This window comes from Lytechinus variegatus, chromosome 4 (assembly GCF_018143015.1).
Source record: "Lytechinus variegatus isolate NC3 chromosome 4, Lvar_3.0, whole genome shotgun sequence".
In the NCBI taxonomy this organism is placed as follows: domain Eukaryota; kingdom Metazoa; phylum Echinodermata; class Echinoidea; order Temnopleuroida; family Toxopneustidae; genus Lytechinus; species Lytechinus variegatus.
The window spans coordinates 55,074,156-55,146,244 of record NC_054743.1 but is presented as its reverse complement, the minus strand read 5'-3'; the positions used below and the strand labels follow the sequence as shown (position 1 = coordinate 55,146,244).

At 34.3% G+C, this 72,089-nt stretch overlaps 1 long non-coding RNA gene and 1 pseudogene across 1 annotated transcript; one reads left to right on the top strand and one right to left on the bottom strand.

Moving 5' to 3' along the window:
* The first annotated feature begins 15,981 nt into the window (after positions 1–15,981).
* LOC121412754 lies at positions 15,982–18,363 on the top strand. Its single transcript, XR_005969664.1, has 3 exons — positions 15,982–16,113; positions 17,007–17,128; positions 17,641–18,363. It is a non-coding gene; the product is annotated as an uncharacterized LOC121412754 (long non-coding RNA).
* A 26,892-nt stretch (positions 18,364–45,255) lies between these two features.
* Positions 45,256–60,021, bottom strand: LOC121414352 (annotated as a pseudogene).
* Between the last annotated feature and the right edge of the window lie 12,068 nt (positions 60,022–72,089).

Here is a 72,089-nt window from a genome sequence, read left to right as displayed (position 1 = left end):
AATGAAAACAAGTCAGGCGTGTATATTCAAATATCTTTGAAAGACTGCATGAAGCTTCGTACACAACCATTGGCATGGGGCAATATTGGAATATCGTGAGAACATTCCGGTCTGAATACATCATACGACTTTATTTACCGATTCTTTATGAAAAATATGTTTCATTTGATTGCACTCGGTATTGTTGTACACTTTTCGTAATTTTCTACATAAAGTTGAAGCTTGTGACTAGGAAGATTTCAATCTTCAATGCTTGAAGAGGATTAGTATTGTCAAGGGCGATAATTCAAACATACACTCTGAAAAATAATTGCTCAATATTAAGTAAAAAAAGCCCTTTTCCTTCGTAAAAAGGGAATATGTTTTTTGCCATATTTTACTTAACTACATGTAATGTGCGGAACATTTGACACAATGGAGAATGTAAGATCTTTAGTATTTACGTTGTGTAAAAGGGAATTTTATTTTGTTAAAGGGTTAAATCTGTATTATGTTACTCAAATTGGCAACATCAATATTTCAATTTTAATGCTACATGCTTCTAATTGAGTGTGATGTGTTTGAAACCAACACACATATTTAGGAACTTCGATTTTTTTTAATTCAAATTTAAATGAAAAATGGTGATCTTCAACTTTCAATGTGTTGCCATCTTAAGGAATTTAATGATTGTTCTGATTGCAAATAAAATCCTGCCCTTAAATACATTATATTATTTACCAACATTGGGAAGAATGTATGTTAACATTCATACTATTTCTACCATAGGAGTCGATTGTTCTCGCAAGTTACATTTCTCAAACAAATTACAGGTAAAAAGGTAAATTCCAACTCAGGAGCTACATGGAAAGTTATAAAAGAAATTATGGGAACAAAAAACGAGACTATACTTAAAGATAACCTTACTTTCAATGGTAACAAAATCACAGATTCTAACGACTATGCCGATAGCTTTAATTCTTTCTTTACTAATATTGGTCCTCAACTTGCCACCCAAATTGCTTCTCCGAATAATGCTCATTTTACTGAATTCTTTTCATAACCGATTCAAGACTCTTTATTTTTAAGACCGACAAACCCGAATGAAATCATTAATATTGCTAAATCGTTAAATTCTTCGAAATCCAAAGGTCATGATAAAATTAATACTTCATTTTTAAAGGAAACAATCCATTTCATTGCTGATCCACTAACACACATATTTAACCAGTCTTTACAATCCGGTATTTTCCCAGACTTGTTAAAAATAGCCAATGTAACCCCAATTTTCAAAAAAGATGACCAACATGAAATCACTAATTACCGTCCTATTTCCATTCTCCCTAGTATATCAAAAATTTTAGAAAAAATTGTTTATAATAGATTATATAATTTTCTAAACTTCCATAAAATATTAAATCCAAACCAGTATGGTTTTCGAAAAAATCATTCCACGGATCGAGCTCTGGTTCAGATATATGATAAAATTACAGAAGCCATGGCCATAAAAGAACACATTATTGGTATTTTCTTAGACCTTAGTAAAGCGTTCGACACTCTTAATCATGATATATTGTTTTCGAAATTGTATTCCTTTGGTGTTCGGGGCTCAGCGCTCGTATGGTTTAAAAGTTATTTAAGCAATCGAAAACAGTATGTGACTTTTAATGGTATTAATTCACAGCCTCTTCCAATCAAATGTGGTGTCCCCCAGGGATCTATCCTGGGTCCACTTCTGTTTTTATTATACGTCAATGACATAATCAATACATCATCACTGTTATCTTTTGTCCTATTTGCAGATGACACTAACATATTTTATTCTCATAAGAGCCTTAAGTCTCTAGAAAATATCTTGAATGCCGAATTAATAAAAATTTCGAAATGGTTAAAATGCAATAAACTTTCTCTCAATATTCAGAAAACCCATTTTATACATTTTAAACATAACAATATCCATGTGAATAATAATCCAATTAATATTAACATTGACAACAATACGATCGAAGAAAAGAAGAGTTCGAAATTCCTGGGTGTCATTATTGACGAGAATTTAACTTGGAATAATCACATAAATCATGTTACACTATGTATTTCTCGAGGCGTGGGAATTATTAATAAGTCAAAGTTTATGTTACCGCGAGTAACTCTGTTTTTACTATACAATACACTAATACTTCCTTACATAACATACTGTAATATTGTTTGGGCCAATTGTGGAACTACCAAACTCAACTCTATTCTCACCTTACAAAAGCGGGCTTTTCGTATCTGTACAGGATCGTCTTATTTTTCTCATTCTGATCCACTATTCTGTAAGCTCAAAACATTGAAGGTTTCTGATTTGAATGTCATGCAAGTTGCAGTTTTTATGTTCAAATACAAAAACCACCAACTTCCCTCATTTCAAAATTTATTTAATCTAAACAGTACAATTCACACATACCCTACCCGTATTTCTGGACATTTTCACCTAACAAATCCAATGTTATTAATAACTCATAAATCAATTAGACACCATGGCCCCGACTTATGGAACAATTTACCCGAAACTACAAAAATGTGTTCCTCACTTTATTCCTTTAAAGCCACTATGAAGCGCAACCTAATATCGTTGTATTCAAATCCGCCACATTGACTAAACTTGTACTTTTTTAATGATGAATTTTGACCCCTCTTCTTCCAATGTACTTGCACTACACTTGCACTTGCACTACACCCTCATGACCTCTTGTTAAAAAATGTGTAAGTTTTACATGTCGCTTTTTTTTACCTTGAGGCCGTCGTCAACATCAAGCAGGTCGCTCATGACGACGGTCTCCTGCGTTCTGAAATTTAGTTAACTAATATTTTTCATATACTTTTTTTGTATTCATAAAGAGATTGTAAATGATACGTGTGTCTAAAATGTATATATATGTAAAATCTATGTAATTGATTATGTTGTATTATGGTGAACATGTGGAACGCAGAAATAAATTTCAAGCAAACAAACAAGCAAACAAATTTCTTGTGATGATTGGAGGTTGATCGGCGTGGGAGCAAAGCAGCCGAGCGGGGAAGGGTGTTGGAGGGAGACCTGCGTAAATTGATATGTATGCGAAAATCACATTGTTAAGGACTAGAGCAGAACCAAATGGGATTTTTACCAAAGGACTTGTTGACTTTGGAAGGGCTGGTCACAAAAGACTTGCGACCGTCATTCCCAATAAAAAAAATCCGTTCTGTGAGCACATAGTTTGTTTTCCTTTGAATATAGTACTGATCTTTATTTGCTATCTTTAATAAAGTACTCTTTTAGGGTATGTTTTATGCAATATTTATTGGGGTTTGCAAAGTTCGATTCTTGTACAAAACAATAACCCTTTTCTGCTGTTTGTTACGTATATTTTTTTTCTCACCAAAAGTGCGACTATTGCTGCAAATTGTTTGACACGATAGCGGAAAAAATATTTTTGACAAAAAACAAATTAGGGAAAACCAGACTCATCCGAAACAAACAAACAGGAAGTTACTCGCGCAAAAACACTAATTGTCCATACGTTGGTGAAACGCCGTTTGAACTTCCTCTTTCGTTTAAGTTATGAATATGAAGGTTTTTTTTAAGATTAATGCGTTTGAAAATCAAATTTTCTATCAGATTTTTGACGAAATGTCAAATTTTGCCCCCTCTTCATCTCTGTCCCTGTTTCATTTTCTTTCCTTTTTTCTTGGTCTTGAAAAAAATAGGTGGGGTGGTAGGCAGCCCCCCCCCCCTCCCCCTCTAACTGTACGCAAGTGCTAATGATATACTACTAATAAAATGTTGTTATTGGTTAATGAATAATTGTCATAGAACGAACTGGTTCGGAAAGCTAATAGCCTTTCGGGAAAAGCTCCCCGGTTTTCCGTAAAGCGTGCGTTAATTTGACTCCCCTTCCTCAACCCACCCTTTCGAGAAAATCTCCCGGTTTTTCTCGAAATGGTGGGGTCATCCCCGGATCCCCGCTCTGCGAACGCGGATGATTGTAACAAACCCTATAAATCGTAGTAAGTGTAGCACTAGCAGTATTCGTGATAATGATGGCGGCAATCATAACCATAAAATTGATAATAATAATATAATCATTATTATTATCGTTGGCAATCTTGGCATGACAGAATGGTCATGAATCAATACATTTAATACATTTACAAATATTTTTTTGAAACGTTTTCATTTAGTATAACCATGTCATACACGTATTACAAAACAAGTTTAAAAACAATATAAAATAACAGTGTGCAGTATGGATAGGTTACATTTTGATAAAAAAAATACATACAAAAACAACATAGGGAAAAGATAAGAAACATAAAAAAGCAATACAGGTCTGTTCGTCTACATTACCCAAAATCTAATAGATTCCATTTTCTAAAAAATCTATACATTGTAGACTCCCTTTAAGCAATACACTTTTTTAATTTACTGGTAAAAAAGTCAAAACAAGGAAGGATATATTAATATATTTACACAGATATAAAGTTTTCTTTGCTACAATAAGGCAATGATTCAATAACACATATTGCTTGTTTTTAATTCCGAATAAAATCTCTTCATCTTTACTTGGATAATTTCTTTTTTAAATGTACTATGCCACCATATTAAAGTTCATTCACAAAATCTCGAGTATGCGAACATTCTACCAACAGGTGTTCAATTGTTTCCTGACTTGTTTACAAAAAGAACACATCTCATTATCTACAACTTTCATTTTCTTTAACTTTGCATTTACTAGTAGGCATCTTGTATTTATTTTATAATGAACTATTCTTGTTCTTGTATCTGGAATAACTTTAAAAGGCAGCTCGTAAATAAAACTAAAATCATCTTCACTTATGTCATACCTTGATCTCCAATATATTTCAGAAATAAGGGTTAGGTATTTATCTTCTTTTAATATCATATTTATGATCTTGGTTGACAATTTTGATATAAATATTTTTTATTTCCAAAAACTATAAAAATTTCTAACGTTTAAATGTCGCCTCTCGGAACAACAAGCTTTAACTGTTTGTGGAATAACAAAAACAATTGAACGCCAAAGAAGAATTCTTTGTCACTTTATAAAAGGGATTAATTGACCATTGTCATCAAATAAATCTTGTATAAACCAAATACCGATATTGAACAATTTCTTCACAAAACAACTGACACCAGCCATTTTTATTTGTCTATTATTCCAAATAATACTTTCATGAGAAAATGCATCATGGTTACTCAGATCTCTTAACTCAAAATAGGCATATAAGACGTCTTTATAAAAAGAGGGTACAAATCTTAGTTTTAAGCAATCTTTTTTCAGAATTACAATAGAGTAAAAAGCGCCCACCATATTCTCTTATAAAATGATTAAAATACATTTTACATGAAGAAAGCCGTTCATCAAAAAATCTTACTATCTGTTTTATTTTGAGTGCCTAATGCTAATCTCTTTCGCAGATAATTTTCAACATTATAAGATTCTTTATTTTTATTTTTTGAGTATTTAATTGTAAATGATTTAATTTGATACTTTATCCAGTCCATTTTAGTTTTGAATCCATATGCATAAAGTCTATTTTCCATTCTTTTATACTTTCTGATAGTGCTTTTACATAATTGTCATCCTGCAATAGGGATTAATTTAGCTTCCAGTATCCCTTTCCTCTGGATATTTCACTCAGCTTTATTGACATACATACTGCAGAATGATGTGTTCGTAGGGCATAAGTTATATCAACTTTCTTAATTTCCTGCCTATCACAATCTATTAAAAATAATCTAGCCTACACTGGACAAAAGGCCTTTTTTGTCTCCAAGTAAAGCACGATTTATTTACATTTATACTTCGCCAGATATCCATCAAATTTAAATTAATCATAATATCTTTGATCCGTTCAACATCATTTTTTTACTAGATTTTGTATCACCCATTTTATCTATGTGGGGGTTTAAGACGCAATTAAAATCTCCTCCAATTACTCTGTGTTCTTCACCATTCCATTCCTTTCTAATAACATTCAACGAATTGTTATAGAACTGTATTTGCATATTTTCTATATTTAGTGCATATATAATAATTATAATGAAATGTAACTTTCCACAATCTGCATGGATACATAAATTTTTTCCACAATAGTCTTTGTATATTTGTCTAATATTTATATCTAATCCATTTTTAAAAATGTGTCGTTCCATGCGTCGTACAAAATAGTATATTGCCACCACATTCACGTGCCCAGTAGCTTTTATCCTTTTGGCAACTATGGGTCTCCTGCAACATTACAATATCTATGTGTTGGTTTTGCGCCCAATGAAAAATACTCCTCCTTTTAATTACGTTTTGCATACATCTCACATTTAACGATAACATATTAAGGACATTATCATTCGTCTCAAAAAGAGATCTGCTTTTTGACATATTTCATAACCTGAAAGTTCAAACACGGTAAGTAAAAATTACAACAGGAAAAAAGAAAGAAGAAAAAAAATCATAGAGTTCGGGCTGTGTGTCTGTTTATATCAGCCTATCCCTTGTCTTGAATAAACATTGCATGCATTCTTAAGGCCCAGTAAGGAATAAATCATCCAATTTAAGGCCAAAATGATATCCTGCTGGATCAATCAAAATTCAGCTCACTTGTATTTATCGATGTCTGTGACGAATACTTTCCTAAAGAGACCTTCTTCAGTTTTGAAAAGTACGTATGCTGGTACATTGAAGGGTATAATTGCGAAGAAACCTTGCTCTCTCAGTTTTCTCTTTACTGGAAGTAGCTTCTTTCTATCATCTCTCACTGATCTTGCAACATCATTTGTAATGAATGTTAGTTTACCCTTCATTTTTTTTTCTTTCAGACATGACGCAGCAGATTTCAGAACTCTTTCACGATCTCGGAATCTCAAATATGAGCTGGTATAGTTGGGCCTTGTCCAAATTCTTGTCCACGTCATTAATTCCTATTTCTCATTACTATTAATGTTTTGTAAACATTATTTTCCCCCTCCTAAATTTACAACCATATCATCAGAAAATGCATTGCAAAACTGAAATATACTCTTCAAAGTTTATAAACTAATTGCTTATATTTTATTTTACAGTTTGAAGTGAAATCTGATGATTCTTTATCATTGCTATATAGGATTTTACTTTGAAACCTAAAAGTAGTGAGATGTGTGAGATGTGCTTGATTCGTTCATCTATCATTTATATTTGATCCATGTATCACATCGAATAAATTTGTCTGGCCGATAATATATTATTTGACCCAGACTAACATGACTAACACAACGAACTAGTGTGCAGTAAGGTATGAAAAGTGCGTGGACATTTTCAGTAAGTCTTATAACCATAATTGTGAAAAAATAGGTTCATAATGCTGAATAACGGGCGATTTGACAGTCCAACAAATATTGAATCCCAATCAGAATCATGTTTTGATGAAACATGGTAAAAAATATCAAGATTAACAAAAAATGACTAGTCTATCAGAACCATTTTTCGCACACTGATACGAGGTCTTTATTCTGTCGCCGTGCAAGTGACCATTCCATCATGAAAACTGAATTATTCATAATGGTAGCAAAATATCGATGTACATTGATCACATACAATGTATAGAAAATAAGCAAGAAATGTGCAATGATATCGAAACGAGACAGGGTGTGAGTCAGTTTTAATCAAAGAACAATACACGAATACCAATAGGCCTATTGTAGAAAAAAAGACATGATTATGCTGTGGAAAAAATGTTTGTAGTGTTTTTCTTTTCAATAATTTCAGTTTATTTAATGAATGAAAATAAACCTTGAAAGAAAAATAGATATTTCAAAATAGCTGACTCGAATTTTTTCACGAATAGAACACGGTCAGATAGCTCTACATAAAGTGTGGAAATTTAATTTCGATTGCACACAATATTATAAATGTGTTGGTGAGTTGCTTTGTTCATTATTCTATAACTCCATATTGTAAATCATTACTGCACTCTATCTACAAGTTATTACCAATTGGGTTAATATACTAGGACAATACCACATATTCAGGTTGTCTTGTTTAGCAAAGATAATATTCAAACGTGAGAAAAAATGACGGGTCATTTCACCCTGTGAGCTTGGTATAAACGATTAAAAAATAACCAAAGAGCAAATATACTATGCACAGTAGAGTATTTTGAAGAAACTAAATGAAAGTCTTGATTTTCACATGGATCTCTGTCCATTCGAGGTATCCTAGACTCCAATGATGAATGGTTTTATGATATAAAAGGTGAAAGAATTCTGACGCAAATGGTCGATGTAATCTCATGCCGATAAAAGATGAAGAAAACCCGTTTGTTGTGTATACATGAACATGCTCATGTGTATACGGCAAACATTATTACATAGCACACAGAGACATAAAGTACTGAGAACATCCAGGAAATGTGATGAAAGTTTGTACGACGAGATCCCAATAGCATATACAAAAAAGCGCAGAATATTACCTCTGTTTTCTGTCTGTGACCATGAAGTGGTCGACGTATTGCATCACAAAAATATCCTGAATCTAAGATATTTAAATGAATAAAGGAACGATTTTTAAATTCAGAATACCTCCTAAATAAGTGTTTGTATTTGTAAAAGATGCTGACATTATTCCATATGTAGCCATGGAACATTCGACGATTTATTGTACCTTATTTCTTTTAAGAGAGATAAATTTTATCTACGCAATGTTCAGATAATAAAAAAATAAGCTAGGTATCGTTTTTTAATGATTTTTTTCTGAATACACAGGAGGAAATCATATTGCTATAAAAAGGAAGGGTTTCTCTCCATCAATGGGAATTGAATCATGCTCTAGCATTGTTTTACCTTGAACCGTTACTGAGCGCTGGAATACTTTTTTTCTATAATTATTTTATTTGATTACAATAGAGCTGTTTTAAGCGCACTCTTTGTGTCCGTTTTTGTTGTGAACATTTCTGTTAAAAGCGTTGAATGTTAATATACCCTTATATGTAACCACTGACACCTCTCTTTGGTGCTGTAAGCGAACCCATTTTAACTGTAATAATAATATCAACAGTTATAATAATAATTGGCATTTATATAGCGCTTTATCAATCTACGACTGTTCAAATCTGTTCACAATTATTATTACCCGGTTACTGGATTCATAGCATTTCAAGCAGCCTGTTAGGCGCACACTTGCTAAACCAACCGCAATGACGGTTGTTTCCCACCGGTACCCAATTAACACCTGGGTGAGAGTGGCAAAGTGTGGATTTAAGCCTTGCCAATAAAAGGACGCTAGGCCATGGTTGGATTCGAACACAGTCATGACCCTCTGCTTACAAGGCGAGAGTCAGAACCGCTACACCAGGGCGCTTCCTGTACTTCTAAGAGAAACTAGTCTAGACTAACATCTGCAGTGTTTGTACCACAGTTGATTCAAGGAGTCTGCATACATGTAGGAAAAGAACAAGTCAAGAATAATGAAAGGGGAAAAAGAGGGGGGGGAGGAAAGAAAGGAAGACAAAATCTGCATAGCAGACTAGGTCTAATGGCTCGCTTCGCTTGTCCTTTCAGACTGGTTTGCATCGCAAACAAGCAGCAGCGCGCTTCGCGCGCTGAGATCCCATCTCACGAGCCATTCAGAGTCTGCATAGCAGACTAAAGAGAATCTGATGGTTTGTGAAGGGGAAAAAATAAGAGCAGAGAGAGAGAGAGAAATGGATTCGAAGAATGAAAAAAGAGAATAACCAAATGAAGATTTTAAATAAGGGGAAGGGTGAGAAAAGAAGTTCAAATGCATCGCTTAGTGCTTCAATTAGGTACAAATTAAAAACACGCTCCTAAAACGAAATAATTTGCCCGCCCAAAAAGTTGGTGTGTGTCGTTTTGTCTGGGTCAAAACTGAATATACGTGGTCATGCACGTTTGTAACGCGCTTACCTTTAACAGGGTTTTCCAATATCAACGATGAAAACAAGCTCAATTTCCTGCATGGTGCATCATATTACCATCCATGATGACTGGATTGCAGTTTATCTTCCACATTCAAGCACATTCAAGATAGATGTAGGCGTAGGTGACGTCACTTGGTATCCTTCCTCTGAGAGGTAGGCCTATCATAAAAGTTAGGACAACCCTTAGAGTCTTGTCATTCGGTTCCCGGTGAATTGTTGCAACTTAGTTCATGTACTGCAAAATGCCAAAACCGACTGCTAACTTCATCAACGCCCGCAAGCAAAGTTTGTAAATTGTATAAAGGAGTTTTAACCACGAATATGACATTGAAATCTGTGTTCGATCACGCGGGACGAGGTTTTGTACAGCTTGATAATCATGATAGTGTTGGTGCGAATGTATTGTGGATTTTTGGGGAACTCTAGTTTGCACAAGGGGAGTGGGTGTTTCTATTATTTATTTCGCATTTTCTTGTTTTCATTGACATGACAGAGATACTGTAGATGGAAATAATAGGAAAATGGGGACGGAATTAGAGGGAGAGAAGAAAGGAGAAAGAAATAAATACTATATAATACGTAGTAATGTCTATCGTTCGTGTCGAATGATATATGTTGTCTTAATACATGGAAGAGGGATTCGTTTTCTGATCCTCAGGGTGTCGTGTTGTGGGCGTTTATGGGTGTGTATAAGTTGAGAGTGGATTCATTTATTTATTATGAAATATTTATACAGGATAAACTCTCTTAAAGGTACCCCTACGGTCGTTTTTTTTCGCGTATCTAATTTATTACAATCTACATAGCTTAAATGCGACTTTCAATAGGTATAATTCAGCTTAGAAAATAAACACTCGTATACCAGGGGATGATTGCATGACTGAGAATATTGTATTTCAAGTGATAATAGAGGAAATACAAGAGTTGAAGTCTGAAGGGTAAAAGTTGTCGAATGTTATCTTACCGTGCCTTACTGCTGATCCTTCTACTTACAGAGGTTGGAGGTCATGGTTTTCCATCTGTCTCTGTCCAGCGCTAGCTCACAACATACGTATATCTTTCTGCCTGTTATCTCCTCGATATTCCCAAGCCAGATTTTCCTTTTTCGCCCATCCCTCGACCTGTTCCCTCAAATTTACCCTCTATTATTTTATTTGGCAAAAATCTGTGTCTTCTGGGCCCCGTTGCATAAAACTTTTGCCAGACTTATTTTGCCATAGTTTTTCTATGGCAAAAAACCTTATTTTTTCGCCAGAGTTTCAAATTCGGTCAAAATTTCATGAGTTTTTTAAGACTGAATAAACTTGAACGAGGATGCAGCCGATATCAGCCGATATCACGATCGGTATCTGCGGCTGCTGAAAAAAATCTTGGAGACTCTACAAAACGTAAGCTTGATACTTTTTTATGTAATGTGTTCATATTTGTTATTTTTATCATTATAAGTCGATGAATTATTTGCAAAAATATGTGGGTATTGTTATTAATCCGTGCTTGCACCGTGAAAGTGAGATTCACAATTTTTTTACACGTTTGAATCGTCCCATTTTTGTGTCGCAAGCGGCTGCGGGGTCAGCGTCTCGGCCATGTATATTGCCGCCGGAGCTTGGGCATAGTGATGTGACCGCGCTGGTGCGCAAGCAGCTGAAATCACCAAATGCATCGACACGTTTGGGAAGCTTATTTATCGATTTATCGTATTTCTCTTGCTATGATCACATATTCTACATAATGACTGGTATCAGTACATGAAAATTTCATGTTGGTTAAATCAATTTTTCAAGTTAGACTTGAATGCAAATTTGCAAACTTTGGAGTTTGGTCCACTGTCGGTCGGCACCGAGTCAAACATAACAAGTTGAATTGAAGTTGTTTAGATTCTAGGCCTAACAACAACAGTTAGATCAAAGTTTCAGATCTAACTTTAGGCCCAGAATCCACATTCTAGATCTAAATGAACCTTTTCTTATTTTTTAAAGAAGTTGAGACTTCAGCTCAGTCAGTTAGCTTGAGTTGAGGGCTCCACCGCGAAGCCCCTGACTGAGGCTGAGAGTATTGAGTAACTCAGTAGGGTGCATGCAGGCCCTTAAATTTAAAAAAGATGCATAGCCGTAAAGCTAGAGCTAGATTGATTGTTGGCGCATAGACTCTCTCTTACCAGGCGCAGATCCTGAGCCTGTGTCTTTACTTAATGCAGGGCGCTAATTGGCACTATGCACTAGGGCCTACAGTGCTACGATCCAAAAATTTTGACAACTCTGAATGGAGGCCTTAATGTCTCCCTTAAAAAAAAATTGAAATAAAATAGGGGGGCACTGTTGCACCCACAAATGTAATAACGCCCACAAATGTAATAACGCCCACAAATGTAATAACACTTTACCCACAAATGTAATAACGCCCACAAATGTAATAACACTTTACCCACAAATGTAATAATTTTTGATCGCCCACAAATGTAATAATGACTTTACCCACAAATGTAATAAATTTGAAGGGATTTTTGGCGAATCCGTTCTAAACTGAAATCCTATAGTAAAGCGTTCATATAGCACAAAAGTGCAGTCTTTTTTAAGACCGGGTTAATAAAACATCAAAGTACAAGTCCAAAGTCTTTCTTCCAGACCCGGTTGTTTCAAAAATTTTAATATAAAATCCAAAGTCTTTTTTCCAGACCCGGTTGTTTCAAGAATTTTAATAAGTCCAAAGTCTTTTTCCTGACCCAGTTATTTCAAAATTTATAATATAAGTTCAAACTAAGATACGATAATAATATTCCTGTGGAAAAAATGGGAATCGAGCTTAGTCTTTTCTCCATACCCAGTTAATTAAAAACTGGTAGAATTAATGTTTTTGTTGTTGTTTCAACTTATACGGTGTATATTGTGAATATATGCACTAAGAGTAAATTGAGAATCAAGCGTAGTCTTTTCTCCAGACCCGGTTACCTGTTATTTAAACACTATGAATAACAGTTTAAAAACAGTATAAAGACCCCATAATCTTATTAATTCTTGATATATAGCGTAGTCTTTCAGCCCGACCATTTTTTCCTTAAAGAACGCTAATAGTAAGAATTAGAAAAAAAATCAAAGTTTAAGACCAAACAAACCTTCAACCTAAGAACCTGTTTTAAAAGAGCTTTAGAGTGTTGTCTTTATTCCAGACCTAAAACAGTCAGGAAAAAAAATCTTGTAACATAAGACCTTATATTCTTATTCTCGTGGAATAACATGAGTTTTAAAACATACTCTTTCCTCCAGACCCGGCTATTAAAAAAAAGTAACTGAAAAACTTCGAATCTAAGACCAAATTTCCAAAGTTTCACCCAGTAAAAATATGTCTTTTTTTAAATAATACTACTACCCCTACAAAACATTGTAATAACGCGTGGTTAAAGCAGACATCCTTTCTCCAGACTTGGTTACTATTTGAAAAATAAAATAGTTTTTACAAATATTCTAAAACGAATACCCAATAATCTAATTACTGTGGAACAACATGAAGACCGATTGTCGAAGATCGACTTTCCTCCAGAAACAGTCATTTCAGGAATAAAAAAATCAATAAAACTCAACCCCCAACAACGAATCTAAGAACCAACAATCCTCCAAATTAAGACCATGCATGTAGAAAAGCACACGTTTAGAGCGTTGTCTTTATTCCAGACCCGGTGATTTAAAAATGATTTAAACAATCCTAAAAACAAAAGACTCATATTCTTATTCTTGTGGAATAACACGAGTATTATGCTTAGTCTTTCGTCTGGACCCGGTTATTAAAGATAAAAAAATATTGAAAAAAAAATGACAGCTGAGACCAATCTTCAAAATTAAACCCACTTAAAATGCTTGGGATTAGAGTGTTGTCTTTACCCCTCACCGACGTATATTATAACTATAACTAACGACCGGGTCTGAAAAAAAGACTTTGGACTTGCATTATAATTTTTGAATTAACCGGGTCTGGAAAAAAGACTTTGGACGTATATTATAATTTTGAAACAACCGGGTCTGGTAAAAAGACTTTGGACGTATATTATAATTTTGAAAAACCGGGTCTGGAAAAAGACTTGGACTTGTACTGTAATATTTCATTAACCGGGTCTGGAAAAAAGACTTTGAACTTTTGTGCTATATGAACGCATTACTATAGGATATTAGTTTAGAACGAATTCGCCAAAAATCACTTCAAATTTATTACATTTTTAGGTAAAGTCATTACTACATTTGTGGGTAAAGTGCGTTATTACATTTGTGGGTAAAGTGTTATTACATTTGTGGGCGTTATTACATTTGTGGGTAAAGTGTTATTACATTTGTGGGCGATCAAAAATTATTACATTTGTGGGTAAAGTGTTATTACATTTGTGGGCGTTATTACATTTGTGGGTAAAGTGTTATTACATTTGTGGGCGTTATTACATTTGTGGGCGATTATTACATTTGTGGGTGTAACAGGCACTCGTACCATTTGACCCTCTTCCCCTGGATCTGCTATGACCCCACTTGAATCGGCACCATGATCATGAACAGTACTTAGCGTAATGTGCCAAGAATTTTGAGGGGGCCTGACACTGACAATGGTATCCGGGGCAATTTTTTTTTGCTGGTAAAATTGAGCAATCCAAAATTTTTACCTTTGTTTTTTTTAGTAAGAAATCGAAATTTGTGTTGGATAAAAAACAATATTATATTTGACTCCTTTGCGTTTTGTTTTTTTATCCCCTTTATTTTGTTTTTTAACATTTTTAGAGGGTCCATAGTCTAACCCATGGCCATGGGGACCTGTCCCTCCCCCCCCCCAAAAAAAAAAATGTTCGCCAGAGAAAGTGAATCTGTACAGTGGCTAGAGATTAAAAATTGGTCTCAAGCTTGTTATAATCCAACACTCTGCAATTTATTTAAATTAATTGAAATACATGATCATATTACCATTAAAGTAAGTATCTTGAAAATCCTTTATAAAAAAATTTTTGCAGAGAAACAAATTATATATATATATATATATTTATGTATTTATATATATATATATTATATATATATATATATATATATAATGTAATTTTGGGGCCGAATGGAGACTAAGTATATATTCATTTGATAATTTATACTGAAAGTAATCTCAATGCAAATATTTGTATCGCTTTATCTAGTCTTAATTTGTGACTTTCTAATAGGATTATTTATTTTCTCATTCAATATCTAACAGCTTAAATTGTTGAGGTATATACACAGGAGCAACTCAAGTGCAAGTGTGGCTTTTTGAGAAGAAACCATGCAAGGCTGTTGGTTAGCAATCACCATGTAAAATGGTAAGATATACAGCTTAATTTCAAATTAGCCAAAATTCTAATTGCTACCATTTTAAGTATTTATAGACAGGCTTATCTTTTATGCTGGTAATCTTGATGCAAAGTTTCTCAAAGTGAGGAAGAAGGAGTCATTACTGCCTGATAATGGCGAACATAAGTAGTTATAAAGTGCAATTTTTAAACAGGTTTCGTCTTCTTGAAAGAAAAGAAAAAAATATTGTTTTTCAGGCATATTTCAAATGAGTAAGAATCCTCCTGTTGATTATTGAATTTATACAACCCCTCCAAAAAAAATAGATGAATTATTGTACCTAATCTCAACTGGCTATGATAGTGATTGTGCAGACCTGAATCAATAATAGTTAAGTTCATTTAATTACCTCTTGCTATTCTTTGAAATTTATTATTGATTTTGATTATTTTTCTTTGATATGTCCATTGAAAATGATGAAATCTTATTTTCTTAAAATTACAAGTTTGGATTTCCATGGAATAAAACTGTGAAAGAGTACAACACATCTATCTTATAAATTCCCAAATTGAACTCTAGTTACATAAATAGATTGCAATTTTAGTTTTTGATATAACTTACAAAGTAGAATTTTTGATATGCCGTAAAATGAGATTTTAGTCAAATAAATTTAGACATTCGTGATATATAGTGCAGAGTGTCTTTTCAATTATTATATAGCATATTTTATGATTTGTCTGTGTTTGCATTTTAAATAGAGGTTTGCAGAAACCAGACAGAGAGCCTGGGTGGATATGCTATTGGCTGCCTAGGTCGGACTGCCTCCAACCTGAGGTGGTCTTGGAGTGATCTAACGTTAGAATGAATGGTTACGCTAGGAATCAGACAAAGACTGGTGTGTATTTTTTTTTATAAGAGTTAAGAATATGTTTTATATGCATCAAGAAAAAAATAAAGATCACTATCTCTTAAATTTTATTTTGTTGTAATTGTCATGCAACTAATCCAAAATATCTACAATTTTTACCTCCACCCATCGGAGGTGGGGCCGAGGGCAGGTTTTGGGGTGTTCTGGCAATCATTTCTTAACTTATTCTGATAAGTAAAGAACAGTTTGATTTCAAATTTTGTCCAAGTATGCGTGTAGGATTGATGATACTTTGATTATTTTGAGGGTATCAAGGTCAAAGGTGACATGCCTTGTTCACTGAATATACATGGTTCCTGTGATAAATGAAGAACCCTGTGATGGTTCAACTTCAACTTGGCAAATATACATTTGGGAGTAACAATGATCAGGTTATATTTTGGGGTCACTAGGTCAAATGTAAAAAATTATCCAGAGATCTTTGGAAAATTTGTGCGTTTAATATTTTTATTTTTGATGTGGCAATAGTGGATGCATAAATGCATTTTGAAACTTACAAAAGAAACCCCCATGATTCTCAATATTAAGGATGGATTGGGTGTCACTGCTAAATTCTGAATAAAAAACAAAGTGTTCTTCTCCCCCCCCCCCCCCCCACCCCTCAAAAAAAATTGTTGGAAGTACCATGTATATATGCAAGTCATAACCTTTTATTTTTTTGGTTGTCAACATTTTCTGGAAAAAAGTGCCCCTCCTTTTGGAAATTTCTGGATCTGTGCCTGGGGTGAGGCGAGTCAAAATCACCCTTCATAGTTTTATTAATGATGTTCACTCCACTTTTAAGATCCTTCTGCTTTGATCCCTGTTTGCAATTATAACATTTATAATTTTGGCATTACTGTACTATGTTAAATCTTTAGGAGGTGAACAGTTTGGTAAAGTGAAGTCAAAATGGAAATCGTGCTGGCAGTCATGAGGAACAAGGCCAAATATTGGGTCCATCCATGGCCAGGAGACAGAGACTGAGATATCTGAGCAACTGGTTAGTTTTACCTTAAAGATTTATTACACTGATGCATAACAAAATTTGAAATAAGTGTATCAATGGATCTTTTATTTATTTTCGCTTTTTTCTATATTCTTTCATTCATTTTCTTTAGAAATGAACATAATTTTGATTGAAATTTGTATAAGATGGATCTCCCTATAAAAAATAAGTGAACTGGCTTACAATGAAAAATTCACATTATTTAAACCCAGAATATTGATCATCTGTAACCCATAGAATTCTTTTCATTCATTTTGAATTAATTAAATCTGTTTGTCAAAGGGGACAGTTGTTTTTTCCTCATGAAAATTTCCGCAAGGTATAAGTTGCTTCAACTACTATTTATTGCCAGCTTGAGAAATTTCGTTCATAGTTGGTAAATGATTTAAAGTTTTTAAAATGAAATAAGAAATGTTGAATCATAGTAAGTCAATTAAAAAAAAACAATGCGCAATGGTTGAAGATGTCGTTAAGTTAAGTCAAAGATTCTTTTTCTTGTTGTGCAGCTTTCACATAGGGCATCCTGCTTCTGGACATGGGGAAGCCAGAGAAGGAGGTTGAGGGGGAGCGTCAAGCTGTTCCCGAGGCACCATTGACATCCAGGGTAGATGGGATCTACCGGTAGTTGATTGTGTAGGACACCAAGATGAAACCCAGCATAAGAGAAGAAAGAGAAGGTGCCCTTCCTGTTTTGACCAGCACACCGAGTACCAGGAGCATGGATCTGCTGCAAGTTCAACAGGAGACACTCAGAATGCAGCAAGCTTTGCTGCAAATATTTTACATAAAAAATCATCCATGATGATTTTAAAATTATCCACAATTGTTTGCAGCAGTGTTTTAATGAAAATCAGAAGTAATGTTGAACAATTCAACTTCATTTTTTTTCGTATTTTACTACTGATGTCCATTAACATCTACAATAAATATTACCCGTGTTCTTAGCAAATCTTGCTGACTTTTAAAGAAGGCATCAACTACTTATTGGTGCATATACTCCACATTTTTATGATGTTCCCTTGGTTTCCTGCTGAAAAGCTCAATGCAGCTTTAACTTAAGCAAAATATGAACAAAAATCTTTATTTGTAGAAATTCATACAGCAATATCTATATTACGGAGATTGGGCAAGATTGTTTCATTGACAGTTACTGATTAAAATAATTAATTTCATGTTATTTATGATAGTGTCTCGAACAATTTCCATTGAAAATGAAATAAATGAAATGTATGAGAAATTTTAAGAACAATATTCATAAAAAAGAATTGTTTTCTGCTGCTATTGTTTTTTTAAGAAGCAAATTTTACATTTTAAAATAAACCAGGCTATGTTGGGTTTTATGAATTCATCTTTTCTGTCAACTCTAAAAATAGTAGCTTCAATGCCACATACAATGTATATTCTTCTGGAATTAATATTTAAATTATCTTATTAGATGTTTTCATCATCTGTAGAATTTTTAGTAAAACTTGAACTGCAGAAACACTTCAAAAGAAGAAATGAGTAGACTGAAAACCTGTTGAATATTCTTTTTAAAAAATGAAGTAAAATCACTTTGAACTTTGGAAATTTCCAAAAGCATATGTTTGAGCAAGTAATTTGAAAATGAGTTTTGCCTAGGTCACATTACGGCGAGTAGAAATAAGCCGTTTTATGTATTACTATACGAACCACCTACATGAAGCTGGTACAAGGATGAGTAAAATGGCTAATTTCGACTAGCCGTAAGGCCACCGGCCGGCAAATGTGACCTAGGCATAAATTGCTGATGTCATTGCCTCCTAATTTTATACAAAATAATGGCAAAGACTACATCCTTTAGGATTGAGAAAGTTACACTTGAACTTTATTCTCATCTCAGTAGATAGAAAATAATGTTATTCATTGAATACTTAAATAAAATTTGAACAAGTGCCTTGCAATGCAACATAAAAAATAAGGTTCTGAAATCTTAAAAAGAATCCCTGTGCAAGAACAGTTTTAAAGTTTATTTATACATGTTCATCTTGCAAGTCTGTTATATTTTCTGTCAGCATTGTTTGCGGATCCCATACTGGTGTCATAAGCCATGGTTCTTATATATCCTGCATTGCCCAACAGGATGCCTTGCAATTCGCCATCTGAAAAAGGTTATCCAATGGCACTGTTCTGTTGATTTAAAAGGAAAGGGACCTTGTCAACGTTCAATCACATCTTTCAATATGCATACAATGGTATGGGATACTGTTAGCATTGAAATTAAAATATGAATTGATAAGAATTATTTTCAATTAAATTCAAACTATTATTATTGTTCATAATGAGTTCTTTGGACTGTCTCTCTGATTGTTCTTGATAAGTGATTGCAAATAAAATTATTTCAAATGTATAATTCTATGAGAAATGAATTGTTTAAAGGAGGATGAATTGCGAGAGAAGTGATAGAAAAAGAAATAAAGTATTGAGAAAGAGACATCTGAGTTGTGTGACTGTAATTTAATTGAGAAAAGAAAACAATCCTTAATAAGTGATAAGTGTTCCTTATTCTCAATTGCTAATTAGATTATTTTATACATATGATAAATGAGAATTGTTTAAAAAAGGAGAAAGGTAGAGAGAAGAGGAAGAAAAGGAATTATTAAGAGAGAGACGTCCGAGTTGTGTAATATTTTAATTGACAGTAGAACAAAAATTTAACCTTCCGGTTTGCCTATGACTAAAAAAATAAAATTCACCATCCCTGTTTGCCCTTAAAGGAAAATATTTTTTTATTTTTGCATAAAAATGTTTCCAAGAAAAAAATCAAGTCTTAATTCCCCCCCCCCCGTATTTTGCCCCCCTTCAACACTATTCAACACTATGGTCTGACTGAAGTATAATGGGGCACTAAAAAGTAACAAGCATGGTGCTGTTAATGATTTATGTATCTATAATCTGTTTTATGAAATTACTAATTTTGATAGTTTGGAAAGATTTTTAACATTGCCAAGAAAGCACCAACAACACAAAAGTACCTTTTGAAATATTATAAGCAATGCGATACAAAATGTTTTCCTCCACTTTATTTAAAAATATGTTATGAATAATGGCATTGAGGGGGGGGGGGGGAGTGTGATTGAATTGAATTTAATTATTTGTACCTTTTAAATACATTGTGTAGGCCTAGGCTGTTTACCCCCCCCCCCCTCTTCCAGAATACTCCGCTCTTGCTATCTCTCTCTTCCCCTCTCATTGCATGTATGTTGTTGGACAGTTTGGTCCCATCATTAATTTAGTTTTATTCACGGGGTTTTATAAAGCAACCACAAATCTGGAAAAAAAGAAAAAACAGCTCTCAGTTGTTCCCGTTCATTTTTCTTAAGGAACTTTCGATGATGGCTATTTTTTTTTACTTTTCTACATTTTATTCCCAGCATTTTATTATACACATGTAGACACAAGTGTGAAATTAAAAGGAATCCACACAAATTTCGGGTCACTGTATACATAGTGTAAGTTTTGATATCAGTCGGATATTTCATGTTCCCTTTTGTTTACGTGCTCGATCGTCGTCTGTCTTGGACTGGAGCGAGCCGAGCGACGGGGAAGAAAAAGATAAGTTAGGTCTGTTTTTAGTGAAAGATAGACCTCCTCCAGCATGCCCCTCCTTCTCAATCATCACCCAGTTTTTATGACCTGTTAAAGAAAAATGAGACTGGCAAAGGTGAGAAATTAAGATGTCCAGTGAGCGCGTCCTTATCTTACTTTGAAGTTCCAACTTATTTTTGCAAGTGTGGGACTAGGCCGTATCGACTGCTATTCATGTTTTCCTCGTAAAATTGAACTTGCAGTACAAGTCTGTTCAATCGTTAAAATAAAGTTAGCTCATACTTCTGAGTATTTCAGTTGATTTAGGGTAGTATTTCTGGGTATGTCTTATAGAACTTGTGAATATTTGGATTTGTAAAGGTGGTTTAATGGTAAAAAACAGCAAAAATAGAGGCGGCATAGAAGGTACTCCAACAGCACATATCGCATAGAGGTTGATCCTTTAAGGCCTTGTTTTGAATAATTTAAAGGGTTAAGTCCGACTGCATCGATCTATTCACAGCATAACTTTTCAAAAAACACTGTAATCATATAGATTTACTTAAAGTTAAACTAGAACTAGCTAGATTCTATCTAAGGTTTTTATTTATTGTCCTGTCACAGGGTTGATATATTTAAAAAAAATTAAACCACCAACTATTCACCCACTTCACTTAAAATCTAGACCTTCCTAGGCCCTATTTTTACTAAATTAAATGAAATTTTCTGTAATTACCTTATTGCGTAGCCTATATAAGGCTTATGTCAACGTTCTAATTATTCTTGAAGCCGTAGACAGGTGGATACTGTACATGGTACTTGGGACAGATCCTGAGCAGCTGCCTTGAAATAGTTTTGCCGGAGTTTTTAGGACTTTGCCGTTGGTACAGGAGCTACGGCAAAAACCCTATTGATTTGCCAGAGTTTTTTTTTTTTAAAGTTTAGCCGTAAATAAACTCCGGCAAAGTTTTATGCAATGGAAAACTCCGGCATTTTTTTTTTGCCGTAGTTTCCTGATTTTTTGCCGTAAAAAAACTCCGGCAAAAGTTTTATGCAACGGGGCCCTGGTATGGTCATTGTATAAGACTTTGTGTTCCTTGAATAATATTAATCGTTCTTTACGTGTGAGATCCAGGAGTTTTTGGACATCATCTTTCGATTTCCTTTTTTTCCATAATATTCGTACATGAAGATGGACCAAACGTAGCATTTAATGAGACATAATCGTGTGCTAACTGATACAGCTTATAATGCGGTAGAAGTGAGAAAGCGTTCTTTGCAAGGCAGATCCTTCTTTTAATTTCTCGTTCAAATGTGTCATCCTTTGTTATTTTCTGACCAAAGTTTATAAAACTATTGACTTTTTTCACCACCTTTCCCTGTTTAAAAATATCTGTATTAGGACATTCCGCTTTGTGTTCTAAATGTTTATTTTCTGGTCTAATTGTTCATTTCTATATTTGATATTGGTTACAAGTGACTGTATATCTTCTCTGCATTCAACCAAAACGACTGTGTCAACTGCATCGCGGAGGTTATATAAAAATGAAATCTAGTGCTTGAAATTGACAGAGATTCAAAATATTCAACCTAGACCTAGAGAAACAGATATATGGTTAGTCAGAAGTAATCAATTGGCAATTTAAGATTTTAAGTCATGAAAAATGATGGCAATTCAGTGGAACAAAATTGGAGACGAAATTGCATGAGAAACTTTGCCGTTCCTTAACAGAAGGAAACTGAATAAAACTGGGATATTAATATCCGAGGACCTTACTGCTATAAACTAAAAGTATGGAATTTTGAACACAGAACGGGAATAAAAAAAAATGTTTCGTTTTTTGGTATCTAATGGATGTAAAAACATTCGCAGCTCTGTAAAGTCAACCAAGGAGCTCCTAACGTCCGTTATAGGAAATCAAAACCCCAAAAGAGAAGAAATCTTATTGGAAAGAGTAAAATTTGAGGAACAATTAAAAAAAGTTTCATCAAAATCGGTTTTGAAATAAGCAAGTTATGGAAATAGGAAAGTCTTGTTGTTCTTACTATGTGGATCCTCAAATTGGCAAACGTGCTTCAAAATGGCTAATTTTGTGGACAACTCTCCATTTATTTTGTACACATAAATTCAGATTTCCCCTTTATTTTACATATTTCACATTATCTCCTCCTGACCTTGACATATATGGTATAGATTATATTTTCCCATGACATATGTTGTGTTCAGAAGGAGGCAAGATGCAATTTGTAAGATAATGAGGAAAATATGAAAATTTGTGTACAAAACAAATGGAGAGTTATCCACAAAATCAGCCATTTTGAAGCTCGTTTGCCAATTTGAGGATGCCCATAGAAAGTACAACAAGAGTTTTCAAACTCCCAATACTTGCTTATTTCATAACCGATTCTTATGATTTTTTTTAATTTTTCCTCTCAATTTACTATTTCCAATTAGATTACTTCTCTTCTTGGGTTTTGGTTTCCTTTAAAAAAAGCATCAGACCTACATGTATATGGCAAAGTAAGCTATTACTTATACATGTATTATGTTTTCTTAATGCATTTTCCATCATTGCAAGTCAAGGCTCTGGGAATGATTTTTTTTTCACTGGGGATGCTGACGTAAATTTGGAAGGCAAAAGAGGTATTCCACTGGAAAATAAAGGTCATTTTGGTTTATATTTCTCCATTGGAATCTTACATACTTCCCGACATGATTTCTTAACCCTTTTCCTAAGTGCTTCTGTTTCTTTATCACTTTGAAACTGTTTACATTTATCTTCGTAAATTCTGTTTCTTCCTTGGTATTTTCCTTGGTATTTGAGCTAAATCAGCCACGTGTAAAATACAGTCAGTCAGCTCGTTCACTGCAGTATCTATTCCGTTTTCATCTAACATGTAATTCTTTTCATACAAAGCATTAATCATGTCCTTGTCTTGAGGATCTTTCGGGGCCCTTTCAGACTGTTCCCTGCTGAACCGATCCTGCCATTTGATAATTTCTAGGGGTTGCTTTAACTGTTTAACATTGCTTTCACATTGATCTTTATGTATATCTCTGTAATGATTTGCCCTAATCTTTACCTATATAGGGCAGTGGTCTGGATGTGTCGTTAAATAATAACAATACATGGAAGAATGTGATTAGAAAATATAAATCACTATCTGCCAGTGTATAGTCAATAACGCTCGGTGTAACACCATTAGCACCATAACATGAAAAATTTCCACCCGGGTCTCCAAACGTACGACCATTTAGTATTCGGAGATCACACACTTTTCATAACTTCAGAATATCTTTTCCCCTATTGTTTGGGGTCTACAATCCTGGTTTCTTCTATCCATCACATTAAAATAATTCTCTATTCTATATTGTGGTATTAATCGACCTATGTTGTCTTTTCTGGTGTATTCAGATCAGACGCATTGCTGGTGTAACCATTAAAATCCCCCATTAGATATGTATATAGAGATATAAATATGTCACGCATAAAGACAAATGTACGTAAAGCTTTAATTTAGTTTCCTAACTCACCGTTATTGGAGACTACACATCGTCACTCGCAAATGCTAAGGGCATGCCGGTGTTAACATTTAACTCTCATTTTCACACCATTTTAGCCATATTGTAGTTTACTATCATTCATAGTTCCAGACGTAATATTTGTGAGTTCCCTTGTCTGACACAAGTCAAATGATACCATTTTAGATGAAAACAAATCAGGCACGTATATTCAAATATCTTTGAAAGACTGCATGAAGCTTTGTACACAATCATGGGAGTGAGGCAATATTGGAATATCGTACGAACATTCCGGTTTGAAATCATGATGCGACTTCATTCACCGATTCTTTATAAAAAAAAATATGTTTCCTTTGATTGCACTTGGTATTCTCTATTGCTGTGCACTTTTTGTAATTTTCTACATAAAGGTGAAGCTTGTAGCAAGGAATATTTATACGAAGTCAACGCTGGAAGAGGATTAGTATTGTAATATCTATGTGTTGGTTTCGCACCCAATGAAACATACTCCTCCTTTTAATTACGTTTTGCATACATCTCACATTTAACGATAACATATTAAGGACATTATCATTCGTCTCAAAAAGAGGTCTGCTTTTTGACATATTTCATAACCTGAAAGTTCAAACACGACAAGTAAAAATTACAACAAGTAAAAAGAAAGAAGAAAAAAAGATCATAGAGTTCGGGCTGTGTGTCTGTTTATATCAGCCTTTCCCTTGTCTTGAATCAAACTTGCATGCATTCTTAAGGCCCAGTAAAGAATAAATCATCCAATTTAAGGCCATAATGATATCCTGCTGGATCAATCAAAATTCAGCTCACTTGTGTATATCGATGTCTGTGACGAATACTTTCCTAAAGAGACCTTCATCAGTTTTGAAAAGTACGTATGCTGGTACATTGAAGGGTATAATTGCGAAGAAACCTTGCTCTCTCAGTTTTCTATTTACTGGAAGTAGCTTCTTTTTATCATCTCTCACTGATCTTGCAACATCATTTGTAATGAATGTTAGTTTACCCTTCATTCTTTTTTTCTTTCAGACATGACGCAGCAGATTTCAGAACTCTTTCACGATCTCGGAATCTCAAATATGAGTTGGTATAGTTGGTCCTTGTCCAAATTCTTGTCCACGTCATTAATTTGTATTTCTCATTAATATTTTTTTTCTAAATACTATTTCCCCCCTCCTAAATAAACAACCATATCATCAGGAAATACATTGCAAAACTGAAATATACTCTTCAAAGATTAAGAACTCATTGTTTAGATTTTATTTTACAGTTTGAAGTAAAGTCTGATTCTTTATCATTGCTATATAGGAGTTTACTTTGTAGCCTAAAAGTAGTGAGATGTGTAAGATGTGCTTAATTCGTTCATCTATCATTTATATTTAATCCATGTATCACATCGAATAAATTTGTCTGGCCGATAATATATTATTTGCCCCATACTAACATGACTAACACAACGAACTAGTGTGCAGTAAGGTATGAAATGTGCCTGGACATTTTCAGTAGGTTTTATAACCATAATTGTGAAAAATTAGGTTCATAATGCTGAATAACTGGCGATTGGACAGTCCAACGAATATTGAATCCCAATCAGAATCATGTTTTGATGAAACATGGTAAAAAATATCAAGATTAACAAAAAAGGACTAGTCTATCAGAACCATTTTTCGCACTCTGATACGAGGTCTTTATTCTGTCGCCGTGCAAGTGACCATTCCATCATGAAAACTGAATTATTTATAATGGTAGCAAAATATCGATGTACATTGATCACATACAGTGTATAGAAAATAAGAAAGAAATGTATAATGATATCGAAACGAGACAGAGTGTAAGTCAGTTTTAATCACAAAACATTACACGAATATCCATAGGCTTATTGTAAAAAAAACATGATTATGTTGTGGAAAAAAAAGTTTGTAGTGTTTTTTTTTCAATAATTTCAGTTGATTTAATGAATGAAAATAAACTTTGAAAGAAAAATAGATATTTCAAAATAGCTGACTCGAATTTTTTCACGAATAGAACACGGTCAGATAGCTCTACATAAAGTGTGGAAATTTAATTTCGATTGAACACAATATTATAAATGTGTTGGTGAGTTGCTTTGTTCATTATTCTATAACCCCATATTGTAAATCATTATTGCACTCTATCTACAAGTTATTACCAATTGGGTTAATATACTAGGACAATACCACATATTCAGGTTGTCTTGTTTAGCAAAGATAATATTCAAACGTGAGAAAAAATGACGGGTCATTTCACCCTATGAGCTTGGTATAAATGATTAAAAAATAACCAAAGAGCAAATATACTATGCACAGTAGAGTATTTTGAAGAAACTAAATGAAAGTCTTGATTTTCACATGGATCTCTGTCCATTCGAGGTATCCTAGACTTCAATGATGAATGGTTTTATGATATAAAAGGTGAAAGAATTCTGACGCAAATGGTCGATGTAATCTCATGCTGATAAAAGATGAAGAAAACCCGTTTGTTGTGTATACATGAACATGCTGATGTGCATACGGCAAACATTATTACATAGCAAAAAAATCATTTGATATTGTACACAGAAACATTAGAAAGTACTGAGAACATCCAGGAAATAAGATGAAAGTTTGTACGACGAGATCCCAATAGCATATACAAAAAAGCGCAGAATATTACCTCTGTTTTCTGTCTGTGACCATGAAGTGGTCGACGTATTGCATCACAAAAATATCCTGAATCTAAGATATTTAAATGAATAAAGGAACGATTTTTAAATTCAGAATACCTCCTAAATAAGTGTTTGTATTTGTAAAAGATGCTGACATTATTCCATATGTAGCCATGGAACATTCGACGATTTATTGTACCTTATTTCTTTTAAGAGAGATAAATTTTATCTACGCAATGTTCAGATAATAAAAAAATAAGCTAGGTATCGTTTTTTAATGATCTTTTCTGAATACACAGGAGGAAATCATATTGCTATAAAAAGGAAGGGTTTCTCTCCATCAATGGGAATTGAATCATGCTCTAGCATTGTTTTACCTTGAACCGTTACTGAGCGCTGGAATACTTTTTTCAAATGCATCGCTTAGTGCTTCAATTAGGTTACAAATTAAAAACACGCTCCTAAAACGAAATAATTTGCCCGCCCAAAAAGTTGGTGTGTGTCGTTTTGTCTGGGTCAAAATTGAATATACGTGGTCATGGACGTTTGTAATGCGCTTACCTTTAACAGGGTTTTCCAATATCAACGATGAAAAGAATTTCCTGCATGGTGCATCATATTACCATCCATGATGACTGGATTGCACTTTATCTTCCACATTCAAGCACATTCAAGATAGATGTAGGCGTAGGTGACGTCACTTGGTATCCTTCCTCTGAGAGGTAGGCCTATCATAAAAGTTAGGACAACCCTTCGAGTCCTGTCATTCGGTTCCCGGTGAATTATTGCAACTTAGTTCATGTACTGCAAAATGCCAAAACCGACTACCAACTTCATCAACGCCCGCAAGCAAAGTTTGTAAATTGTATAAAGGAGTTTAACCACGAATATGACGTTGAAATCTGTGTTCGATCACGCGGGACGAGGTTTTGTGCAGCTTGATAGTCATGATACTGTTGGTGCGAATGTATTGTGGATTTTTAGGTTTGCACAAGGGGGAGTGGGTGTTCATATTATTTATTTCGCCTTTTCTTGTTTTCATTGACATGATAGAGATACTGTGGATGGAAATTGTAGAAAAAATGGGGACGGAATTAGAGGGAGAGAAGAAAAGAGAGAGAAATAAATACTGTCTAATACGTAGTAATGTCTATCGTTAGTGTCGAATGATATACAGTGCGTATCAAAAAAAAGTTTACACTTTGAAAAAGCCCTGGGAATTTAAAAATATACAACATGTGGGTAATTTTTTCACATACAATCCTGGGTTTGGGTCTCATCTATCCAATGAAAGTAAAAGTTTTGACAGAATGTTACACTTGAGTGAGCACTGTCCATTTTAGTAAAGCTCGCAGAAATCTGCGCAGAAATGCCCGTGTTTCGTTGTATCAAGGGGAAAGGGTGAAATCAAACTTACCCTGCGAAACATTTCTCGTACATTTCCCTTGCATTTTTAGTCAATTAAAATAAAACGGATACATTCAAGCATTTTTCTAACAATTTTGCCACCCAAATTGAAATTCATCACTTAGTATACACAACTTTTACCCTTTTTGTGCCTGCTGGATCTGAGGACATAACTAAATCTGAACCAATGTTTATATCAGACATCTCTAGCACTTTTTCACTAAGTTTTTATCATTTAAAGTGGGTTTACATTTCATTTTTTATTTAATACTTGTTTCTCCACACTTTTTCCAAGCTTGACAATGATTAACAAAATGAAAATCAAGCCTAAGCCATTTCATGTAAATCACAGCCCAGTGTAAAGCAAATATCGTCCCGATGGCCTCGGTGTGTGGGGGAGTGGGGTGTGGCGCAATGACTCCTCAAAGTGGTTTGGGCAAAGAAACAAGTTAAATAGGTAAAAGATATCTTCAAATCAATTTTACTAGCTAAATTCCACGTGTTATTCATGATTAAGGTCTACTTTTATTCGCATAACTATTTCAAAGTTCTGCGCAAATCATTTTTCACTAACTTTTCAAAAGTATGTGGTGCTCACTCAAGCGGAAATATTTTTCGACAGTTTTATCGTTATCTGCTTAAATGGACTTGTACCAATGTTAAAATGTGGAAAAATCTTCAGGATATTACAAATGTATAATTTTACAGGATTTTTTCTAATTGTAAACTTTTTTTTGATACGCACTGTATGTTGTCTTAATACATGGAAGAGGAATTCGTTTTCTGATCCTCAGGGTGTCGTGTTGTGGGCGTTTATGGGTGTGTATAAGTTGAGAGTGGATTCATTTATTTATTATGAAATATTTATACAGCATAAACTCTCTTAAAGATACCCATACGGTCGTTTTTTTTTTTCGCGTATCTAATTTATCTACAAATTCAGCTTAGAAAATAAACACTCGTATACCAGGGAATGATTGCATGACTGAGATATCACACAAGGAATACTGTATTTTAAGTAATAATAAAGGAAATACAAGAGTTGAAGTCTGAAGGGTAAAAGTTGTCAAATCTTATCTTACCGTGCCTTACTGCTGTTCCTTCTCCTTAAAGAGGTTGGAGGTCATGGTTTTCCATCTGTCTCTGTCCAGCATTAGCTCACAACATACGTATATCTTTCTGCCTGTCATCTCTTCGATATTCCCAAGCCAGATTTTCCCTTTTCGCCCCTCCCTCCTGTTCCCTCAAATTTACCCTCTATTATTTTATTTGGCAAAAATTTGTGTCTTCTGGTATGGTCATTGTATAAGAATTTGTGTTCCTTCAATAATATCAGTCGTTCTGTAAGATCCATGAGTTTCGGGACATCATCTTTCGATTTTCTTTCTTTCCATAATATTCGTACATGAAGATGGACCAAACGTAGCATTTATTGAGGCATAATCGTGTGCTAACTGATACAGCTTATAATCCGGTTGATGAGAAAGCGTTCTTTGCAAGGCAGATCCTTCTTTTAATTTCTCGTTCAAATGTGTCATCCTCTGTTATTTTCTGACCAAAGTATATAAGACTATTGACTTTTTTCACCACCTTTCCCTTTTTAAAAATATCTGTATTAGGACATTCCGTTTTTGTGTTCAAAATGTTTATTTTCTGGTCTAATTGTTCATTTCTATATTTGATATTGGTTACAAGTGACTGTATATCTTCTCTGCATTCAGCCAAAACGACTGTGTCATCTGCATAGCGAAGGTTATATAAAAATGAAATCTAATGCTTGAAATTGACAGAGATTCAAAATATTCAACGCTGAAAGACCTAGAGAAACAGATATATGACAAGTCAGAAGTAATCAATTGGTAATTTTAATTTAAGATTTTAAGTCATGAAAAATGATGGCAATTTAGTGGAACAAAACTCGAGACGAAATTGCATCAGAAACTTTGCCGTTCCTTAACAGAAGAAAACTGAATAAAACTGGGATATTAATATCCGAGGACCTTACCGCTATAAACTAAAAGTATGGAATCTTGAACACAGAACGGGAATAAAAAAAAATGTTTCGTTTTTTTGTATCTAAATGATGTAAAAACATTCGCAGCTCTGTAAAGTCAACCAAGAAGCTCATTACGTCCGTTAAAGAAAATCAAAACCGAAGAAGAGAAGCAATCTTATTGGAAAGAGTATAATGAGAGGAACAATTAATAAAAAGTTTCATCAAAATCGGTTTTGAAATAAGCAAGTTATGGAAATTAGAAAGTCTTGTTGTTTTTACTATGTGGATCCTCAAATTGGCAAACGCGTTTCAAAATGGCTAATTTTGTTGACAACTCTCCCTTTATTTTGTACACATATTTTCAGATTTCCCCCTTTATTTTACATATTTCACATTATCTCCTCCTGACCTTGACATATATGGTATGGATTATATTTTCCCATGACATATGTTGTGCTCAGGAGGCAAGATGCAATTTGAAAGATAATGAGGAAAATATGAAAATTTGTGTACAAAACAAATGGAGAGTTGTCCACAAAATCAGCCATTTTGAAGCACGTTTGCCAATTTGAGGATGCCCATAGAAAGTACAACAAAAGTTTTCAAACTCCCAATACTTGCTTATTTCATAACCGATTTTTATGATTTTTTTTTATTTTTCCTCTCAATTTACTATTTCCAATTAGATTACTTCTCTTCTTGGGTTTTGGTTTCCTTTAAAAAAAGCATCAGACCTACATGTATATGGCAAAGTAAGCTATATATTACTTATACATGTATTATGTTTTCTTCCTGCATTTTCCATCATTGCAAGTCAAGGCTCTGGAATGATTTTTTTCACTGGGGATGCTGACGTAAATTTGGAAGGCAAAATAGGTATTCGCATCTATCAGAATTACAGGGGTGCTGCTAATGTAGAATAATACACGCAGCACCCCCAGGAAAATATTGGGGGTGCTTCGGCATCCCCGCTTCCCAGGGCCATGTTACAGGTCTATTCACATCCTTGTAATACATCTCACTTTTATTATTTTGCTGAACTTTTTTGTCATAAGTTTTGTTTTAAGGATAAATTCGTTTTGGGGTAGGGATAATCTTTGTGGCATATTATGTCAACAATTTGTGAAAGTAGATTTTAGAGTCTATTATTTACGAAACGTTTTAAATGGATACCCATTAGGTGTTCATCTTTCTCAGTAATGGTACAATGATCTATTTTATCATTTTGTAAACTGGATTTGTCCACGTTGCGTACTTAAACATTTACCCTTTTCAGCTGAGTAAGACCATTTGTAACCAAAACGGAAAGCAAAACAATCACACAATTTTATCAATAATTCTTCTTTTTAAGCACACTACGATTCCGGTAATTTCAGGGAATTGTGGGGAAGGAATTTAAAGGGGAATCCAACCCAAATGAGACCTTGTTTTTATAAAAAAAGAAAAATCAGACAAGTTGATAGGTGAAAGTTTGAACAACATTGGACAAATAACAAGAAAGTTATGAATTTTTTAAAGTTGTAAATATTGGTAATCACTATACCCATGGAGACTTCAAATTGGCCGCTTATGTGATGTCATAGTGATGTAAGGCAAGGACTACTCTTCCATGTACTCCAATACATATTATGGCTAAAATGTCATTTTCCCAAAAGTTTTATTTCAAATTATATTTTTCTTTCATGAGGACATTAAACAATATACTACCTGGGTTATACATGTATTTAGATTACTGCCCCAGAGGAATGGGTACTTAGGAGAAAACCACAAATCCCTGATAATAAAGTACATGGCCTATGGGAAAGTTGTCCTTGCCCCTTGTCATAATTTACTTACCCAGTTGCCAATTTGAAATCTACATGGTATTAGTGATCTCAATTTTAAAGCAGCTATATTTTTCTCATTGCTTGTCCGATTTCTTTCAAACTTTCACCATTCTGTTTAATTCATTTTTCTCCTTCCCAACACAACATTCTATGACCAAGGCTGGATTCCCCTTTAAAGTTTATTCAATTTAATGGGGCAGCTTATTGAAGAACCTCGATATAATTAGTGATATATTACATGTATGCAAAAATTATATATTTCTGGTTGCCAAAGCGTCTAGGCTTAGTAATATACATGTAAGATAGTGAAGTACGGCCATGCGTTTTGATTTGAGCGAGTAAATACACAGCAAAAACTGTGGTGTTAACCGGTGTATAGAGGACTACACCAGTTATTTTACAGCGGTGTTAAATTGGTGGTGTTAGTTTTACACCTATAGGTGTTATTACAACACCTATGATTGTTACATTTACACTCTTTGATGTTATGTTCAATCTCTAGTGTGTTATTTTAACACCTCAGGGTGGGGTCCGTTATTAACACCAATTGGTGTCAGTTTTAACAACACAGTTTATACAGTGTACATATGTGGAGTATAGTACAGACATCTACGAGACAATTTTCAGCAATGAAATCCTCGTTACATGGAAGCCCTCAACAGATTCCTTTAACATCGTTGTCCTACATTTGAATTTATCAAGAAATACGTGTCTAACTGAAGGAATGGCAATGTGAAGCATTGGAAGTACCAAAAACTTGGAAGAGGCAATATAATTGTACTAAATCCAAACTTGGGGAATATATCTTCCTAAGATAGATAACTTTTGCATTCTTGAAAAAGAGGGTCATGGAGACCTAATGTGTAACTTTTATCTAAATCTGCCTTGTAACTAAATCTGCCTTGTAACTTTTATCTAAATCCGTCTATTCACTTTGGATAGCATGGAGATCAAACCTTTAATAACCATAGATGAGTAAAATGTTACGCCATACTAAATATTAAGCAAACAAACAATAATTTATTCTTATTTTGTTTTATTACATACACCAGGGTCCTGACAATCATTTTGATAGCGACTAGCTAGATTCAGATGGGTCCCGTTAAATACTACACAGTAGTGAACAACAGTGTTTAATATGTGAATCGCACAGAAGTTGTATAAACATTTTAAACAAGTGTTTAAATGAAAAAAAAAAACGAAACTTGCATGTCGCAAAAACACGTCAAACAAAACTGGCAAAACTCAAAACGCATGGCCGAAGATATAGAAGCAGAAACGGAGGAGGTGTTAGCATACATGTACATGAAAGTATCATATTTGACAAGTGTGTATACCCAGTTGTGTTGAACACTAAGAAATTGTTTGTATTCATAACATCAAATATTCAAAACCTGTCTTTTTTGTAAATTGGTAAAGTACTTCATTCCTATGAAAATTGATTTATTAAGGGAAGTCAACGTTCCGATTATATCAATGGGTGATTTGATTACTGATATTATTAATTATTATTTAGATGTAGGGTCTTACAACTATGCAAGCAGCATTGTGAATAAAAAATGACCATTTATAAAGTCACAAGAGTCGTTTTTCAGATTGGGTAAATAAGTTATGTCGGGCGAAGGTTGTTGGTGAATTTTAGAGTGCTAATGTCGTTTTACTATCCATCATAGTATGTTCATGGTTGAGTGACCACAATTTTTGGTGACGTATCATCTTAGGGGTTCATGTTAATATCCTCTATCACTAAAAACTTTAAAATTGGGAAATGTTAATTATGTACTCCTCTCACAAATCCTCGGCCCCTATCTATAGGTAAATTCTGGATCCATCACTGAATAATCGATAAATTTAACTGATCCTGAGAATTTGTTCTAAAACATAATGCATTTATGCAATATAAATAGCATTAATTTCTAAGTTTTCAAGTGTGCTCGCTTAACCATGGAAGTGTAAAAAGTTCGGAGAGCGTGTGGTGATGAAAATTATGGAGGATAAAACAACAATTAAATCATATCTAAAACTGATTTTTCCTCCAATATTCCCTTTATAACCCCTCAAAAAAGACTCTGTGACATTAAAATTTCATTTTCCTTTGTGATGCGTGTTTACTCATCCATAAATACATAAATTGATTTCATTTTTACTCAGAATTCTGCCAATAGGTTAATCAACATTACTGTCAAATAACATTGCTAAAGACAGAAAAAATGTTTCACAATATTGAATAAGGGGTTACTCATTATCAAGCTTATGCACTCATTGTTTTTACAATGTCTATAAGAAAAAGAAATCAAACTTATTTTTAACGAAAGTCTTCCCCTTGTTATCCTTAAATGTACTTTCATTGACACAGCGGCCGTTACACGGCAAAACGATGTATCTGCAAAATGCACATTCTTAGAAAAATCACTTTGAAGTTACAACTTTTGTATTTCTTCGAAAGAAAATTTCCCAGTGTTGATTTTAGTTAGATTTATGAGAATGTCATTGAATTCATCTTCCTTGATAGTTTTTATAACATTTAAATTTTGTTTATCATCAAAATAACTTTATGTAGATACACCATATAAGTAAAAATATTCAACTGTCCACATTAGTCCTACGTTCATGGCAAAATGATGTATCTGCACACACATCGATTGGTTTCTATGGTTGAATCATTGCAAAATGATGTACATGTATCTGAAAACAAGTGAATCAACGCTAAATTTTCGGTAATTTGATGGTTACTTTTTCTAGATATTTATTTCAAATATAGCACAAATATTGTAAATTATCATGATTTACTTTAATAAAATGAACTTTAAATGAATTAACTTACGTCTTACGTGTCGCATTTAGAACTTTTGTTGGTTGCTTCCGTTTTTCGAACGTCTTTCCGCAGTCATTATATCGTGTATTGTACTAATGTGTAAGATATGGACATCCGTGCAGTTTGGACTCACAACCATATCAATTTTATTTTGATTTTCATACAAAATCGAAAATTGAATTATTGTAAAAACATATATATATATCTTTTTTTCATCACAATTCATATTATTTCAGGGACACGGACATGTAGTACGCTAGTAACATACGCCTTTGGATGTTTGTCTAAGGTTTCGAACATGAATATACACTCTAAGCATTATTGAGGATATAGGTAGTACTACTATCTGATTTTTTCTCAGGCAGAATTTTATAGACATCTTCATTTAAGCACTCAATGCGAGAAACAGTAAAACAAAATGAAAAAAAAACATACCACTCATGCAATCATGGAGAAGAGGTCTAAATGAATTGTCTTGCAAATTAAGCAATTATTACGTAATGAAATGAATATTCATTCACAATTTTATACAGATTACTATATATAAAGATTGTACTTTATAATCATATCCTAATGCACTTTCTGATTTTGATTTCTCATTTGCTCTCACGTGTAACCCATGGCCCTGGGAAGCAGGGCGGTGAAGCATTGAAACACCCTCACAAATTTCCAGGGGCTGGTCAATGTGTTATTCCCCATAGGCAGCACCACATGGAATTCTGGTAGGTGTTGCAAAATGGAGAAATAAAAGCAAAGTGACCTTCATATTGTCGTGAGACCTCTCTTTCTTAGTTTCTTTAATTTTGTGCTTGCATAATTTCTCGGGTCCAAAATGGACTTCATGTTTTTATTGACCCCTGCCCCTTTCTTTTCGTTTTTTTTACTGGCTCTAAAATACATAAGCTCCCCCTTAAAAAAATGTTTCCAATGGCTCAGGTGTCAAACCATAAATGTCGCAACAGGTAGGCGGCGGCACTACCGAATTGCATCGAAAACAAGCAGTTAGAAACTTTAACAAGCCAAAGCGAGATAAGGTGGCGCTATGACGTGAATAACACAACCTTTATTTTATGGCGCTGTAGGGTTTCTTCGTTTATGATGTAGTATTCGAGGCGAGATCTCATTACATAGAATATCTTTACAAACTCAATAAAAAAATGTTGAATATTTATTTGTGTCTTTTATTCTTTATTCGGTAAATGAAGAATATACAATGAATATGTAACACATCGGTAATCATTTAATTTATGATATGTAGTAGAAAGACAGATTTTGATTGACGGGCAGAAATTGATAATTAAGGCAATAAACCGTTTGTAGCACTGTGATATCACGCATAGAACGATCATGAGTAATAAATGTATTAAGATATTTATGATTCTGCCCTTGAATAGATCTAAAAAAAATATCCACAATCTCTAATTTAAATCGATCTTACCAAAGCATCATGTCTAGTAGTAGGCCTACATGTTTAAATGAACATGAATTACAAATTCAGAGAATCACAAAACATTAAACAATATGGAGTATTCAAGATTTCAGCGAGGCAAAATAAACCTGGACGATAACAGATACTAGTAGTGGTTCTGATTCCTCCTATTTAATCATCGGTCGTAGGATCGAATCTTACCTCAGGCGTTATTTTCACTCAGCAATATAAACATAAATTACAAATTAAAAAGAATCACAAGACATTAAGCAATATAGATTATACAGAATTGAAATGTTTCAGCGAGTCAACATAAACATGGATGATAACAGAGACTAGTAGTCATGGCAGTGGTTCTGATTCTTCCTTGTCAATTATCAGGTCGTAGGATCGAATCCAATTCCAGGGCTAAATCCAGGCGTCATTTACACTCATCAATTATTTATCAACAATACCCATGATGTTTGTTAGGGACAATAAGCACTAAGTAACCAGTATGTAACACACGTCATAAACACACTAATCTTGCAGCAACATTCTTCCCCTTCTCGCCCTTTAAAAGAAGTACATGACATTGTATAGGTCTTAGAAAACACAGTATATGTACATTCGATCATGTCCAACTTTATAGTTGTTATATATTGGGCTTTTTCTTTTAATGCATACTTAGAATACAGATCTCTTGATTGGATTTCTATGCATGTTGCCTCGACAGCAAAAAAAAATCATTGTTTCTGTTGGCTAGAACTCGAGTATTCAATTAAACTAAACATCGGAACTTGGCCTCGGAATAGTAAAATTTACAACGTTAAATATTTTTATACTATAACTCAAGTAAATTAACTTTAGTGAAAGATTAATGTTACTTCCTGATGATCAATATATTATAATACCTGGAGGAGACCGAATCTTAAAAAAAATCTTTTTAACAAACTATATACAAATTTAATAAACTTGCGTTGTAATGTTATAACCATACAAATATATATACGACATTGTGCCACGTGCCCTTGTAGACTTCAAACATAAGAACAAGAACTATCAATGTAGGTTACCAATGCCCCACCTGTATGTCGTTACCATGTCAACAGTTTCCAACACATGAACATATATGTCTTAACTATTCTTACCTCAAGACTAATGTGTGAAATGCATATCATGATAATTGCTTATAAACTGATGAAGTAGTACAAACTGTTTTTTTCTTTGCAATCTTTTTAAATATGGCATATGTATTTACCACGGCAACATGTTTTGTGACTTATGGAAGCATCATTTCCTGCACATTTTTACCTCGAGACCAATGTGTGAGCCACATTCAATTTCATTTCATTTCAAACTTCGTCTGGTGGGGCATAGTTAGTAATTACCGTAATGCAAAACAATTCACAAAAAACAATGAACAAATAATATAACTACGTTATGTAATATTGTATTTAAACAATATACAGACACCACTTTTAAACTATTTACATCAGATACTATGCGATTTGATCCAAATACAGTAACAAGCAATATTGAGAGTTTGTAGAGATTGTTGAACATAATCCTTTTTTTATTGAACCTTATACCGTTATAGCGAACCATTTATGATTACCCATCTTTTCTTGCACGCCAGTTTAAAGCTTGTGTATAGTTTTGGTAAATCCACCAAAATGCACCTATCACTATTCCAATTCATTGCTAGCTAATATGAATGGATATGCCCTATAGCAGTTATGATGTGGAGGATATGAAATGAAAATGTGTTTTACAGGATAAATTTTGCGATGTTACATGGAAATTTAACTTGACCCGATCAAATTAAAATATATGTGTGTTTTTTTTTCTTTCAATTAAATCCTATTCCAAATCATGGAATGGGCTGAAACTTTCAAAATATGTTCTTTATAACTTTTGGATCTAATCACTTAATTTATAAGATAAGTGCTTGAATGCCCATTTTTTTAAACAAGCATCGCCGAGAGAGGGCGCTATATATCCAAGATTTGAATATTTGAAATTTTCTCAGAGAAGTGCAGTTGGAAAAATATCTAACGGTCTCTACGCTTCAGTAAGACTGTCATATTAGATGATATTCGATTATCAATCACATTATTGACCCTTTACCAAAGCTATACACAGGCTTTAAGGTTTACCATGCATTTTTGTCACGTACTTCGCATTCATTTTACTGCCCTGTATTGACAAAAATGGTTATCCTGATCTCTTTTGTGTTATTTCTCTTTAATTTTGTGCAATTTGCAGGCAATAAGGTTTTTCCTTTTTCTGATTTTTTTTATTATTCATAATATTTACAACAATATTTCAAAAAAAAAAGATGCACTGTACAATAATAATAATAATAGGCCTTTATATAGCGCCATCTATCTAGAAATATTCTATTCCGAGGCGCGATGTCGTTATTATTACCCCGGCTTTAGCTCGAGCTGCCTTTCAGCGCTCATGCATTCAATCTCTCTACAATTTTTTTGACAGCATCCTCCATTCATAACCAGTTTGTATGATTCTACTTAAATATATTTTTACGTCGTATTTGCTTATTATGTCAAGATGAACAAACAAAATATTACATGCCATCGCGGGAAATGGGAAAGAGTGATATGAAAAATTAAATGAAATTATGAAATGATAGAAACTCATCGGATTTTGTTTTTGTTTGGTCATCCCATCAATTTCTACAGTATATAAAATGCTACAAAACAAGACATCGAAGCAATGATGCAATGAGCAAAATAAAATTATAATTTGTTTTTTAATAAACATATGAGTAAGTTTGCATTTCTCTGCTTAGATTACGTTTGGTTCAAATCACGTAGTTACCCTATTTACAGACGATTCAACTTCATATCACACATTAGAATGATTGCTTGTTCCTAAACAAGATAATAACAATGTAAAAGTTCAATGAAAAGTAACTCTTTAAACACAAACAATAGAGTAGTAAGTATCGTATCAGGCATTAGAAATCAATTGCGTACGAACGTCCATTATTGTTTTAATGTTGTAACTGCTCGGTAGGAATGAAATATCTAATAGAACTGACAATTTTCGATCAAATACAACCTTCCATGGTAGAGGACGGTCTTACAGCTGCAGTGGTTATGTTTGGGTATCATTTTATCTTCGACTCTTTTGAATCGGTTGGTCACAAAATAATTTAAGGACCCGTCCACCACCAAGAAGATAAATTTGAATGAAATAGGGGACGCAAAACAAGTGTAACAAGCGAAATTTCTTCAAAATCGGATGTAAAATATGGACCGACGTTTTCAGTACCGAATTGTGACGTCACGGTGTCATGGCAATGAACCGGTTGGTTCTAAACAGAGTCGCAGCTGACAATCGTTTATACACATTCTAATTTTGAAAAATGATGATGTGTTTGTCCCTGATTGTTACCATTATTGTGAGGTTGCAAGCGATGAAATTCCGATAGCAACCTTCTTTTCCTGAGAAACACGTGCTTTGTGATATGAGCAGTTTGCAATACTTCCGGGTTCACTTGTTTAGAACCAGGCCGCCATGGCACCATGGCAACCGACGTCGTCGCTTCAGTAATCTATAAAAGTTTAATAGCTTATACACTTTTTAAAGAATCAATACAGTTATACATCCAGTTATACATCCAGTATTATCCAATGTATGGACTTTTTTACATAAGGATATCAATTGTCACTGAATCACCATAGATTGCAACAATGGCACATAGCATACAGGAATACTTGACAATGAAACACAACAGGAATAATGAGTCGGTTACTGCGTTAATTCTTTTTTGCATAACGACCAGAAAGCGCATACCCCCCCCCCCTCCATGAGTATTATGCAGGGTCCGCGTAAGCGGGGGCGGTGGGGGAGGGGCGGGCTTCAACCCCCTAACAAAATCATTCCGTGGCCAATGTTGCTGAATTTCATTTGGTTTATATGTTTTCTACTTTCATCCTACCATCATGACCATGTTCCGCTGTCAATTCGGCCTTGAGGTGAAAGAAGCAGTTCGTGATAAGACATTGATATTGCACAAACTGCATGCGGAGAAGATGAAAAATCACTTAAATAATAAAAAAAATAAATGTACAGTTCTGGTTTACCCTGTGCATATTTCAAGATACATGTAGATGCAATATTGTGATTGATTGCCTTATATTTGTAATCCTTTTTTTTATCCTCATGTGCAAGATTATGCATGGCTCATATTTTGTAGAGAGCGTTTATTTCTTAGTTTGATTGAGGTCATTATGAGCGTACGGAAGTCAGCAGATAAAATGAGAATATAATTTATTCACAAAATCGGCTGCTTCCTAATTTTGCTGCTTTTCTACTGAAAAGCATTCTCTAACACAGGGCATCAGCCAACATAACTAAAACCAGTAAAGTTGTGCTTTGAAAATAATGAGATATACGCCATGGTAATCGCTATTGTCAAAATACCTGTATGTTCTCATTAAGATGCACATTATCATTTGGGGGCGGATCTCGTTCGATCAAAGAAATGATAGCGTTGATTGTCTAATAGGTCCATGATTTAACCGACACATTAACAAGTGGTTGAGGTGTGGGATCTTCATTGTCAGTAAATATGTTCCAATTATGGTACTCCGAAATAAAATAACTCATGGCTTCTTGTTGGCTGCCATCCTTAAATATTAAGCTCGTCTGATTCATGACCTTGATGCCGCAACTTCATCTTCTAAAGTACTTACTGTACAGTGGTGTGTGAGAGAAGAGAGAGAAATATACACATATTAATAAGGTTATTGTGTATTGGAAATAAAAAAAAGACTAATAATAAAATAAGAAAATAGAAAAAGAGAAGTTAACGAGTAATACAAAGAGAGATTCGCATTTAATAGAGTCTGGAGAGAAAGTGAGGGGAGAATGAAATGAATAAATAGAATCGGAGAGGGCGCGTTTGCTTAAGGAGCGTTGGGGGGGGGGGTATTACACAGTGATAGGGTTGAAAAGGGCCGGTAACTTTCCAGAGATTTCGGAAAATTTCCATGGAAAGTTTCGTGAATTTTCTGGAGCCGGGTTTTTTCATTTTATCACAGAGAGTGACAAATTCTGTTTTTAAAAACAAAATTATTAATTGATATCCTCGAATATTATGTTTTCTATTTGTATCAAAACTATTTTTCATTTTTTAAATTGCCCAGGGTGTAAATTATTTATCAAACTGTAGATTATAGTACATGTATCCATTACACGATGGAGCATTAAAGCTTTTCAATTCAACATGGGGAAAAATAAAACCTTGCATTACACTATTTTTCATTTTTCTTTGAATGTCAGTAGTTTTTATGCCATTTTATAATAACACGTTAAGACAATATTACCCCCTACATAATAGTCTGCACGCACAGACCTTTATTGAAACTTTGATCCACAAGTGGGTCCTCATACAAGACTAGCAAAAATACAACTTTTTATTGAATAAAAAGTTCTTCTGGAGTCATTGGCAGAAACTTCAGGCTGCATATTCAGACCACTTTCCCCGAAGAAGGATTTGCACTTGTCTACTGTGCAAAGCCTTAACTCGAGTTAAGGATCTGAATGTGCAGCCTACCCACGACTTGTGTACTGAAGGCCCTCTCGCTCAGGAAGCAACAAGATTTTATTTGTTAGTCTTTGTGTGGAGACCCACTTGTTGATTAAAGTTCCATTCAGGATCTGTGCCTGCAGACTAGTTATGCACAGCATACTATTCCCACCAGCGGCAATGGCACTGGCTTGAGTCTTCAAATGGGAAAAATCAGGTCCAGGAACAAAAAAATGTTACAATGCTAATTTATTTCAAAAAAAAAACTGGGGGGGGGGGGGCAAGAAATAACAATAATGGCTGACTTTGAAAGCAATCAAGATGAATATTTTTTTTCACAAAGGGATAAACCATGGATAAACAAACATGCACTAAGTTTGTTGACCTCAAATGACCTTTGACCTTCATTGATTGAGATTGAGAAATTTGTTATTAATTTCATATCAAGTGGAGCGTTTTGGCCCAGTGGATAAGTCTTCTGACTTTGAAACAGAGGGACGTGGGTTCGAATCCCAGCCATGGCGTAGTTTCCTTCAGCAAGAAATTCATCCATATTGTGCTGCACTCGACCAAGGTGAGGTGAATGGGTACCTGACAGGATTGGATTAATTCCTTGAATGCATGAGCGCTGAGAGGCAGCTCGAGCTAAAGCCGGGGTAATAATAATAACAACGCGCCTGGGAATAGAATATTTCTAGATAGATGACGCTATATAAATGCCTATTATTATATGTTTTATGATATTAAATGACAATCTCATATCAGTTTCATTATATTTGATCTACAGTATTAAAAAAATATATTTAGATCTGAGAGGGTAAATTGAACTGAAATAAACTTTAAGCTTGAACCAGCAATCTGTATTTATCCTCATTAAATTAACGCCACAAACAGCGCAAAATTCTCACTTCTGCGATGCAGAAATAAATGATAAATAAAAAATGAGAATAAAATATTAATAATGAATAACAATATTAAAATATCCAATAGGCATCATTGCATGAACAGTGTGTATGTATATCCCTTGTGTAAAGCATTTGCATGCAGTGTACATGAACTGCCATCGCACGTAGCATTCAGCCACTACAACAGTAATCAACTGTTACTTGATATTCATTGAAATTCTGCATTGTCTGACTGTCTTAGCATATTTGGCTTTAAACTTGCTGACAAAGCACAATCAAGCTTCATCTGCCATGGTAACCCTTTCAATTCCTGTATATAAATATCAGAAAATGTCTATTTTTTTCAACATTCTTTAAAATTCCAGTAAATTGCCGAGAATTCTCAAAATTCCCAGTAATTTCCCATTTATTCCCATGAAAAGTTTCCACCGCGAAAATTCCCGGGAATTTCGCAACCCGACACAGTGACCTTTATATTAAATTCGATTCATTTGGACATATGAATATGAAACAGGCCCAAGTCCTTAGGACGTCATTTCGAGAAAATCGGAAAAAAATACTGATTTTTTTTTTTTTTTTTTGGGGGGGGGGGCAATTAATGTAGGCCTATATTTGACGAAATTACAGAATATCATAAAACAAATTTAAGTATCGTATTTGTCATCTGATATATGACAAAAGTGCATAATTTTTGAGGAACATTAATGTTCCCGTTAATTGTGGGTTGGTTCTTTTATCTGGTGAATTTGGGTCGCTTTACGAATCATATGGACCTGGAACATCATACATTCATATACGTGGTAGAATTCTGTAGTAGGTAGTAAAGGAATCAGAGGTCGCTATGATATGAATGTAAGAAAAGCCCATGTCCTGGACTTGGGCTTTTCTTTACACTCATACCAGATTATCTTTCTTGAAGATATTTCTGAGATGATTTTAGATTTATCATTTGTACACAAGATGAGTCATTGTATAAGAAATAATTTTCAATGTATAACTCAATTTCACCAAGAAAATTAGACTTGGGCGGTTTTTATATCCAGATACTATATTAAATTCATTATTCTATTTCCATTCGAAAAATAATGCTAAGTAATATAAATCAGAAACAATGTTACAGATTAACATTCTTACTTCACTAAAAAAATACAATTTAGCATATAAATGGTAATGAGGGGGGGGGGGGAGGTCCACTAAAGGCAAAGCTTGTAAAGCGTGAATCCTCCCTGGAAATGAAAAAAAAATTGTGAACTTATTTATGTATGCGTACATAATAAAGGAAAGAAAAAAGAGAAGGAACAGATAGGTGGAAATCAGATTAATGTAAACATATTTTAAATCACTGACCAAATGCAAAGCTAGTCACACAAACAGGTCTCCGCTGTGAAGGATATATCAAGCATAATACACAGAAAAAAAGAAGAGGGAGACAGGGAATGGCAAAACATAGAAGACAAGACATAACAAGAAGCAGAACAGGGCAAGACTAGATAAGAAAATAATATGTACATGAGACAAGAGGGGGGAAAGTCAGAAGAGGATTCCTTATTAGGACAGGTAATTTTCGTAATAGCGTGTGCGTAGTGAGTGTAGTAAATCAGCGTGTACCATGCTGAGAAGGTACTCATTAATAAGTTCACAACGTGATAGGATGAATATATTTCCCCACTGAAAAACAAAATCATGTTCGATTTTCAAGTAACGCATTGTAAGCTAACGAGGTATACTTTGCATTATCAGATGGTCTCCTTAACATTATTCAATTCAATTCAAATTTATTTTCATTCTTCAAAATGATACAAATATGATAAAGTGGTCAAATTCTTTGTTGAATAATTAGGTTCCTGAAAATTTCAACTAGGTCGAAATAATCATGATAAAGTGAGAAAATAGTGGTAGCTATGCCAAGGAGTGAAAGAATTTGGTTTCTTTAGCTGATTTTAGGTTTTGTTTGGCTATAGATTTTCAGTTCATATTTTTATTCATGTCTAAACAAGAAAAAAGTATGGGAGATCATCTGACTTTCAACTCTTTTAAACACTCTAAACTTTAGTCAGCTCGTGTTATTTTTGACTCCCCCCCCCCTAGTGCAGATTTACAATATGATTTCTTTACTTAAGACTACGCGACCCAAAACACATATATTGCTTCATTATAAATATTCGAGGGCATACTTTCTATCAGAATATTTGATATATATCATAAGGAGATAAGATGGAAGAGCACAATGCAAGGAAAAGATTTATTTTGCATACTATTTGGTTGTATATCTGAAAAAAGGCAATGATGCTCGCCATATATCATGGCCAATTGTAAATGGAGACAGAAAATTCGTACATGAGAAACAAACACGAAAAAAAAACACCTAAAAAATAGCTAATTCCTCTGTAGAAGAAATTTGAACTAAATATGTTGAAAAGGGGAATTGTTTGATAAAACGAGGTCTTATGACTTACCCAACTGGTTTGCCACGTTCTATCTCCACCTTTACCTTATGATCATCATCGGAATCAATACTAGAACGATCTAATCTCCCATCAGTCCCACATCGTATGAATCTAATAGTATTAACGTGTAGAGAAGAAATATTTTGTGTATCTTATATGGGGGAAGGCTGGTGTTTGGTGGGTCTGCTCTGGGGAACGCAAAGTAAAAACACCGGCAAAGGCGGAGACAAAACTGATAAGTTTAATTATTTGTTGCAGGGATTAGATTGTAACTACAAGGAAACTAGATTTACAACAAATGAAATGAAATAAAATGTTAGAGCAAGGTATTGTCGTCCTTAACCAGAAGCGCGCTACCCCATGCATGCCCATTGCCCAGGAACACAAAGTGAAGTGTTAGACAACAAATCATTACGCTAATTCAAGGATGGAAACATTTGGTAGGATCTAAACTATGTTACATTATAATAATCATGTCAATTCGTGGGGTTCCACATTGTAGACAGAAATGCTAAAGAGGGATTTAATTTTAGAGTATCATAGCTTTTATCTCTATATGGTAAAGAGTAGCATGGCGTACCAATAATGCATTTTCGTTTTTTTTTGCTCTATGATGAGCTTTTATTTTACGTTATTCATGCACTGTATATGCATGATGTATTATATTCAAAAGTACATGTTTAACATTGTCACGGAGTTCCAAAAGGGGTTCTTATTATAATTTCAGGAAAAACCTACTCTCCACAATAAAGAATCAAACCTTGAAAAATTGAAAATGGTGCACCTATATATCAACCGATAAACGCTCGTCATGACCAAACGGAGTATTAAATAAACTAAATATATCATACCTTACGATCTTCAGAAGTTTGAGGTCGTCCGATGATCTGAAAGCTTGAATGATGTCTCTAACCTCACTATTACCGATGTTGAGATCTGTGAATGTGACCTTGACAAGCTGAGATGAGACTTTGTGAAGTGCATTGGGTAGTGAAGTGGGATCATCGTGGAGAGGAGCCGGGCGATCCACAGGCTCATGTGTTTGAATGGTGAGCTCTGTCGCTGCTGGTAGATGGATCCTCTGGATGACGTCACATCTGATCGTGCACCATACCTGTATGGTGATCCTCTTCACATTGTCAAACATCGATCCACAATCCTGCCATCCTTCTAGTGCCTAATCAGTAACGGTCAGATCAGTCACAGTTGAGCTCGTGTTGCATTTATCCTACAATAGATGAAAAAATAATAGTGAACCAAAGAGATGACAACACATCATACTAGTGGAAACATTATATTTATTACCATCCACATCGACTAACAATATATAAGCATACGTATGAGAAAGTATAATTATTCACAAATTGTCAACGAATGGAAATTGTGTACATGCCGTGCACATACATGTACATACTTAAGACAACAGATTAATTCACAAAGTCATGTAAAATGAACAATATAATTTACACAATGGAGGAGAGAATGGAGAGAGAGAGAAATTATTCAAAACACTTAAGATGAAAAATCATCCTTAACAAGTCATCAATGAAGTGTTTTCTTTACTACGATTGTATTATTGCCCTTTTAATCATAATTTAAAAAAGCATTAAGATTCCTAGTAACTTTTCCTGCACCCCATATTCAGAATATGCTTTCGAATTTAAAGACTAAATTGACTTATAAACTAACATGTCTTGCAAATTATTTCATGAATACGAACAGCGAACCCAGTGGCGTAACTACGGGGGGCATGGGGGGCATGTGCCCCCCCCCCCCATCGGCTGGCCAAAAAAAAAACGGGGAAAAGGAGAAAAAGAGGGAACAAGGAAGAGAAACGTAGTGGGGAAAGAAGAAATTGTTGTTTATCATATAGTGTTATATTATGTTATATAACATAAGGAGCATTTTTTCACAACTTTATAAAACATTATTTGCTTAATTGTGTCTTCATTGTTCCAATTGTTCCTGGTGCTCACATAGACTTTTTAACGAGATATATAAAACTGCTGTACTAAAGCCTCCCGTTTCCAAATCAATATACAATAAAATAATATATTTCCTCGCAATTAGGGTTATTATTGTTTTAAGTAGTGATATATTCTTCTTTTTCATGACTACTGAAAGTTATTGCCCTATTTTAAGGTCTTAATATAAAACATTTCCTGTCCGTGCTAACGTTCGCATTAGTGGATTGGTGAGATTTCTGCTCTTCATGAACTCCTAAAATCAGTCCTTGAAATGTCAATTTTTGTGATCTGAATATCAAAAAAATTTAGCTTGCGCTTCGCGCTCGCAGTATTTCATTAGTGAGATGCGTATGATAATCATGATTACAATGACTTCAAAAAGTGCTCCATGTGCTTAGATGTAATTTTAACAAAATCAGCAAGCGCTTGGCACTCGGCATTAGATTACTATGGTGAGATATGTATACTCTGACTTAATGGAATCGTAGCTATATTCCTTAAAATATCCATGTTTGGAATCAATATATACAAAAATTTCAGCTCGCGCTTCACGCTCGCATCATTTGGTTAGTCAAATACATAGGGTCTTAGAGAATTCCTACAAACACCCCTTAGAATGCCCCTCTTCGGGTCTATATTTCCTCAATTTTCAGCTCGCGCTTTCGCGCTTGCAGTATTTGACTAGTAAGATACGTATGATAATCATGATTACATGACTACAAAAGGTGCTTCATGACTGTGTTTAGATGTAATTGTAACAAAATCAGCAAAGGATGGTACTAGCATTAGATGACTATAGTGAGATATTTATACTCTTAATGAATTCTAAAATATAATCCTTAAAATTTCCTTCTTTAGGGTCAGTATATACAACAATTTTAGTTCGCGCTTCGCGCTCGCATTGTTTGTTTGACGAGACAGTTAAGTATCATGATTACAAAACAATTTGCATATAATGTCAATTTTTAGCCCTCAATATCAAAAATTTTCAGCTAGCGCTTCGCGCTCGCATTATTTAATCAGTGAGATACATATTCGTTCGATGGCACTGCATGTCCTTAAAATATCTCTATTAGGTCAGTATACCTGACAACTAGGGAGCGCGCATCGCGCGCTCCCTAAGTGACCCGAATTTTTTTCTGGTCCCCCCCCCATGCCGTGACCCACGGTACGCCACTGAGCGAACCTATAATTGCACAGAAAATAAAGCGAGACAAATAAAAGAAATAGCATAGCACTGATGATTTCATCAAAATTTGATTTAAAATAGAAGGCTTAAGGCATAGATTTTTTTGTATTCACAAAACACACTATGCGTAGCATACCAATATGCAAACGGATACTTGTAATTTACTATCTATTTTATATTTTCTCGTTTTAATTCAACAAGATTTTATTTTTACAGTACAGAGACTCTACATCAAAACACAGTGACGTTACAATTTACACCGTAAAAACTGCGGTGTTAAAACTGACACAAATTGGTGTTAATAGAGGACCACACCCTGAGGTGTTAAAATTACACCCTAGAGATTAAGCATAACACCAAATAGTGTAAATTTAACAAAAAAAGGTGTTGCAAAAACACCTATATGTGTAAAACTAACACCACCAATTTGACACCGGTGTAAAATAACTGGTGTAGTCCTCTAAGTTCACCGGTTAACACCGCACTTTTTGCCGTGTACTTGATTAGAGACAAATCAAATGTGTTTTACATGATGAGAAATATATCAAAATACAATTGTAAGTGGGTGACTTCTTCGGTTTCCTCATCTGCTTGATAATTAAAATGTGTACATAACTATTTTATGAATTTGAGCAAAGTCTCATTTGACATCCGGTTTTTGAAACAAACTAGAAAGCTCGTTTTATTTTTATTTTCATTCAATGTAACCCTTCGAAGTGCAGCAAAATGGTATGCGGGCTCGGTATGGCTAGAAAACATAACGCATTTCTCTTCCACACCCTCGTACATTCATCAGTGCAATCACAATCTGTGGCTGAAAGAACTAAATATTTTGAGGGGGCCGAGCTGGAAAGAGAAGCAAAAAAAAAAAAAACAGCGATAGATTGAAAGCAGCGAATAAATTTGTTTGCCTTTGTAATAAAGGAACAATCATGTTGTGGTTTTCATCTGTAATCCGATGTTCATTTATTGCTATGTCGACGAATACATATACATCTCTTTTTGAGCCTGATATGCCCCCTAGTGTATCAAGATTGTAGTTTAATCATAACAGCTGAAATTAAAATTAGAATGAAAAAATAAACAAATCTAATTCACAAATCCCAATACAGAAGAAAAGAAAACGAGAAATTGATTTATATAGAGAAGGACCAGAACGAAAATGTCACGCACCACATTTTGGGAAAATTTATCCTGCTAAAATATCCCGCATAACACACCTTCATTTAATCTGCTAAGTGTTAAACCTTAATCTGCATTACGAAGTGTGTTATATATCCGAAAGTAAATTTAGATAACAACTTTGCGTAATTGGGTAAAACTTACAGGCCTATTCGTCATGTGATACATATTTATCATGACTATACTAGTAATGCAGACGAGGTTAATGGGTCAATCAGTTTTAATACTCGATATGTTTTCCATTGCATTAAAAAGCCCTCGTCAAAACACAATACGATTCGAAAATTAACAGGAAAAAACACATACATCTTATTGCATTATGCTTAAATCATCAGTTCATTATGTATCATTTGGTAGAGCTCAAGAATCAAATAAGGGGGCACTAATCCCTTGCTCATTTGTTTTAGATTCTTTAACGAAAATGTAAACAATGGCCGAAAGACTTATACAATTGGTTCATGGCTACTGTTAACTATTAATTGACAATTGATATATTAACAATTCAGTATGGATATGAAAAATATCGATTTGTACAGTTAATCATAGCCTCATTAGACATGATGTCAATAGAATGAGGATTATTAAAAAAAATTAAAACTTGTATGGCTTTTTTGTACTACATTTTTCATCTAAAACCTCCTAACATATATTATTTTAATTATTATATTATTTACGAAACAACACACCAATCTAGTATGGCTGCAATCATGGTAATAAACATTGTTATCATAATCATGATAATAACAAAATCTTAATGGAAATCGCGTTTTGCATATCTGCTTACATTCCATCCTCCGTATTTGTTAAAGTATCGGCCTGATTATTAATTGAAAATACACCATAAAAACTTAAGGTGAAATATATAGTCGTTTTAGTCAGATTTTAGGTTTTGATAAATGGAATTATTCATTTAATATCAAGAATTGCAAGTGCTATATGAAACACAATAGCACCAATCAAACCATGTTGCTGAATAAAATGTTCATAACACTCTATAATTAATTGAACTAAGAAAGGTGCTACTTTAATACCTGAAACATACTTGAAAGAATGAAATAAGATTTACAAGAATAACAATTCAGTAAAGATATGTACAATTCCACCTTATATGAGGCATCATAGCCCCATTAGACAAATTAATGGCAGCCGAATGAAGAGCATGAACAAAAATCAAAACTTGTATGGTTTGCTTGTAAGTGCTACTTTTTTACATGTAAAAACCTCCTAACATATATTACCTTTGTAGTTGATGCCATCGACAATGCTGTTGAGTAGAAGTCATCATGATACTGACCGAAGAGTTTGAGGTTTTTCAGATGATTCATCTTACAGATGAATTGAGCAAGATCACGTGATGCAGATGGGCGTTGACTGAGATACTCTCCGAGAACAAGAATCTCAATCTGATATAATAGTAACATAAAGATGAAATCAAGGTTACAGTACATTAAGCGGTAGACAGAAATGTGAATATAAAAATCAAATTTATCATGAATATCATCCAGGAAACAATACACCAATCTAGTATGGCTGTAATCATGGTAATACAAAAAGATATCATAATATAAAATCTTCATCGAAATCGCGTTTTGCATATCTGCTAACATACCACACTCCGTATTTATGAAAGTATCGGCCCGATTATTAACTGAAAGAAAATACACAATAAAAAAGGGTAAAATATATAGTCCTTTTAGTCAGATGAAACACATGTTTGGTTATAGCACAATAACTTGGAGGGTTCATGAATTACTAACATTTAAAATGCTTTTAAAAGGATTTTAGGTTTTGATAAATAGATTTATTAAATTAATTTCAAGAACTGCAGTGGTTTATTGAACACAATAGCACCAATGGAACCAAAACATGATTTGCTATCTTAACTGATGAATAAAACTATCATAATAACTATATTGAATTCGAATAACGTAAGAAACAATGAATTATAAGGTTGGATTTTAAGTACTAATAATTGATATGTAGAGCAATTTATCGAAGCTGTGCTGCACCCAACCCAAGTGAGGAACATTAATGGATACACGGCAGAATTAATTTTCTCAAATGCACTGAGCGCTGAAAGGCAGCTATAGCTTAAGTCGAGTAATAATAATAATTAGCAGTGCGCCTCGGATTAGATTACGTCTTGATAGATGGCGCTATATAAATACCTATCAATTTATTCATCATTATGTAGACGGGTTCTGTGCTCAAGATGCTTGTTTCATTTAAAGCATAAATCTAACAATCTTCATTTTGTACGCCATGAAAAATACCACATCAAAATCATACTGAAATTAATGATTTTCATACTACAGACTATCGTTAATGTTGGATGAGTCTATTAACTTAAGCACCTTCAGTTCTGGATGTGTTTATCACATTATGTTTTATTTTACAGAAATAAAGCATAGTGGCAAATTGATACAAACTCTAAGAAATAAAAGTTTTGACTGAACAGTAGACGCAAATTTCACTTCTTGGGCCATTGTCTGAGGTCATGGAGGTACATTCATTACAAATCCTTATGCAAAAGATAATTAGACAACATCATAATTTCATGAGATACGAATGCATATACATGTAAAGTTTAATTGAAACAAATGGAAAGAAACGAACCAGAGAGAAAAAAAAAACAATTTTGTGTTCATCTTCCGTGCTCATGAACAATTCAAATAAAATGAGCTTTTAACCCTATACAAATTTTGGTTCATATTGGTAATGTAGAGAATGTGCTAAAAGAAATATTTTTCCGATCGTTTTTAATTATTATTGTTTTTTTTACATCGATAGCACTAATCAAACATTTGCTGTTTTTTATATAATAAAAGACTGGACTAATGTTTGTCATTTCGAATATTGTATGCATCTTGATGGCTGTAAATTAACTTTGAAATGACAAATTGCCTTTTTCATAAACCTTGCAAAATGTAACTAGATTTATTTTTTTTTCAAAACACACACAAAAAAGAAAGCTTTAAATCAAGATTATCATGATTAAAATGAAACATCACGTACATTACCAGACTGACGCGTCTGTCGTTATTTGTTCTTTCATCGTTTGTTTCTATTATATACGTACTTGTCAACAGGGGAAAAGACTAACAAGTAATGGTTCATTTCAATAAAAAAATCAAATAAACCCCTACCTCCTGACCTTTGACAAACCTAAAATAAAAATGTTAATGGTCTAATATCATTCAAAAAGGAAAATGTAAAGTACATTGCGTCACCGAAAATAGGGACACCGGAATAAATGTATTTTTTGCCATTAGAATCGTAACTTTTCCTCATAAAATTAATGGAAAAATAATAATGCTTCAATTCTTTTATTTGATACCTCAACATTTATATAACGCATGCATGACTGAATTAAAACAATGGAAAAAAACCCGGCAGGATTAATTCCTTGAATGCATGAGCGCTGAGAGGCAGCTCGAGCTAAAGCCGGGTTAATAATAATAACAACGCGCCTCGGAATAGAATATTTCTAGATAGATGGCTCTATATAAATGCCTATTATTATTATTATTGTTATTAAAATGGTGCTACGAATCTAATTTGCACGAGAAAAATTTGCAATTTTTAGTCAGTTTTTCTGGCTTTTACTATTTTGGAAAAACAAATAATACATCGATCAGCCATCTTTTCCTCTTCCATATGAGACCAAAAGCGTAAAATATGATTGACGCAAGGTTAAGAAAAGGTTGGATAAAAACATGCTTGATTTTTACCTATTCAACGGATGGTTGGAAACATGGGCGGAAATCCAGGGGGACAGGGGGGACGTGTCCCCTCTACTCAAAATAGTAGGGGGACACAATATCAAATGTCCCCCTACTATTTTTGGTCTTTGGTGAGGCTAAGAAATATATCACTCAAAATGGGAATAAAACGTGCGTTTTGAGACGAGATGTCCTTTTTTTTGCTTGCTTGTCAAATACATTTTCGTCGAAATGACCTTAAATTTTAGGTAATAGCCTTTTCTTTTTTTTTTTGCTTGTCAAATTTTCCAGACCCTTGTCCCCCCTACCTTTTGGGAGAGATTTCAGCCCCTGGTTGAAAACAAGCATCCCTCCCCTCCACAAACACACACACAACCGCAGACAATAGGCTAACGTTGAATGCTTCTTGGGCTGGGGAAGGAAAGCCCTTTTTTGTTGCAGGCTGGGTTATGTCATTATAAGATGGTGAAATTAAGATTATCATGATTGATTGATATATTGACTGAATTTATTCTACTTCTCTTTCAATTCAAACGCAAACTACAAAACGAAGTTAAGTAAAATATAAAAGAAAAGGGAATCCACTTTGAAGCAATTATGTCTGCTCATTTCGGTTCCCTGGAATAGCGGATTATAATGAAATTATGATAATAATTAAGAATGTTTAACAGAATAATATAATAATACAAACTGGGCCAAGCGCGTTATGTCTATATAAATGTTCGAACTACATATCGTTCCTCTGGTATATAACATTTGACAAATTTGAGTTGAAGAATTTGAATATCCTTATCACTTCATACTGCAATAATTGGAAGAAAGTAAGAAACTGAAAATATACCTTTGCAGACGATGCCAAGGATGATAACGTTGAATAGAACTCGTCATGAAATGTGGGTGTGTACTTTTGATCACCTAGACAAAGTTCCCTGAGATGGGGCATCTTACAAATGAACTGAGCCAGATCACGCGATGCAGACCGACGTTGACTGAGATCAGTGTAATTGATGTCAAGACACTCAATCTGGAATAATAGTGACATAATGTTGAAAAAATACGTCATCAAACAAGGGTCTAATTGAACCATTGAACTCTATTCTACATTCGGTTAAATGAACAAACCTGGATCATCGACTTATTGTGAATTACTCTTCGTCGATCACATGTTATGAAAATCACAGTAATTAGCTCTAACAACGATGAATGGAAACATAATTATTCTTAATCATGATAATGTTTATCTAATCAAAGGCTGTTAATTTGCCATATTTCCTTTAATGAAAAAACCTGGTTGGTGTTACGTGAAGATTCATCATTCATTAAATAGGCATGGTGATCCGGGTATTATGTATTCGTTATGCAACATTTGAAATTTCTAAAAAGACATTGAAAAAGACATCAAAGTCATTTCATCTCGTAAAAAAAATAATGGATATGTCGGCCTATATACTGCCTTCTTACAAATCGCTGATGTTTTTCAATATATTTATATTAATATTTCTATATCAGCTGGAAACTATTAAGATACCATCCTTTCTACCTTTGTCTCATCTTCTCTATGACTTTGCCAGTGTAAATATATATCCTTGCAGTTTAAATGGTACCCCGGGGTGAAATAATTATATCTAAGTAATGTGAAATTCAACGACCCAAAACTGTAAATTCCGGCAATATCTGATGTATAATTTAATCATTGAATTTCAATAATTATTATTTTGCGAAAACAGTCAATTACGCTGTCAGCAAGACTGCAATTGTTGTGCTGATGATTTCAGTTCCCGGCTTTCTTTTGTTTCGATATCAATACAGAATTAAACATTTGGATATGGTATGTCTCACTTGCAACGAAACCAGTCGGAAAAATACAACAGTGTTGTAATAAAAATCTTATTTTTGTTCATTCACTGTTGACAATGCTTGAATTAATGTAATTTCATACAATATAAAAATGATATTGAAATGTCATCATAAGCGTCTTCATCATGGTCATTGCATATTCATGAATACATGTATTAAACTGCTTCACCAAAAGCAATCTTCCTTATTCCATGTAGTTTAGATCAAATTATCAACATGTGATTTCTCTGAGTTTGCTTTATCAATTCAAATTATATTGCGTTCAGCATGAAACAAGGCCTTAATAAAGGAATAGAACATACAGGTTACCTTTATTGTGAGCCACTTAGGTTATATGTCATATTCATTTAAATTTCGATTAAATTCGAAGGTACAAGGATATTCAAATTGCTTGTTTTGAATTAGAAGAAACAGCCTCCGAATATATTTGATGAAACAATTAACATTCGAATGGCACCTACAGGTTCATAGTTTATCATTTGAACGTAATATTTTAGACATTATGTACATTACTAGACGGACGCGTCTGTCGTTATTTGTTCTATTATTATTTACGTACTTGTGAACAAGGGAAAAGACTAACAAATAATGGTTCATTTCAATAAAAAATCAAATGAACCTCTCCTGACCTACATGTATGACAAATCTGAAATAAAAATTATAACGGTCTTTAATCATTCAGGAGAGAAAATGTAAAGTACAGTACGTCCCATGAAAGAGGGATTTAGTATAATTAGCGGACTGGAGTGTGTGACTATAAGGACTATAAGAAGGAGAAATCAAGAATATCATTATAGATTGATTGAATTCATTTTGCTGCTATTTCAATTCAAACACAAATTGAAATACAAACTTAAGTAAAATATAAAGAACAAACAAGTGGAATGCCTCTGGCCGTCTCACCTGCATCACGCGATTTAATATAGCTGCAGTGCTGATTTTTGATAACTACTATAACTCACACTAGATGTTCAGTGATAATTGGTTACTCTTATTTCCACGTTTTATAAAGTTGACCAGTACACTTATAGAAATATGATGGCAATTCAACAGATACCTCTAACGTGGCCAAAGTTCATCGACCTGAAATGACCTTTGACCTTAATCATGTGACCTGAAACTCGCACGGGATCTTCAGTGATACTTGATTATTATTATTTCTAAGTTTCATGAATCAGATCCATAAATTTTCAGTTATGGTAATTCAACAGATAGCCCAAATTCGGCCAAAGTTCATTGACCCTAAATGACCTGTGGCCTTGATCATGTGGCGTGAAACCCATGCAAGATGTTCAGTGATACTTGATTAACCTTATGTATAAGTTTCATGAACTAAATCTATATATTTTCTAAGTTATGCTGTCATTTAAAAAAACTTAACCTCAGGTTAAGACTTGGTATTGACGCCGCCGCCATCGAAAAAAGCAGGTGAGACAAAAAGAAAAGGAAATCAACTTTGAAGCAAAGTCTGCTTATCTCGGTTTCCTGGAATAACTACCGGATTGAAATTAAAATTTCAAACTGTTAAAATGAAATCATGGTAATAGAAAAGAATGTTCAACAGAATAAAAAAAAATAATACAAATTGGGCAAAACGCTTTATGCCTTTACACAATGATGAAACTATAATAATATATCATTCCTCTGGTATAAAACGTTAGACAAATTTCAGTTTGAGAATGTGAATATCCTCATCACTTCATAATGCACTAATTGGAAAAAAATGCTGTAAAACATGAAGAGAACGAAACTAAGAAACTGAAAATATACCTTGGCAGACGATGCTAAGGATGATAACGTTGAATAGAACTCGTCATGAAATGTGGGTGTGTAGTTTTCATCACCTAGACAAAGTTCCCTGAGATGGGGCATCTTACAAATGAACTGAGCCAGATCACGCGATGCAGACCGACGTTGACTGAGATCAGTGTAATTGATGTCAAGACACTCAATCTGGAATAATAGTGACATAATGTTAAAAAAATACGTCATCAAACAAGGGTCTAATTGAACCATTGAACTCTATTCTACATTCGGTTAAATGAACAAACCTGGATCATCGACTTATTGTGAATTACTCTTCGTCGATCACATGTTATGAAAATCACAGTAATTAGCTCTAACAACGATGAATGGAAACATAATTATTCTTAATCATGATAATGTTTATCTAATCAAAGGCTGTTTATTTGCCATATTTCCTTTAATGAAAAAACCTTTGGTGTTACGTGAAGATTCATCATTCATTAAATAGGCATGGTTATCCGGGTATTATGTATTCGTTATGCAACATTTGAAATTTCTAAAAAGACATTGAAAAAGACATCAAAGTCATTTCATCTCGTAAAGAAATAATGGATATGTCGGCCTATATACTGCCTTCTTACAAATCGCTAATGTTTTTCAATATATTTATATTCATATTTCTATATCAGCTGGAAACTATTAAGATACCATCCTTTCTACCTTTGTCTCATCTTCTCTATGACTTTGCCAGTGTAAATATATATCCTTGCAGTTTAAATGGTACCCCGGGGTGAAATAATTATATCTAAGTAATGTTAAATTCAACGACCAAAAACTGTAAATTCCGGCAATATCTGATGTATAATTTAATCATTGAATTTCAATAATTATTATTTTGCGAAAACAGTCAATTACGCTGTCAGGAAGACTGCAATTGTTGTGCTGATGATTTCAGTTCCCGGCTTTCTTTTGTTTCGATATCAATACAGAATTAAACATTTGGATATGGTATGTCTCACTTGCAACGAAACCAGTCGGAAAAATACAACAGTGTTGTAATAAAAATCTTATTTTTGTTCATTCACTGTTGACAATGCTTGAATTAATGTAATTTCATACAATATAAAAATGATATTGAAATGTCATCATAAGCGTCTTCATAATGGTCATTGCAGATTCATGAAGACATGTATTAAACTGCTTCACCAAAAGCAATCTTCCTTATTCCATGTAGTTTAGATCAAATTATCAACATGTGATTTCTCTGAGTTTGCTTTATCAATTCAAATTATATTGCGTTCAGCATGAAACAAGGCCTTAATAAAGGAATAGAACATACAGGTTACCTCTATTGTGAGCCACTTAGGTTATATGTCATATTCATTTAAATTTCGATTAAATTCGAAGGTACAAGGATATTCAAATTGCTTGTTTTGAATTAGAAGAAACAGCCTCCGAATATATTTGATGAAACAATTAACATTCAAATGGCACCTACAGGTTCATAGTTTATCATTTGAACGTAATATTTTAGACATTATGTACATTACTAGACGGACGCGTCTGTCGTTATTTGTTCTATTATTATTTACGTACTTGTGAACAAGGGAAAAGACTAACAAATAATGGTTCATTTCAATAAAAAATCAAATGAACCTCTCCTGACCTACATGTATGACAAATCTGAAATAAAAATTATAACGGTCTTTAATCATTCAGGAGAGAAAATGTAAAGTACAGTACGTCCCATGAAAGAGGGATTTAGTATAATTAGCGGACTGGAGTGTGTGACTATAAGGACTATAAGAAGGAGAAATCAAGAATATCATTATAGATTGATTGAATTCATTTTGCTGCTATTTCAATTCAAACACAAATTGAAATACAAACTTAAGTAAAATATAAAGAACAAACAAGTGGAATGCCTCTGGCCGTCTCACCTGCATCACGCGATTTAATATAGCTGCAGTGCTGATTTTTGATAACTACTATAACTCACACAAGATGTTCAGTGATAATTGGTTACTCTTATTTCCACGTTTTATAAAGTTGACCAATACACTTATAGAAATATGATGGCAATTCAACAGATACCTCTAACGTGGCCAAAGTTCATCGACCTTAAATGACCTTTGACCTTAATCATGTGACCTGAAACTCGCACGGGATCTTCGGTGATACTTGATTATTATTATTTCTAAGTTTCATGAATCAGATCCATAAATTTTCAGTTATGGTAATTCAACAGATAGCCCAAATTCGGCCAAAGTTCATTGACCCTAAATGACCTGTGGCCTTGATCATGTGGCGTGAAACCCATGCAAGATGTTCAGTGATACTTGATTAACCTTATGTATAAGTTTCATGAACTAAATCTATATATTTTCTAAGTTATGCTGTCATTTAAAAAAACTTAACCTCAGGTTAAGACTTGGTATTGACGCCGCCGCCATCGAAAAAAGCAGGTGAGACAAAAAGAAAAGGAAATCAACTTTGAAGCAAAGTCTGCTTATCTCGGTTTCCTGGAATAACTACCGGATTGAAATTAAAATTTCAAACTGTTAAAATGAAATCATGGTAATAGAAAAGAATGTTCAACAGAATAAAAAAAATAATACAAATTGGGCAAAACGCTTTATGCCTTTACACAATGATGAAACTATAATAATATATATCATTCTTCTGGTATAAAACATTAGACAAATTTCAGCTTGAGAATGTGAATATCCTCATCACTTCATAATGCACTAATTGGAAGAAAATGCTGTAAAACATGAAGAGAACGAAACTAAGAAACTGAAAATATACCTTGGCAGACGATGCTAAGGATGATAACGTTGAATAGAACTCTTCATGAAGTGAGGGACTGTTCGTTCCATATCTATCCCCGAGATGAAGTTCCCTGATATGAGGCATCTTACAAATGAACTGAGCCAGATCACGTGATGTAGACTGACGATGACTGAGATCAATGTACTTGATATTAAGACGCTCAATCTGCAATAATCGTGGCATAATGTTGAAATGAAAATACGTCATCAAACAAGGGTCTGACTAAACCATTGAACTCTATTCTACATTTGATTAAAGAACAATTAATTATAACCACTATAAATAAGTACGTTGAAAATAAATGAAAAGTATTAGAAAAGAAGACATGGAAAATGATAAAGACGGCAATGGGAGGTAGACAGAGAAAGGTGAGTAAAGGGAAAAGGGTCATCAAAAGGGGATATAGATTAAAAAAAATACAGAGAGAAGATTGGGCCAGAGAGATGAAGAAAGTTTAGCAAATATTAAAAACAAAAACAAATAAAAGCACGTGGAGACTGTATAGGTCTTTCTTGTAACAAAATAAGTTGCAAATATACAGTGCCTATCAAAAAAGTTTACACTTGGAAACGCATCCTGTAAAATTACACATTTGTAATATTCTGAATATTTTTCCACATCTTAACATTGGTGAAGATACATTTAAGCAAATAACGATATAACTGTCGAAAAAAAATCTATCAGTGTCTTCTATGGGACAAACACGCTGGGAAAATACAGAATAATAAAATAATACAAATTTGGTCAAACGCTTTATGCCTATACAAAATGTTCAAATCATAATGATACATCTTTTTCTCTGGTATATAAAATTAGACAAATTTCAGTTTGAGAAAGTGAATGTCTTTATCACTTCATACTGCAATCATTGGAAGAAAATGCTATGAAACATGAAGAGAACGAAAATAAGAACTGAAAATAAGAACTAAGAACTGAAAATATACCTTTGCAGACGATGCTAAGGATGATAACGTTGAATAGAACTTGTCATGAAGTGAGGGACTGGTGGTTCCATATCTATCCCCGAGATGAAGTTCCCTGAGATTAGGCATCTTACAAATGAACTGAGCCAGATCACGTGATGCGGACTGACGTTGACTGAGATCAATGCACTCGATATCAAGACGCTCAATCTGGAATAATAGTGACATAATGTTGCAATAAAAATACGTCATCAAACAAGGGTCTGACTAAACCATTGAACTCTATTCTACATTCGATTAAAGAACAATTAATTATAACCACTATAAATAGGTACATTGAAAATAAATGAAAAGTATTAGAAAAGAAGACATGGAAAATGATAAAGACGGCAATGGGAGGTAGACAGAGAAAGGTGAGTAAAGGGAAAAGGGTCATCAAAAGGGGATATTGATAAAAAAATACAGAGAGAAGATTGGGCCAGAGAGATGAAGAAAGTTTAGCAAATATTAAAAACAAAAACAAATAAAAGCACGTGGAGACTGTATAGGTCTTTCTTGTAACAAAATAAGTTGCAAATATACAGTGCGTATCAAAAAAGTTTACACTTGGAAACAAATCCTGTAAAATTACACATTTGTAATATTCCGAAGATTTTTCCACATCTTAACATTGGTGAAGATACATTTAAGCAAATAACGATATAATTGTCGAAAAAAAAATCTATCAGTGTCTTCTATGGGACAAACACGCTGGGAAAATACAGAATAATAAAATAATACAAATTTGGTCAAACGTTTTATGCCTATACACAATGTTCAAATCATAATGATACATCTTTTCTATGGTATATAAAATTAGACAAATTTTAGTTTGAGAATGTGAATGTCCTTATCACTTCATACTGCACTAATTGGAAGAAAATGCTATGAAACATGAAGAGAACGACAATAAGAAACTGAAAATATACCTTTGCAGACAATGCTAAGGATGATAACGTTGAATAGAACTTGTCATGAAGTGAGGGACTGGTGGTTCCATATCTATCCCCGAGATGAAGTTCCCTGAAATTAGGCATCTTACAAATGAACTGAGCCAGATCACGTGATGCGGACTGACGTTGACTGAGATCAATGTACTTGACATCAAGACGCTCAATCTAGAATAATAGTGACATAATGTTGCAATAAAAATACGTCATCAAACAAGGGTCTGACTAAACCATTGAACTCTATTTTACATTCGATTAAAGAACAATTAATTATAACCACTATAAATAGGTACATTGAAAATAAATGAAAAGTATTAGAAAAGAAGACTTGGAAAATGATAAAGACGGCAATGGGAGGTAGACAGAGAAAGGTGAGTAAAGGGAAAAGGGTCATCAAAAGGGGATATTGATAAAAAAATACAGAGAGAAGATTGGGCCAGAGAGATGAAGAAAGTTTAGCAAATATTAAAAACAAAAACAAATAAAAGCACGTGGAGACTGTATAAGTCTTTCTTGTAACAAAATAAGTTGCAAATATACAGTGCCTATCAAAAAAGTTTACACTTGGAAAAAAAATCCTGTAAAATTACACATTTGTAATAGTCCGAAGATTTTTCCACATCTTAACATTGGTGAAGATACATTTAAGCAAATAACGATATAATTGTCGAAAAAAATCTTTCAGTGTCTTCTATGGGACAAACACGCTGGGAAAATACAGAATAATAAAATAATACAAATTTGGTCAAACGCTTTATGCCTATACACAATGTTCAAATCATAATGATACATCTTTTCTCTGGTATATAAAATTAGACAAATTTCAGTTTGAGAAAGTGAATGTCCTTATCACTTTATACTGCAATCATTGGAAGAAAATGCTATGAAACATGAAGAGAACGAAAATAAGAACTGAAAATAAGAACTAAGAACTGAAAATATACCTTTGCAGACGATGCTAAGGATGATAACGTTGAATAGAACTTGTCATGAAGCGAGGGACTGTGGTCTTTATCACCGAGACGAAGTTCCCTGAGATGAGGCATCTTACAAATGAACTGAGCCAGATCACGTGATGCAGACTGACATTGACTGAGATCAATGTAATTGATAATAAGACGCTCAATCTGGAATAATAGTGATATAATGTTCCAATAAAAATACGTCATCAAACAAGGGCCTGACTAAACCATTGAACTCTATTCTAGATTAGATTAAAGAACAAACATGGATCATCGAATCATTGGATATGACTCTAGGTCGTTCACGTAATGTAATGAAAATCACAGTAATTTGCCCTAAAGCCTTAAACATCTATATGATAAATGAAAGGGAAACTAATTTTAATCATGTTATATTTGCTAGTGTAATCGAAGGCTGTTAATTTGCTCTTTATACCTTATTAATAAAAATAAATATGGTTGAATTTCATAAGTAAAACGGCCAAGCACGCTGCCATGAATGCAGTATGCAATAGTTGTGCTGATGACTTCAGTTCCCAGCTTTCCTTCGACAAAACATGATATCCAATCAATTCAAAATTGAAACATGTGGATTCAATTCAATAACAAAAATGGTTTATCAAACATGCCTCGCAGCCAACGGTGGAATAAAAACATGTGTTCAATTTACAATAAAAGAATAATACTTACAGTACAAACATGAAATAATATAAATTGAATACAATTACTAGTACTACTTATCATAATAAAAGGAAATAAATTGTTGAAAATAAAAATGAATTCTACATTGTTTTTAACATTATAAATGTTAATCACGCACATTATAACCACTACAAAGTGGCACATTGTACATAAATGGAAAGCATAAGAAAATAAGAGATGGGAAAGAATATAGACGACAAAGGCAGACAGGCAGAGGAAAGATGAGTAAACAGAAATGGTAATTAAAAGGAGATATCGATATAACATACAGAGAGAGGATTGGACCAGAAAGATGAAGAACGTTGTGGAAAAAAAGATTAAAAACAAAAACAAAAAAAGCACGTGGATATTGTGTACGTCTCACTTGCAACAAAATCAGTTGCAATAGTATTTATCTCACAATTACATCAGTGCTATACATGTACACAAATGAAATTTTGTTCGTTCGCGGTTCACAGTCATGACAGTAGTTTGATAAATGTAGTTTTAAACAACGAAAAATTATAAGTGGGGATTTGAAATGAGCGTTTTTATCATGTTTGTTTGCATATTCATTGAAGACACGACTCAATCTGTTTCATCAAATATAATGCAATCTTCGTTATTCCCGGTCTGGTTATATAATCAAATTGTGTTCTTTGTCTAAGTTTGATTTAGCTATATATTGCATTCAATGCAAATTACGACGATAATGAAGGGTCAGATTAAACAGGTTTCCTCAATCGGTTATTTTGTTTATGTGTCATTTAAATTTCGATTTTTAATTTGAAGATATACAAACACGTGCAAATTGCTTCTTAAATAAAAAAAAGACAGGCTCCTTAAAATTTTGATGAAAGAATTCCCGTGGCACTTCCATATTCATAGCTTATTATTTCAATGTAGTATTTTAAGCATTACTAGAGGGACACGTTTGCCATTATTTGTATTGTCCTTGTTTGCTAAAACAATATTATTAAAGAGGCACATATCTGCACACTTTTTACAAAGGAAAATAAAACCGCGGTTTCTACAAGATAGGTTCGTTTTAAAAAACAATTAAATAAATCATCCCTGTAATATATCTATGCCAAAAATGGAAATGTTCCAGGGATGGAATGCAACGTGTTTTATATGTGCTGCATAAACGAAGGTTTAGTATCGATTTTTATTTTCCTGATTATTTTTCTATGGATACATTCTGGATATCAAAATGTTAAAGATTGGTATCCTTTTCCTCATCAAAGAAGTGTGCCAATTGATTTTTTACCCTAAACATTTGGGAAGAAATTAAATAATAATAATAATAATAATAATAGCGGCATATTTACGCAGGGTCGCCACTTCAGTTCCGAAAACTGATCTCCCAGCGGGTCCTGCTATAATTACCCCGGCATTAGCACGGCTACCTTGATCGGGCGTTCGAGCATTCGAGGGATTTCTTCCTACCGGGTACCCATTCACCTCACCTGGGTCGAATGCAGCACAATGTAGATAAATTTCTTGCTGAAGGAAATTGCGCCATGGCTGGGATTCGAACCCACGACCCTCTGTTTCAAAGTCAAAATAGATACATGTATACCAAAAACCTTTCTTCGCTGATATCTAAAGGAAATGTAGTGCGTTTAAAATAAATCGGAATACAATATTTTCGGAAATAAAAATTTACCCTTAAAACATATATGGAAATCACACCGTACAATCGTCAATTTAATGCGTTTGATTATTTCGATTTCATTTCATGAATCATATTGCAGTTTTTGTTTTAATTTGTTTAAGGCTTACTATCATGACTCCAGCAAGATGGGTTTTCACAATGTGAAAAGAGTTTGAGAATATTTGCTTCAGGCACATTGAGGATGTTTCTGATCTATCAATATATTTCACCGAAATTAAATTCATTCTTCCATAAACTGTTGTATATAGTTCGTAAGCTTGTAAGCCTGGATATGAATTAAATATAGAGTTTCACCTGTTTGACGCCCTCTACAGTGCTTTTAAATATAGAGTTTACACTTTGGAACAGTCCTGAGAATTGAAAGGTATACAACACCTGGATATGTTTTTTTCACTTTTATTCTTGGTTGGTGGTCTTATCTATCAAATTAAAGTGAACATTTTAACGAAATGTTACACCTGAGTGAGTGAGCCTTTTAGAAACTGGTTTCCAAAGACATGGCAGAAATGCTCATTTTCATGTTGTTTCAATGAAAAAAGAAGAAAACAAATTGACCAACGGGTACATTTCACTTATAATATATATTTTTTTCATTTTTAGCCAATTGAAAAAAGGTACATTTAACCATTTTATCGCGACTTAGCCACCCAAATTAACATTTCAAACCTAAGGAAGCACAACCTTTACATTTTTTGTGCCAGCTGGATCTGAGGACATAACTCGAAAGTTTATTTCAGATATACCCCTGTCATTTTTTCACTTATTTGAAGTGGGTTTACATTTCTTTACAATATCCCAAGCTTGAAAAAAGTTATCAAAAGAAACATGAAGCATTAGCAATTTCATGTGAATCACAGCTCCGTGTAAATCAGATGATCACGATGGTCTTGGTGTGTGGGGATGGGGAGGGGGCGCCGTGTCGCTTATAAAGTCCCGACCTTTCGTTTAAGGACGCGGACGCTAATTTACAACGGTAGTTGACTTTGGAAGGGACTTTTTGGGCCCGTCATCATGGCCGTAAAACTCTGTCCTGCAATGCCTATTGTGTGACATGACATTTTTTTTTTCGTTTCGCATCTGCGGTGGAAACGTTCAATATGCGTTTCGTGTGCAAAATTCTGGTTGCTACTATGGTAACAGCGATATATCCGTTAGAGGACGACTTTCGAAATCAACATTTGACTCCTCCTAGAGCTCGAGAGGCCGCCCGGGGGCCCACTTCAATTGATTAGTGGATACCAGGAGCGACAACGCGTAAAAGGGGAGAGAGTGGGCAAGTACGTTACGTATAGTCCTATGTAACGTTATACATTGTAAGGGTGTCAAAACGATGTTTAAAATGCTGAAAAAGGGATACATATCCAATACTTGTAGGGTGTCACAAGCCAAATACTTATTAAGAGATGCATTTTCATAATCTGAAAAAGACTTACTTCCATAGGTTAGGGTACTTTTCGAAACCCCATGATCGCGCCTGGTATCCACTCATCAATAAAAGTGGTCCCCCGGAATTTGAATCTAATCCCCATTTCAGGGGAAAGTAAAACATAATGCTCACTACATCGTGTGCTAGAGGCATATCGTTTGTGTAGAGGGCGTAAACAATAGAACAAAGAAACCCGTTACTCAAACCATGGACCCTATAGACCAATTTCACGGCCGGTTTATGTATTTGGCCCTCTATCGGCGACGCCATTGCTGCGGTGGGCAAGTGCGCTGACCGCGATTGGCTCTGTGTACAAATTCAATGAAAGATTATAGATAAGCTCTGATATTGTGTCATTAACTCCATCATAAACCAATAAAATAAAGCATGGACACCTGGGTAGACGATGTAAGACAATGGCCATATCTGACCGATGAAGGTATGATGAATTTTTGCACTTTGGCTACATTTCCCCTTTATAAGTTTTGTCAGTAAAATTGAGTTGATGATGACCAAGAATCGCTGTTGGTTTTCATCAGGGAGCTCACTTCTTGTTGCTAGTAAATTGTGTTAGAGTAGCGGGAGAGTGAACGAGACATAGAGTGAGAGAGAGAGGATGAGAGAGAGGATGAGAGAGGGAAGAGGGGGAGAGAGTATGTGTGAGAGGAGGGGGATAGTGAGAGGGGAATAGTGAGAAAGGGGGTAGTGAGAGAGAGAGGGGGGCTAGCGAGAGAGTGTGTGCAAAGGGGGGAGAGGGGGATGTTGTAATACAGAGAAGGGGATAGTGAGAGGAAGAGAGAGAGAGGGATAGTGTGAGATAGAGAGAGAGGGACTGATATTTCCATCTAAGCATGATCAAATAAATCCCCCCTCCCTCCCCCCACAAAAAAACCACCACCACCACATTTTATGCAGGCCTATAAGTATCCAAAAGGAGGGGGCAAGGCAAGAGAATAAAACAGAGAGGAAGGAGAAAGGAGGAAGGGGAAGAGAGGGCCACTGGCGACGCATTCATTCATAACGGCCTGGAAACCTATGCAGGGAGTACGGCTTCACACTGAAACAGGCTTCATGGGTCCAAGGCGAGTGAATTTCACATTCACTTTGCTTCCAATCCTGAAGCTTTCTCCAATTGTTGTGGCAATTGAACACAGCACAGCTGCGACCTGAACTTCTCCGATCAATAGTAGACTTGTTAAGAGGTTGAACGCTGCATTTTTTAGTACAAATGTCCAACTTGGCACAGATGTTCCTTGAGTCAAAAGAAAAAGATTCATCCAAAGAGACACGCTGTATCTATGCAAATAAGCAAGTAATTTGCATAAATTTGCATATTATGTCGATATAGTAAAAACAAGTAATTCAAAATAAATATTTCACCAGAACTACCCTAAAATTGGAAATAAAGACTTAGGGTAAGACAGGGAAGAAAACTGTCATAAAATAATTGGGATATCCTTGTTTATTATTACCTAATTTACATAAATTATGCAAATTATAATTTAAAAAAGAGTATTTTTTCAAGAATCCTGAACTGTTTTATAAATAACGGCAATTAATACGAAATGTCAACATTCTACATGAAAGAGAATATATTAGCGAAAACATCGATATGCTTCATGACAGTATTAGTGTCTTAATTTGCTTAGAAAGAGGGCAAATATGTCAAAATGTATGACGTGATATTGCGCTAAAACGAGACCAAAACAACCTCTATGTCACAGTCACACTCACGAATCGGACAATAAAGCGATCAATGGTATGTCATTCGAGATAACACAATCTCAACACAATAGCTTCCATCGGCTTCTCGTATCGCTTTTGTTGGTGTGTCTGCCACATCGTAATCTGTGATACATACGGGCAAAATGCATTTCGGTATCGGTAAAACACTATTAATTTTGTTTTATTTGTTTCTCTTGGAAAATTTACAGGAGACATTGCTTTGCAGGTTACTGCTTAAATGAAGCTCTGGCACATGAATCATGACGAATGTATCCTACCTCAATCCTTATTTTAACTTTGTTAAAATATATATCTTTTGGAGACCCCAAAGTGGCAAAACTGCATCTCCCCGGCATTCCCGCTACTTTACAAAACCAGTTTGACTTGTATTATCTACTTGGAAAACACAGATGTATGAGACATCAGACAACATGATTCCTGAAAAAAAAATATTTTTGTTTATTTAAGCCAACGGGAGCCTTTCGAATTTACCCCATCCCCTCTCCGTATTTCGACTTTAAATACAAAAATATCTTGTTTTAAAGCCATCGGCAAGGCAAATTGCGTTTTTTTTTGTTATAATAAAGCAACTTTTATATCTATATCTTTATATTTACATTCATCATTATTGATATTATTATAATTATTATTAATATTATTGTTGTTATTATAATTATTATTAATATTATTATTGTTATTATTACTATTATTGTTCGGCCGTTTGTATAGTTCTCTAGCACAGTAAAGGCTATTGTTCGGCCGTTTGTAATAGTGCTCTAGCACAGTAAAGGCTATAACCCAACAGGAGCATGCCTAGGATACCCTTTCCCTTTTTGGTTTTATGTATTAAAAAATAGTTTATTGTCTTTAGAACTCTTAAAAGATTACTTTTGTTTGTATTGATACCTTGGAATAGATTGAGGAGAAAATACTCTTCAACTGACATGTAGAGGAGCTGTGGTAAATTGAAGAACAGCCACACTGCCCTTTATTGATTCCACTCTATGTTGAATTTAAATATTTTGAGAGCCCAATCGGAAGAAAGATACATTTCTACTCAGTGGCGTACCGTGGGCCACGGCATTGGGGGGCACCAGCAAAAAAAATCGAGTCACTTAGGGAGCGCGCTAAGTTTTTAGGTATACTGACCTAATAGAAACATTTTAAGGACATGCAGTGCTATTAAACGGATATGTATCTCACTGATTGAATAATGGATACGCGAAGCGCGAGCTGAAAAATTTTGATATTCAGACCTAAAAAGGGACATTATAAGCATTTTTTTTGTAATCATGATATGTACCTGCCTCGCTATACAATGCGAAGCGCGAGCTGAAATTTTTGTATATATTGACCCAAAATGGGGAATATATTTTAGGAATCCATTAAGATCTAATCTAATGCTAGTACCAACCTTTGCTGATTTTGTTAGAATTACATTTAAACACATTAAGCTTTTTTGGAGACATGGTAATCATGATTATCATGCGCACCTCACTAATCAAATACTGCGAGCGCGAAGCGCGAGCTGAAAATTTCGGAAATTCAGACCTAAAGAGAGGCATTCTAAGTCTTGTTTGTTTGCAGGAATTCACTAAGACTGTACGTATTTCATTAACCAAATGATGCGAGCGCGAAGCGCGAGCTGAAAATTTTTGATATTGAGATCAGAAAACTAGACATTTTAAGGACTGATTTTAGAAATTCATTGAAGAGTAGACATCTCACCAAACAACTAATGCGAACGTTAGCACGGACAGGAAATGTTTTATATTAGACCTTAAATAGGGCAATCAATTTAAGTAGTCATAAAAAAAGCAAATGTCACTACATGAAAAAATTATGACTCGAATTGCGAGGTAATGTATTTGGTGTACAGTGTTGATTTGAAAACAGAAGGTTTTAGTACATCAGGATTATTATCTCTTTAAACGGTCTATGCGAGCACCAGGAACAATAAAGTCATAGGCCCTGTGAGCAAATAATGTTTCAAAAGTTTGAAAAAATGCTTTTTCATGTAATATAACATAATTATAATATAATATAACATTTATAATGAACATAATTTCTTCTTTCCCCACTACGTTTCTCTTCCTTTCTGCCGCTTTTTCGCCCTTCCCCCCCCCTTTTTTGGGGGGCCAGCCGATTGGGGGGCACGTGCCCCCCATGCCCCCCGTAGTTACGCCACTGTTTCTACTACACACAGTAAAGCCTCTTTGCGTTCTCCTCTTGAAAAAAAAAACAAACATAGAAGGCATTGTTTTATTTCTCATAATATAAGTTCGTGTACGTGACGGTGGCCTGTCGAAGTTGCCAAAAACCGTTTATTTTGTTTTGACAATATATATTTAGAATATCGTCTAAATGAAGCCCTCATCTGGAAAAGGGCACTTATTAAAGACAGCATCTACATTATATAGAGGAGGCCTTGGCACTTGGAAGAGGGGGCTGAAGCTTGTTTGATTTCTTGGGACCAAAATTTTACATTGAACCTTTTTCGTTTTTCAAATTTACATCAATAAATTTTACAGGAAATAAACAAAAAGGATTGCACTACAAAATGATTTTTTTGGGGTAACGTTCCTTTTTTTTCGTTTTGTCACATCTGCCGGAATTCCAGGGGGTGCTATCTATCGAGAATAACACACGCAGCACCCCCCCTCCCGCCCCCTCGTCCGGAAAATCTTGCGTTGTGCTTCAGCCCCCGCTTCCAAGTACCAGGGCCTCCTCTACGTAATGTAGATGCTGCCTTTAATAAGTGCCCTTTTCCAGATGAGGGCTTCATTTAGACGATATTCTAAATATATATTGTCAAAACAAAATAAAGGGTTGGGCAACTTTGACAGGCCACCGTCATGTACACGAACTTATTTTATGAGATAAAAACAATGCCTTCTATGTTTGTTTTTTTTTTCAAGAGGAGAAAGTAAAGAGGCTTTACTATGTGTAGTAGAAATGTATCTTTCCCCCGATCGGGCTCTGAAAATATTTAAATTTAACATAGAGTGGAAGCAATAAAGGAGTTTGAATGGAAGCTTAAAAGTGCCACCGAGATGTTGAGATAATTATCTCGGGAAGTCAACATCTTGATAGCAAAAGATAAGATAACGAGATCCCAGATCTCATCATGTCGACATCTTTTAGAAGAGATGATGAGATGACAAGATCCCGGATCTCATCAGGTTGACATCTTGTAGAAGAGATGATGAGATGACAAGATCCCGGATCTCATCATGTTGACATCTTGTAGAAGAGATGAAAAGATGACAAGATCCCGGATCTCATCATGTCAACATCTTTAAGAAGAGATGATGAGATGACAAGATCCCGGATCTCGTCATGTCTACATCTTTAAGAAGAGATGATTAGATGACATGATCATGGATCGAAGATCTTGTCATCTGATCATCTCTTCTACAAGATGTTGACATGATGAGATCCTGGATCTTGTCATCTCATCATCTCTTCTACACGATGTTGACATGATGAGATCCTGGATCTTGTCATCTCATCATCTCTTCTACACGATGTTGACATGATGAGATCCGGGATCTTGTCATCTCATCATCTCTTCTAAAAGATGACGACATGACGAGATCCGGGATCTTGTCATCTCATCATCTCTTCTAAAAGATGTTGACATGATGAGATCCGGGATCTTGTCATCTCAACATTTCTTCTAAAAGATGTTGACATGATGAGATCCGGGATCATGTAATCTCAACATCTCTTCTAAAAGATGTCAACATGATGATACCCGGGATCTTGTCATCTCCTCATCTCTTCCAGAAGATGTTGACATGATGAGATCTGGGATCTCATCTCATCATCTCTTCTAAAAGATGTTGACATGATGAGATCCGGGATCTTGTCATCTCATCATCTCTTCTAAAAGATGTTGACATGATGAGATTCGGGATCTTGTCATCTCATCATCTCTTCTAAAAGATGTCGACATGA